Source organism: Erigeron canadensis, chromosome 3 (genome assembly GCF_010389155.1).
Source record: "Erigeron canadensis isolate Cc75 chromosome 3, C_canadensis_v1, whole genome shotgun sequence".
Taxonomy (NCBI): domain Eukaryota; kingdom Viridiplantae; phylum Streptophyta; class Magnoliopsida; order Asterales; family Asteraceae; genus Erigeron; species Erigeron canadensis.
In genome coordinates, this window is record NC_057763.1 from 29,419,378 (window position 1) to 29,481,005 (window position 61,628).

At 32.6% G+C, this 61,628-nt stretch overlaps 7 protein-coding genes across 9 annotated transcripts; 5 read left to right on the forward strand and 2 right to left on the reverse strand.

The window, feature by feature from the left end:
• Positions 1-8,950: 8,950 nt before the first annotated feature.
• Positions 8,951-18,868, forward strand: LOC122591008 (polyadenylate-binding protein RBP47-like). 3 transcript variants are annotated; one of them, XM_043763193.1, is made up of 7 exons: positions 8,951-9,515; positions 11,886-12,393; positions 12,477-12,559; positions 12,634-12,764; positions 12,873-12,969; positions 14,398-14,446; positions 18,546-18,868. In XM_043763193.1, the coding sequence occupies exons 1-7, from the start codon at positions 9,105-9,107 to the stop codon at positions 18,668-18,670; spliced, it is 1,404 nt and encodes a 467-aa protein (XP_043619128.1). In that variant the 5' UTR covers positions 8,951-9,104; the 3' UTR covers positions 18,671-18,868. The 3 variants fall into 3 exon arrangements, with proteins under 3 accessions (XP_043619128.1, XP_043619127.1, XP_043619126.1); XM_043763192.1 differs by lacking the exon at positions 18,546-18,868 and having other exon boundaries at positions 8,957-9,515; positions 12,489-12,559; positions 14,398-14,758; XM_043763191.1 differs by lacking the exon at positions 18,546-18,868 and having other exon boundaries at positions 8,958-9,515; positions 14,398-14,758.
• Positions 18,869-23,219: 4,351 nt separating this feature from the next.
• LOC122594230 (serine carboxypeptidase II-3-like) lies at positions 23,220-25,975 on the forward strand (the record flags this gene model as incomplete). The annotated part of the gene is made up of 9 exons (XM_043766699.1): positions 23,220-23,448; positions 23,563-23,670; positions 24,114-24,209; positions 24,327-24,419; positions 24,494-24,585; positions 24,683-25,044; positions 25,178-25,270; positions 25,363-25,474; positions 25,574-25,975. Coding segments are annotated over 9 exons (1,368 nt in total), but the record flags the coding sequence as incomplete, so codon positions are not given.
• A 2,876-nt stretch (positions 25,976-28,851) lies between these two features.
• Positions 28,852-29,775, forward strand: LOC122591865. Its single transcript, XM_043764094.1, has one exon. It carries the CDS (start codon positions 28,852-28,854, stop codon positions 29,773-29,775), a length of 924 nt encoding a protein of 307 aa, XP_043620029.1.
• A 5,253-nt stretch (positions 29,776-35,028) lies between these two features.
• Positions 35,029-40,642, reverse strand: LOC122592412 (CDPK-related kinase 5-like). Its single transcript, XM_043764628.1, has 11 exons — positions 40,145-40,642; positions 37,743-37,873; positions 37,606-37,647; positions 37,413-37,521; positions 37,242-37,320; positions 36,665-36,961; positions 36,461-36,573; positions 35,945-36,052; positions 35,790-35,852; positions 35,534-35,692; positions 35,029-35,446 (listed from the first exon to the last, which is right to left on the reverse strand). The coding sequence occupies exons 1-11, from the start codon at positions 40,592-40,594 to the stop codon at positions 35,303-35,305; spliced, it is 1,695 nt and encodes a 564-aa protein (XP_043620563.1). The 5' UTR covers positions 40,595-40,642; the 3' UTR covers positions 35,029-35,302.
• A 4,377-nt stretch (positions 40,643-45,019) lies between these two features.
• On the reverse strand, positions 45,020-45,881 carry LOC122590531. Its single transcript, XM_043762727.1, has 2 exons — positions 45,554-45,881; positions 45,020-45,346 (listed from the first exon to the last, which is right to left on the reverse strand). The coding sequence occupies exons 1-2, from the start codon at positions 45,819-45,821 to the stop codon at positions 45,090-45,092; spliced, it is 525 nt and encodes a 174-aa protein (XP_043618662.1). The 5' UTR covers positions 45,822-45,881; the 3' UTR covers positions 45,020-45,089.
• Positions 45,882-49,377: 3,496 nt separating this feature from the next.
• LOC122591866 (helicase-like transcription factor CHR28) lies at positions 49,378-53,824 on the forward strand. Its single transcript, XM_043764095.1, is given in 9 exon segments — positions 49,378-49,602; positions 49,692-49,766; positions 50,267-50,344; positions 50,676-51,495; positions 51,799-51,929; positions 52,031-52,252; positions 52,361-53,083; positions 53,085-53,108; positions 53,472-53,824. Coding segments are annotated over 9 exon segments (2,403 nt in total). The 3' UTR covers positions 53,577-53,824.
• Positions 53,825-55,842: 2,018 nt separating this feature from the next.
• On the forward strand, positions 55,843-59,403 carry LOC122592937 (armadillo repeat-containing protein 6). Its single transcript, XM_043765271.1, has 7 exons — positions 55,843-56,353; positions 57,431-57,714; positions 57,801-57,929; positions 58,389-58,511; positions 58,583-58,690; positions 58,773-58,951; positions 59,060-59,403. The coding sequence occupies exons 1-7, from the start codon at positions 55,912-55,914 to the stop codon at positions 59,181-59,183; spliced, it is 1,389 nt and encodes a 462-aa protein (XP_043621206.1). The 5' UTR covers positions 55,843-55,911; the 3' UTR covers positions 59,184-59,403.
• The last annotated feature ends 2,225 nt before the right edge of the window (positions 59,404-61,628 follow it).

Here is a 61,628-nt window from a genome sequence, read left to right on the forward strand (position 1 = left end):
AGGAGCAAGGGGTTCCAATAACCCCCATTTTGCTTATTTTTGTGACATGTGGAGCTCTTTTGGAGTAAGGGGGTTCCTCCCTTGGAGTGAGGGGTTCCCCTAACTCTCTTGTTCCTTTTTTTTATTTTAATTTTATTTAAATTTAATAAATAAATGGAAATATATAACATTCCTAATATTTTTAAATAAAAACTAACAAAATAAATACAAAATTTTATGCAACATAAAATATAAAAATCAAAACTTAATTTAAATAATTAATACTTGTATTTTATAATTAAAAGTAACAGTTTATACTCATTATCATGGCATTCTGCTGGACAATTTGGAAGATCAGAGAAACGATTGCATTTTCTCTAACAAAACCCCTCCATTGGCTCCGTCATTACAGAAATCAAGTGTACGAGCAATAAAATCAGATGTTAAGTGGCCCCAATGAAGTATTTTCAGTATCTAAGCATCGTTTTTATTTGTAGTTCCCTTGTCTTTATGTTCTAAGATATGTAACCCTGTTTTATACTCCCAGACTCTGTACCTTTCAACTAGCTACTCGCTAGTTTCTAGTTTCTTCAATATATACAATTTAATGTTCAAAAAAAAATAAAAAATTATACTCATGTTTAAAAAAAAAAACAGTTTATACTATATTAATAAAATAATATTAATAATACTATATATGACTAATTTTCTACCTCAAAAAGCAATTCCTCTTTGACCCAGAAAAACTCATAAATCTTCTTCTACCTAATATTCTTTAATCTTTCCTTCTTGTTTACTCCGACGGTGACTCTGTATTATATCTATATAGCTATCGATATCTATATTTCTATTTCCGATTTCACCCACACAACGCACACACATACACTCACCGAAAAACAAAGGAAAGAAAGTGAAAAAAAACTCACCGAAAAACGTATGTAAGTGTATATATATGTACAATATAGTATATATATATATAAAAAAAACTAAATTTGTAATGAAAATCAAAGGATTAAGAAAAAAATAAGGGGGGGGGGGGAGGGAGGTAGCCGTTGCAACGGCTATTTGCCTAGAAGCTCACACATGGAACAGGTGTTCGAAAAGAAACGAGAGGGACGGAAATTTGGCTTGGAACGCCCCTTGGGGTGATGTTCACGGCGTTCCTCTGGCGTTCCAGGGGGGTTCTTGACGCTTTTTGGGCGTACCTCAAAAGAAAAACGCCTTACTCCGTTCGGCTATACACATGACAAAAAGAGACGACCAGAAAAGGAAAAAAAAACACAAAGAACCAGTAACTGAATTGTAAAAGCAACCACCGACCCACGATGAAAATTGGATGTTGGCCTGACCAAATTAAAATCCACCCAAATAATTAAATCCACTGCCGCAATTCAAGTGAAAATGGAATTAGAAGCAAGATAAGATAATTAAAGTCCATGTTGTGAACCACAATGAATCAATGAAGTGAGAGATGAAGTAGAAACATAGATGAGATAGAAGAAATTAATAAAGTTTTTGAAAAAATTTTAAAATTAGAGTTTAATAAGTTACGATTGAGATCTTGTAAAGTTCAAATGAACTTTATAGGTAAAGTTATTAAAAACGTTATAGGTAAAGTTATGGGATTTTGAGCATTGGATTAAAATCAATGGTCAAGATTGAAAAATCAACTTAAAATTTTAACCTTTTATTTTAATCCAAAGGTCGAGATTCCCTTAATTTTAACATTTGGTCAACCATAAAGTTAGTAAATTATGTGAGTGATATGTATTAATAATTTAGTTTAATGAGATGAGAAAAAATACATTAGTTATCTTGTGACTAAACCCTATTATGTATATGTTTGTTAAAGTTCCCTTCTTGTTTGACCTTTGAACTCTTGTGATTCGTTTGTAAGTTTGTTTCTTTTAACTAAATGTTAATGGTTTTCTATCGTAGTTCATAGAGAATTATAGGCAACTTTCTACAAACTTTGCCTGAAAAGATTGGCTCACAATATTCTTTCAACTAGCCAATGAGCGGCTTTAGTGTTACACACGCGCCATGGGCTGTCTAGTACTCTAGTCTTATAACTAAGGAAATCACGATGTATAACTATATTTATTTTCTACTCTCTTTTTTCCGAAATTTTGTAAAAGTAAAACAATTTTTTATGTGAATCTTAACTTTGATTTTTATTCAATAGTTAAAATGATTTTAACTTTTGAGAGCATTTATAACAACAAAATACTTAAAGCATTTTAACACATATACTTTTTTGATTTTTATTCAATGGTTAAGATGATTTTAACTTGACTCCACAAATTAGAAATAATTTAAGATCATTTTAACAACAAAATACCTTAGAAGCATTTTAACACATATACTTCAAACGTAGATGCATGTGGTATTGTTTGAATATATATATATATACATATATATATATATATATGCAAAAGATGTCAAGTAGACATTTTTCTTTCTTTCCATTCCAATAATGAAACGGAATTTTCTGTTTTTATTAAGACATATTTGGAGAGCAAAATCACCAAAAGATATAAAAGAATTTGCTCTTGAATATGAAACATGTGTATTTTGTGAAGAACTTGCTACATGATGTAACAAGTTGGCTGCAAGCTATGGATTTTCCTTTTTCTTTAAAATCGGTAAAAAGATAATTAAAGATTTGAGAAAATGTCACAAATGGTCCCCGTGGTTTGCTCCCTGTGCTTTTTTTCATTGCAACCAGTCCCTTGGTTTTTCGATATCGTTGCCAAAAGTCCCTACCACTAACTTCTGTTAGTTTTCTCCGTTAAATTTGTCATGTGCATGACATATGAGGGTGTTTTGGTCTTTTACATCTAAGACATCATCCTTTCCTCCTTTTATCTTCCTTTGACTTCTTCCAGGATGTCTTCCTCCTCAATTTCTTTTAATTTTTCACTCATCAACATTATCTTAAAAAATATATAATCTATACATACACATATCACATATGTATCATCTATATTTATATCTATATAATAATCTATATCTATCTATCCATATGTATACCCCTTTTTCTGTCTCACCACATTCAACCAAAAATCCCAGATTCCCAGTCGGAAAAGGCAACTAGATTCTGGGATCCATGGCCAACGATACCACAGCGAACAACCAACTCCACCACATACGACCACTAGGCTACGAATTCATCAAGCCAGATGAGTGTGACCGCGAAGAGATTCTTCCAAATTGGTACGGATCTAACAAACCCGCCCGAATATGGTGGTGTTACGGTGGCTATTTGTTTGATGAATGTGATGATGTGTCATTGGAATCTTGATTTCGGTTTTCATCGAAATGTTATTGTAGTGCTACGGTGCTTTTCTCTTATTCAGGTGTAGTATCCATATGCAGTTACTAAAATGCTTATAATGGTGATATAATAATAAGAATAATATAATTGGAACATATATATAATATATAAATGAGGATGGAAAAAAGAAGAGCATATATTCATATATTAATGAATTCATGGACCAAAGATGGATTCAGGCTATTGATTTCCTTTAATATGCTTTTGTCTATTCAAGGAATATAAAGTTTGCTCAAATGAATCATCCATTTATGATGATAGTATACATATAAACGATATATATGGATGGATGGATCTCTGTTCTTTTTTTATATACATAGAGGGAAAGAAAAGAGATAAGATATAGAGATATAGATATGTATGTAGATTGATTTTAGGATATTATCACAAATCGTCCCGTGTTAGGTATAAAAAGAACAAAATATCCTCATGTGCGATGCACATGACAGATTTAACAGAGAAAATTAACAGAAGTTAGTGGTCGGGACTGGTGGCAACAAGAATAAAAAGTCAATGGACTGTTTGCAACGAAAAAAAAACATAGGAGGCAAAATGCGAATACCGACAACCACATGGACTATTTGTGACATTTTCTCTAAAGACTTGAACATTTGGGTCATTTAGTCCATTTCAATATTAAAAAAAAATACTGTTTTACTAGTATGCGTGTAAAGTATATAATTCATATTCTATAAGGTGCATAAAAATAAAAGTCCTACTATTTGAAATAGACATTTTTATTTTAAGTGAGCTCTCAAACGCGAACCCGGTTAAGACAGCATATGTTAGACTTTCTGCTGTAAAATTGTGACATAAAGAATTCACTTTTCAAAAAAGATGCATCTTGTGGCAATGTGTAACTGTTTATATTGTATTCGTTAATGTAAAAAAGACATGATGTTCACGTCACTGGGAAAACCGGAAGTGCTGTTAAATTAGAATCGAAATCCTATCAGATCAGACTATTGGAGTAATGTCATCAAAGTGAGTAGTTCTAGTGTAGGCCCAATAAGAAGTTGGGTCAAGGATTAAAACCATATCCATTTAAAGTATTTTCAACCAATTTCTTGATATTGAGACTTGAGATCAAATAGACAAAACCTATGTAAAGAATAAAATTGAGTAATCGTATATAATCCATAAAAACCTATATAGAGAAGGTTAGGCTATTTTACTCAATTAAAATGTATAGAGGTTCAATCATTTATTCATTTTATAATAAATATTAAAATTTAATATGTAAAGAGTTTTATACCTAATTGTAAACACATAGCAACCACATATTTACTTTTCTCGCTCTTTCCTATAGATAGTGCACGTCTTGCTTTTATTGCAATACCCAGAGTTACTCTATGTATTGCTTGACGTAAAACAGATAGTGAATTTGTTTGTCATTTATTGAATCTTTTTCATGATTCGATAAATAATTTGATAAGCCAATGATTTTTTCCCGTGTTAGATAATTTGTTATATATATAATCTTAAGCAAGGCCGGCTCAGAGGGTGTGCAAGAGGTGCTACTAAGTCGGGCCCACTCCTTTTTAAGGGCCCACCAGAAAAAGTTGCAGCGAAAGTATTTGTCGGATTTTTAATGGAGATTGAGAAGTTCCAGTGTCATATGAAAAAGAAGAAGACGATTAGATCTAGATGTACTCTTTAACGAGATATGTCACCCGGGCGTTGCCCTGGGAGACATTACATTTGTTAATGATTTAATAAAAAAAAATATTATTCAAGAGATAATGTGTCATAAACTTTTTGAAGAAAACACGTATTATTCAAATTATTAAAAACTGACATTTGTCAGTTAAAAAATGAACTGTAAAAGTTTTGTGTGAAAGTGAAAGTCGTTCACATAAAAGTTTAGTGTTAAAAGTGTAATAGACTTAAATGTTGTCGTGAAAATAAAAGAAAATCAAAAAGTATTAAAATTTGGTGCTAAAAGTATAAGGGGTTAAAATGTTTTGGTGAAAATAAAATGAATATAAAGTTTATTATTCTTTACAAGTTTTCTCGTACATTTTTTTTTAATATATGTGTTAAAAAGTTTGTTGTTAAAGTGTAAGAGGTTAAAATGTTGTAGTTAAAATAAAAGATTATCAAAAAGTAGAAAAGTTTAGTGTTAAAAGTGTAAGGGATTAAGATATTATGGTCAAAATAAAAAGATTAAAAAGTTACTAAGAATTATAAAAGTTTTGTTCTAAAAGTGTAAAGAGTGAAACTATTGTGGTAAAAATAAAAAATAAAATAAAAAGTATACTATTCTATATACACTTTTCTGTACCTTAAAATAAAAGAAAATTACAAACTAGGAAAGTATAATCTTAAAAGTGTAAAGAGTTAAAATATTGTAGTGAAAATAAAAAGAATACAAAGTTTACTAAAAAATATTATAGTTTAATGCTAAAAGTGTAAAGATTGAAAGTTTTGTGTTGAAAATAAAAAGAATAAAAAGTTTACTAAAAAGTATTATAGTTTAGTGCTAAAAGTGTAAAGATTGAAAGTTTTGTGGTGAAAATAAATTGAACAAAAAATTTACTAAAAATTATAGTTTAGTGTTAAAAATGTAAAGATTGAAACTTATGTGGTGAAAATAAAAGAAATAAAAAATATACTATTCTTTACACGCTAAAAAGTATTATAGTTTAGTGCTAAAAGTGTAAAGATTGAAACTTCTGTAGTGAAAGTAAAAAGAATAAAAAGTATACTATTACTAAAAAATATTATAGTTTAGTGCTAAAAGTGTAAAGATTGAAAATTTTGTGGTGAAAATAAATAGAACAAAAAGTTACTAAAAGGTATTATAGTTTAATGTTAAAAATGTAAAGATTGAAACTTATGTGATGATAATAAAAAAGAATACTATTTTTTACACGTTTTTCGATAGTTTGTTTTTAATATATATTATAATATAATTTCATGACCTTTTGTATCAACACTCCCCTATACTTATGCATCATTACACCCTCGAACTATATAATTTAACAATCTTATGTACGTACGTACATAATATTATTTATGCTTTCATTGTATATTATCTATTTATTTTTACTTTTGATTTGATGCTTGTAACAACAATAATATATTTACTCAGGTTATTTGTGAACTTTAAAACTTATATTTTAGTATGAAATACATATTTGGTATTATTTTTTAGTGGATTCTAATTGTATTTGACTATTTTCGTTCAATTGTAAAAAGTTTTGTAAGATTTTTATAAAAGATAAAATAAATTAAAATAGTCATACTGGCCGTCATTTCCGGTAATATCGAAAATTTTTTCTACACCCGTATAACTAAAATAACGGTTTTTAAAACATTGGGTAGAACTAACATCGTTTGGAAGAAGGAATATGCATTCGAGCTTTTGATGAAGTTTGATGAGAATTACAACATTTTGAGTTAGAAAATTTTTATTTTTATTGAGAAATATAATATGAAAATTTCAGAAGTTTCAATAAATCGGTGACCACTCCCTTAGTGGTTAGCGCCGAGACCACCGAATGCGTTAGAGTAGAGGGAATGGGTGTCGGGTAAGAGTTCGGTTACCCCTTACCCGATCGGTAACACCATTTCATGCAATCGGGTACGACTCAGCTAGTGAAAATCGGGTATGAAATTGAGCTTTGAAGTCGAGGCACGGGTAAGCGAGAGAGACGTTGGAAAAGCAAGTGGGTCCCCCACTTTCAAATGTTGCAACCTGATTTTAAAAAAAATTAAATTTTACCCCTTTATTTATATAAAACACTCACTATTATTCCACCATTTTATTTCACACACTACCATCTTCTTTTATATTTATCTTCTTCTGCTTCCAATTTTCATTTTACACACAACTTACTCCCTCCACCCATATAGATGTTCTAAGATTGACTTATGCTTAATTTGGTGATTTTTAGGTGTACGATGCAACAAGTAGAGTAGACATGGAGGCCCATTTCAACACATGTTACGTGTTTTAAGCCAAGCCCTAAACTTTGACCATTGACTTATTCCTCTTTGTTTCCATTTAAACTCCATCCTAGCGGTTCATTTAGACGGCTTTAATGATCAATGGTTCACTTCACACCCAGATTTGCCTATTGGATTTATAATCAAGATCTATGTTATGTTTGATCATTGGTCCCCACTGAAAGTAGCTTTCACCGAGTCTTTTCTTAACTACGGTTGATCAACGTCTCATCAACGGTTATTAATTAGTAAATCTTATTAGTCAGCAACACTCCCTACCGAGGGTGATTTCCTAGATCCTTACTACCTCTCTTTTTATGAGCTTTATCTACCTTTAGTCCTTTCACTTGTTTTTTCTTGTCAAATATTGCTCATTCCTTTTAACACCAAAAAGAAGACGAATCTTTTTAATTTAAATATATAAAATAAGGGGAGTTATGTATATTTATCAAATTCAAAAGTTTAATATATAATTTTTTTTAATGTGACAGTACTTAAGCTTAGATAAAGTCTGCAGTACGGATCATTTACCCATAAAATAATCTATAACTTTTGTTAATGTATATTTTTTTTTCTTTTGCGATAACCAACATTTTGAGTGCAGTCCATCAATAACTTTCCTGCTCATTTTAACTTAATAAACTTTTTCGTATTATGTTTTTTCATCTTTCTTCAAAAATAAATAAATAATAATAATAAAGAAAAAAAAGAAACTTATAACCTCAACTTATACGGACTTCTTGTGCAAGTCTAATCCAAAAAAAAAACTTATATATTTTCAGAAGCATCTAACTTAGGAGTAAATTAAAGTCAAAATTGAAAGAATCGGTCAAATTTAAAAATTTGAGGGTTGTAATTGGTCGATAATCTTTTAAAACAATTGTACTTTAGCATATTAAAAGAAAAGATCATCTGATGGTAGAGTAAAAAGAATTTATTATAAAGAATTTTTTAAGAGTCCTTAATCTCATCATTAAATTTCGTGTAATTTAAGAATAGAAATAGAATAGTATGCAATAAAAAACACAAAAAAAAAACACAAAAAGTTCCATTACTTACCGTTTACAAATGAACCATTTCAATTTTTCCCACGAAAAGGCTAGATATATTATTCTATCATTAAAATAAAACTCGAAAACAATCTCTCCACCTTAATAAAGGTTAAAATGTCTATATCTCAACATCCCTCATATACCGTCAAAGTATTTGAGACAAAAAATTCATAAAAAATAGCATTTGATGTCATCTACTTACACCAAAATATACATTTAAGATTTATCAAATAAACTAAAATGATAATCACTAAAGCAAAATATAATAAGTATACAAAATTAAGGCGTCACATAAAAACCAAGTAATATGATTAGTTTCATGATTTATAACCATATTGTATAACAACGATTTTTAGTTAAGTTTATAGGCTTAGCTTAGATGCAGTTAACTGCATCATTTTTGGATAAACTTATAATATGTGTGTGACTGCATGTATATATTCAATTTTCCTTAAGTTTGATAGTTTAAAGAATATGAATCCTTATCGAATCATGACATATTTTAGGAAACCATATGGCAAACCACAAAACCAAAAGGGAAACAAATCCAACTTTAAAAAAGGTTAAAGGGGTGTGAATGTAGAATAGAGTCACACACGTTGATTTAAATCTTTGGTAAACCTTCATTGACCTCTCTTTTCTTTTCTTTTCTTTTCCTCAAACCCAAACCCTGGTTTGTCTCCCGGGTTTCTCCTATCCTCTTCCCCCCCGCCGCAATCCCATATCCTTCCTTCACAAACCCACACATATACATACATAATAATATATCTATAGATTCAAACAATATGCAACCATCTAACACTAATGGAACAAACACCACCAACTCCAACAGCCAAGATTTGACACAACAACAACAGCAGCAGCAGCAGCAACAACAATGGATGTATCAACAGTACCAACAACAGCAGCAATGGCTGGCTATGCAGCAGTACCCTGCTGCTATGCATCACCCTGCTGCTGCTGCTGCTGCTGCTATGATGTATCAGCAGCCGCCACCATCTGCTGCTGCTGCTGCTGCATACATGCCTTATCATTATCAAGGTCAATATCCTGGTCAATATCAGTCTAGTATGAATAATAATAATAATAGTCAGATTCAGAGTTCAAGTGAAGATAATAAGACCATCTGGATCGGTGATCTGCAACAGTGGATGGATGAGACTTATCTTCAGTCTTGCTTTTCTCAAACTGGGGAGGTTAGTTTTTTACTAGATGACAAATCAATATATATATATATATATATATATTTTTTTATGTATGTATATGTATATGTGTGTGTATATGTATGTGGATCTGTTATATTTTGTTGATTTAAATAACTAGCTAGCCAAGATGTGAAATCTTGAAGGTTTGATAGATCCCACTTTTAGGTATATGAATAATGCCAAGTTGCCAACTTTATAAAACAATTGTGCATATGTGCCTAGATGCCACACTTGAGTGCTTAGATAAAGGAGGATTTTAGCGTTGTTCGAGTTGTAGTTTTGAGAGAATTGTACGAAGTGTGGCGTTCGGGGATGGTATATTTCTTGAATCGATAGTTAGTGTACTCCAAGTGAGATTTTGTGTTTGAGTTTGTATAAGGAGTTATGAGCATAGCATACATGGTGAAAGTCATCTTCTTGACGTAATTTAGTGGAAACGGAATTTGTTTTATTTTTACTAGGTTATGCTGGAAGTAAATCGATATTTTAAGTGTTTTGTTATATTCTTGCTATTAGTGGTGTACCATCCTCCTCTTCAACATGAGCTTTTTTACAATTGTGTTGGGTACTACAACTGGAATTGGGCTAAAATTTCTCTCTAATCTAAGCTATTAGTGTGAAATTAAAATTAATTCGAGTATTTGTCTATTGGAACATGTATCTGTGTTGTTTTAGAGCTGCCATTGTTCCTCATGCTTGAAATCGGAAGATAGCGACTTTTAGGTTTCATCTTTACATGCGTTATTTAATTCTATAAGCCAGAGGCTATGAGAAATGTCTTGGTGCTTTTATATAATGTCTACTTTTGATATGGCTATGTTAGTTCATACTTCAGACTTGTTGCTTAATATTTTGGTAAATTATATGAGTAGTAGATCAAAAAAATTACATGGTTTTAGCCTTTTGGCATTAAATATACTATTCATTGCACTAAGGGATTGAGGAATTACCCTTATTTTGCCAAATTCAGGTATATGTTGGACATCATGATGCATGAAGGTTTGCACTATTATCAAAAAGCAACTGTAGGAGATTTTGGATATTTTACCTAGTGTGAAAGCCGTTAACCTAACATTGCTTGTAAATATGTATAATGTAACAATTTTAAGAGTAATGTTAGGTTAATACTTAATATGGATGTGAGTCCGTATACAGCATGTACATACTACTACTTTTTCATATTTATGACCAAGTTATGTTTGTATTAGTTAAATCTGGTACAACAGTATCTTAGTACTTTTTCTTTACGTTGACTATAGTTTTTAAGATGCTGGTAACACTGCTTAATATCGATTTCTTGAAAGTCTTTTTAAGGGTTTATATGAAATTGCCATGAAAGTGGTCTAGTAGGAACGCTAGAAGCATTGTACCTTTATGTGCGGTAACCTGAAAAATCATGTATTGATGCTTGAACTATTTATATGACCAAACAGTGTCTAAATATTTGATCAAGTTAAAACCAAGCCTTCAACAAATGTGGATGCCTCACAAATCTCTTTTAATATATTATGATCGTGCTATACTGCTAATGTGTTAACTTGTCAGCTGCTTGAGAAAGCCACTGCTATCACAATTTAACATCCCTAAATATAAAGATGATGTTATCTCCTTTGAGGACGTCTCTAATGCAAATAAGCTTTTACGACTTTTTTGCTTCTTGAATTTGCATTTCACTGTCATCGATTCCAGAAACCTACCTTTGAAAATCCTCGCCAACGAAAAAAGTGAAAAAAGTATATGCTAAAGAAGGAGATAAACTAGAAATTCAATGTTAAAAATTATCTAAGCACCAACATCTTGGTGCAAATCAACTTACTCATATATATATTTTCCCTTACAAATACTAAAAAGCTATTTGAAAAGATTTCTCTAATGGTAATCATCATTTATACAAGTAGGTTGTTCTGCAGATGCTCTCTTGGAGTAAAGCCTGATTGGCTATAAGAAGTTACAACAGTCCGCAAATTATCATCTTTTCTCATATTTTTACAAGAGTTGTTAGGAATGGAACTGTTGAACAATCACACAAACTATGCACATTCACATGGCAATAAGAATGCAGAATCTAATTACATATCTTAAAATAGTGAATAATTTAGACGGGGATATTTGAATGTACCACTTAACATATTACATTAAATAGAAAGCTACTTCTAGATTTCTGGGTTTTGGCTGTGATGAAATCGTCTCAACTCTTGCTGTACAATGAATAACTTGTTTGATTGAGATACTTTATGATTATTGTAAATTTGTAATTCATATTGGAAAACAGTGTCTTTGCACCTATCATCCAATTCTTTCCAGTAAAATAGATTTCTTGTGTCTTGTTTGCTGACTATGTATTGATTATCTAATGTACAGGTACAAAATATTAAGCTTATACGCAATAAGCAGAGTGGGCATTCAGAGCGTTATGGATTTATCGAGTTCGTCTCTCATGCAGCGGCTGAGAAAGTTCTTCAGAGTTATAACGGTTCATTGATGCCAAATACTGATCAAGCTTTCCGGTTGAACTGGGCAAGCTTTAGTACAGGGGAAAAGCGCGGAGACACTGGTTCAGATTTATCTATTTTTGTCGGAGATTTGGCTCCAGATGTTACTGACACAATTTTGCATGAAACTTTTGCTAGCAGATATCCATCCGTCAAGGGTGCAAAAGTAGTTTTTGACACAAATACGGGTTGTTCAAAAGGTTATGGATTTGTTAGGTTTAGTGATGAAAATGAGAGATCACGGGCTATGAATGAAATGAATGGTCAATATTGTTCAAGTAGGCAAATGCGTATCGGTGTTGCTACTCCTAAAAAACCATCTAATCAACAACAATATGGTCAACAACAGCAATATGGACAACAGTTTCCATCACAAGGTGTGTTTTTCAAGTCCCTTATGTTTGCATTATGTGTTAGTTAGATGCATATATCGTGTATGTAATTCTTTGTGTATATTTAGCTGTGATATTAGCTGGTGGAAATGGTTCATTTGGTGCCATGCCTCAAAGCTCCCAATCTGATGAAGATTCTTCAAATACGACTGTATGTTATTTTCTATATTAAGTGATAAAATAGCATCTATTTTCATTATGCTAACATGTTGACTTTTTCTACAGATCTTTGTTGGTGGACTTGACTCAGAAGTCAATGATGAAGACTTAAGGCAAACCTTTATCCAGTGTGGTGAGATTTTATCTGTTAAAATTCCTATAGGAAAGGGATGTGGTTTTGTCAGATTTGCAAACAGGTAAATTTTCTATGGTACTTTATAGCTGAAATTATGCAAATCTATGTTATATCTTGTGTGGCTGGTGTTTTAAATACATATACTTTCTCTTTCTTTTTCATAATATAGAAGCAGTGCCGAGGATGCAATCCAGAACATGCATGGCACAGTAATAGGCAAGCAGACAGTTCGTATATCATGGGGTAAAACTCCAGCTGGCAGACAGGTATCCATTTCTTGAATTAATTTTTCTATACTATCTTAAGTTTGTGATTGATGTAAGTCATTAAGCTGGGTTATTATTTCTAGCGGAAACAAAACTATGGTTTTTTGGACCAAAATTCAGTAGAAAGAATCAGTATATTCACTATGGAAACATGTGTAATATCAGCTTTGTTATCTTTATTTTGCATTCTCAATGGATATTTAGAATATTTAAGTTATTGTGATTGTCATGGGATAAGGTATTACGAGTTCATGAATGTGGCTCAGTTGTAACTAGCTCTCTTATAATTGTCGAATAAAGAGAGTGACTACCGCATAGGACCCTTAACTTATTAATTAGTTCACCTCACATGTTAAAAATGGTTTAGCATTTGATCATTTGTCACATTTATCAGATTGTTATTGGAAGATTTGTTTATTAAAAAACAGATGAGAGGTTTTATTTGCCTGATGGAAAATTGTACTTTCTTTGTTCCATAGAAGGGGTCCGCACTCCACTTATTTTTTTAAGGTCAAGTTTTTTTGTTATTTTTTGAAAACTAGTAATATGTAAGCAAGCTATTGAGTGACTTCAACTTAGTTTAATGTCGTGTGGAGCCTCAAAGAAGTTAATATAATCCTCAAAGTTGAAATGTCCAAGCTGTATGTATCTTGAAGCTGCATGGTCATGGCTAACTAGCTAGAACATGCGTGAGATTAAAGGTTTAGCATCAATAAAAGAGATAATCCTTTCATTCAAAAATAATCGTTACATTTTTTGGGTGAGATTGAATCAGAATCAACTTTTTTTGGGGGGATAAGAGATCTTTGTTCCGAGTTGTTTGGATTTAGAAAGATTTATAGACATGGAACTTCACGTTTGTATACCTTTCATTCTTTCAATGGGCCTCTTCATAGAATAGTAAATAGGCCAAAATGGAACGATTGTGAACAGGAGGTTTGAAACCCCATCTGCACAATCTTGTTGGAATGACAATGGGTCTACTGTATTAAATGATTCTTACTAGTGTTTAGTGCAAATGTTGGGTCTGTCGGTAAGTCTTGAAGAAATTGATTATAAGCCAAGTGAGATTTATAAAGCAATGCCAACAAAGCTGCTGTTTAGGCTGTTAACCCATTGAAAACAGATGTATATATATGGGTATTTATATGTATTAGTTTGGCACTGTTTAGGACTCTAGAATTAGTAGCTTTTGTAGAATGCTGATCATTATAGGTAAATCTAAAATATGGTTAGGGATTAGCAGATGTCGATTTGTATATATTGTATTCTTATAATTATCGTCAAAGGAGACTGTATGTATAAAAATTATTGTAAACACTATACCAGAAGAAAAACAATATTTTCATTGTACCAACCCCCAAAAGTTGAATCACGTTTAAATTAATATTCTTTCTGACTGGTAATATTTGAAATTGTTTATCACAGAGAAGTGACTCAAACGGAAACTACCAGGGGAAGCAAGGTTACGGCGGTGGCGGTTATGGCTACGGTATGCAACAGAATCAGGATGCAGGCATGTATGGTGGTGCAGCTGCATCTCCATATGGATCTAACGGGTATGGAAATCATCAGCAGCCCGTAAGCTAATGTTTCTGGAGCGAAGAATGTTTCTGAAGCTATAATACTGTTATGTTTCGTTAGACGATCATGAGTTATCAAAGACTTATTATATTACCTTTCTTTTTGTATGTCTTATAAATGTAACTGGAATGATTTTTGTCAGATCTTAAAGGAGTTTTGGGGATATTTTGTGATCTTATTTTTTGAATAAATTTTTGTTACTCTATCTTTTTGGCATTACTAGTCATTCTTTTTATGTAGTATCAACTGTTATCAACAAATGAGAAGGCATTTGTAAATTGCATATTTATGGACAAATTTCAACTGGCAATTGTAAATATTGTCATCCCATTTATAGAATCCCCAGTTATGTAAACTTTAACAACGATTCGTGCATGTACATAGAGCATTTACTAATACGGGACCAGGGCCGCAACTACCCCAGCCATTATAATCATCGCGACACTTGGCTTTGCAATTGCCTAATAAATCATTATTATCACACAAATCATGCAAAGTTATGTTACAGAATTGGGAATTGGGAGTCAGGCTTGTTGGCGATATCGCCCCATCATCAACGACGTCACTAGCTGGTACCAAGTCCATTGCCATGATCATACACATTTGTTGAGCAACTGCATTCATAAATCAATAAACCTAATGTTAAATATAGAATATATGTCAAAAGTAAACTAAGCATATTAATAAGATAAATTACCAAGTAAACAAAGGATGCTGATTATTTGCTTCTTCATCATTATTGAACGAAATTTAACAAAAAAAAAAAAAACAATTTGGGCGTTTAATTTAGCTAAAGTGATATACACAATGCTTTTTATAGGCGTTAATTACGATCTTTAAATACTTGTATTTAACCAAGATGCATTAATTCGTGGCGTTTTTAACTTAATAATTCGTAACGTTTTCGGTTTTGATCTATTGCGAATTAGCTAATATGTTCAAAAATCAAAACTTAAGTTGTTGGTTTGGTTAAACTAGAGGGGCCAAAAGGTTTAGTTTTATTACAAGTCAAAGTTTGACTTGAGTTTCAATGGCATCTCCACACACCTCCAAATATGGAGACTACGTCTTAAAAAAAATTCCAAATTTTAAAGGGATTTTGTAAATTGTAATCAGCAAGTGACCCACAAAGTTTTTGTAAGTATATTCATAATTTGAAGATTTTGTTATCACTTATCATGTATATATTACCATTTTTATATTATGTGCAAGTTTTGTATTATATAAACCAAGGATTTTTAGTGTTATCAAGTTTTATGTAGGCAAGGTGTTTGATAAATTGCCTATTATCAAGTGAAAAGTAAATATTTTTGTGCTTATTTATGTGTGTGAGGTTATTAGTAAAAGTTCCAAGATATGGTTACAAAGATTATAACCATAAATATTAAAAATCAGGATTCTGAGTGACCCGTAGCACAAAATCTTTAACACTAGTCTCATATTCATGCAAAATAACGCTGATTACTAGATTGTTGCGATTTTTAAGCATTTTAAGAGTTTTAGTACTGGTGTTAGTTTTATTTCCCATTTAGTTACTAAAATGCATCTCTATAACCTTGTTGCCATGAAAATCTTTCAAAAATTTAAAGTCATCCACATTTACCGGTATCCCAAGTTTCGAAAAAAATTGAACTACATGAGTTGAATGGACCCGTAGCCCGGGCTACCCCTCCACTTAGTGTAGTTCTGCCCCTGTTGAAAATCAGATGATATGTTCATGAATGTATGTCATGTGGATAGGTGTTTAAGCTAAGCAAAGTGTTACTTAGTTTCCGATGGGTAACGGGTAGTTTAGATATCGGTAATACGCCGTACAGTTGGTATTTTATAACAGTTACATGATTGTTGTGTATGATTATGTGTTTAGTTGTATGGTTATAAACATGTATTATGTGAATAGCATGTTAGTTAACTGACTCAACTAATTATATAATCAGGCCCCAACTAAATGATAGATTTCTGTGCCTTCTTTGTTACAGCTAGATGATGAAGTGTAAGCCATATCAGTGAGCAATTACACACGGAGTTGGTTGAAGAATAAGCTTCAATTGAGTCCTAATTGATCATACGTGATTTGAGAGCAAAAGAGGTTATATTTTTAATTAAAAATGCATGATGATTTTGATTATGCATGGACTTAAACCCTAACCGACTTATAGGGTGTTTGGGATTAAGTTAAAGTGCAAATAATCAGAAAACATCGTTTGTAAAAATAAAAAAAGAGCAGGTGGAGAGATGTTTATTCCAGACGCAGTTTTGAGAACGCAAAATTTATTTTCAAAACGCAACATCCCTTAGATGACCAACCAATATTATCTAGACACAATTTATCTAAGCAAGGCGGAGTTCTTTCTCCCTACTCTTAAACGCACACTTGTCTTCAAGGGTGGTAGACGTTAGAGCACATTATAATTAGAGAGCTGGTACTGCAATTGTTCCACCTCCTTGCAAGCCACTGTTTCAATCCTTTTAAGTACCTAGAAATGTCCACATAAACTTTGCAGAAAGTTTATGGAACGTCCTTTTATGTACAATGCCGACCTTATGGTTTAAGATTCAAATAGACCATATCACCAACTTGGAATTCCTTTCCACTCGTGTGCTTATCATGCCGAGCGTTCATCCTTTTTTGATCCATTAAGTGAGACCTCAATAGTTGAACATGAGCCTTGTTATCTTTTTGTAAAGAATCAATGATTTGATTAATGGAGTCCTTAAGAGTAGAATGTAGAAAGGAGAAGTTGACCATAAAGTGCTTGGTAACGATACAGTTTTTAAAACTAGAATGGTATGAAATATTGTACATATGTACCAATATTGAGCCAAAGGGAACCACTTCTCCGAACTAGTAGGTGTATGAATACTAAATAGATTTTTTAAACATCTGTTTAGCACATCGATCAGTTTGCCCATCACTTTTAGCCATTGCGAGTTGCTGAAATGTACATGTGGTATCTCACAGAGTAGAAGGCCATTGGATACCCAAAACTATACGTCTATACCATAACCCGAAGAGGCGCGAAGCTGTGAATATACAATCTGAAGTATATTAAGTGTTGTGAACCTACAACTTGACATTTCTACACACAAACTGCACTGGTAGATTAAACTTATCTGCTACAAGCACTTGCAACAATCTAATTGGACTTGACTTTACCCCCAATTTCTTGGCTTAACTCAAATCCAAGAAATTACTAGTGCTACCACTTCCAATCAGCATAGACACAGGTTGTTTTTGGACTAAACCATAGAGACGTTCCATAAACTTATTAATTAGTTCACCTCACATGTTAAAAATGGTTTAGCATTTGATCGTTTGTCACATTTATCAGATTGTTGGAAGATTTGTTTATATAGAAATAGGTAAGAAGTTTTATTTGCCTGATGGAAAATTGTACTTTTTAATGGGCCTCTTTATAGAACAGTAAATAGGCCAAAATGGAACGATTGTGGACAGGAGGCCTGAAACCCCTTCTGCGCACAATCTTGGAATGACAATGGGTCTACTGTATTATATGATTCGTAGCTAGTGTTTAGTGCAATTGTTCAGTATGTCTTGAGGAAAATGATTATATGCCAAGTGCGAGATTTATAAAGACATGCCGACAAACCCTAAGTGATGTTCAAGCTGATAACCCCATGCAAAACAGATGTATATGTATGGATATTATATGTATTAGTTTGGTACTGTTTAGGACTCTAGAATTAGTAGCTTTTGTAGAATGCTGATCATATTACCTAATAGGTTAAATCTAAAATATGGTTAGGGAATAGCAGATGTCGATTTATTATACTTATATATTTTGTGTCCTAATAATCATTGTCAAAAGAGACTATGTATAAAAATTATTGTTAACACTATACCAGAAGAAAAGCAATATTTTCATAGTACACCACCCAAAAGTTCGATTTAGTACTTTCTCTGACTGGTAATATTTAAAATTGTTTATCACAGAGGAGTGACTCAAACGGAAACTACCAGGGAAAGCAAGGTTACGGTGGTGGCGGTTATGGGTACGGTATGCAACAGAATCAGGATGCAGGCATGTATGGTGGTGCAGCTGCATCTCCATATGGATCTAACGGGTATGGAAATCATCAGCAGCCCGTAAGCTAACGTTTCTGGAGTGAATAATGTTTCTCAAACTAATACTGTTATGTTTTGTTAGACGATCATGAGTTATCAAAGACTTATTATATTATGTTTCTTTTTGTATGTCTTATAAATGTAACTGGAATGATTTTTGCCAGATCTTAAAGGAGTTTTGGGGATATTTTGTGATTTTATTTTTTGAATAAATTTTTGTTACTCTTATCTTTTTGGCATCACTAGTCATTGCTTTTATATACTATTAATAACTGTTATCAACAAATGAAAAGGCATTTGTAAATTTTTGGACAAATTTCAACTGACAGTTGTATATATTGTTATCCCATTTATGGAATTTCCAATTATGTAAACTTAGCACCGGCAAATACATCTGGCATTTACTAATGCGGGACCACCGTTGCAATAACCACCCAGTTGATGCCCGTATTTCTTACACAGTTTTGTGCAACAAGGCGAAAAACACTTCGGGTCACACAAACCCATATCTTTCTCACAGACACCAGAATTCGTAGTCAAGCTTGTTGGCGATATCACCCAATTATCGACATCACTAGTTGGTGCCAAGTCCATTGCCATGATCATGCACATTTGTTGAGCAACTGCATTCATAATCAATAAAACTAATGTTAAAATTCAAAATATATGTCAAAACTAAGCATATCAATGAGATAATTTACCAAGTAAACAAAGGATGCTGATCATTTGCTTCTTCATCATTACTGAAAATTAATAAAAACAACTTGTAATATGAGTAGTTCTCAAAAGTGTTGCTAATTTAGACTTGGGCGTTTGATTTAGCTAAAGTGATACAAAAGAAAAAGAAAAAAAAGAATGCCTTTTATATACGTCAATTAGATGCATTAATTCGTGGCGTTTTATTAACTTCTATAGTTATATCACTAAATAATTCCTTACGTTTTAACTTATATCACATTTATCACTTAAATAGTTAAATTTGTGGGATTTTGATCTATTTCAAATAAGAAGTGATATTCGTATCTAGCAAGTGATAATTTCTACCAATACATGAGTTGAGTCGATATCGTGGTACCCCTAACTTACCTTTTTATATTAATTTAATAAAAAATAGTGGTATCATTATCATATCGCATTGTGAATTAGCTGATATGTTCGAGACTAAGTGTTAGTTTGATTAAACTAGAGGGGCCAAAAGGTTTAGTTTGAATATTACAAGTCAAAGTTTGACTTGAGTCTCAATAGCATCTCTACCCACCTCCAAATATGGAGAGTACGTCAATATGTGTAAAATAAAAAAATAAAAAAAATCCAAACATTTAACGGATTTTGTTAATTGTATTGTAAGACTGCTGAGTTATAAAAGACCCGAACCCATTGTGTTGCGATTGATTCAGTCCTATAGTAAATTCATAATTTGAAGATTTTGTGATTATGCATATATTACAATTATGTGGAGATTTAGATTCTTGATCATATGTGCACGAATATTGCTATGATCACATGTGATCGACTTGCATAAATGTGATCATGTGATCATAGCAATATTCGTGCACATGTTATCAAGAATCCAAATCTCCACATAATTCTATAACGGATGATAATCCATGCTCCACACAATTATAAACTTCAAATTACACATAAGTTATTCAGAAAACAATAAAAAACAATTTTCATGTAAAGAACAATCATCGGTTGGGCTTGATTTGAAAAGTTCTCAAATTCTCAAAGGTTCTCGCAAAAAAAATTTCTCAAAATAACTTTATATATATATAACATTTGAGAGGGATTTCACCCAACTTAGATGCATAACAGCACCACCTTCGCTTCCCCATATATATATATATACCTTTTAGTGTTATCAAGTTTTATGTAGGCAATGTGTTTGACAAATTGCCTATGTCAAGTAAAAAGTAAATATTTTTGTTCTTATATATCTGTGTGAGGTTATTAGTACAAGTTCAAGATATGGTTACAAGATCATAACCATAAATTTTGAGAATTAGACAATTTGTTCATGAATGTATGCATGTACTCATGTAAATAAGTGTTTAAGCTATGCTAACGTTTATATAAGGGTTTAGTTTCCGGTGAGTAACGGGTTGTTTAGATATCGGTAATACGCTGTACAGTTAGTATATAGATTAGTTTATTCAGTAACATAATTGTTCTATACTTATATATGATTATGGTTAAAATATGTATTATGTGAATAGCATATTGTTAACTGAATCGACTAATTATATAATCAGGCCCCAACTAAATTTTAGATTTCTGTGCTTTCTTTGTTGCAGCTAAATGATAAAGTGTAAGCCGTATCAATGGCAATTACACACAGACTTGGTTGAAGAATAAGCTTCAATCGAGCCCTAATCGGTCAGACGTGATTCGAGAGCAAAAGAGGTTATCTTTTTAATAATAAATGCATGATAGATGATGTTGATTATGTACGGACTCAAACCCTAACCGCCATATACGGTGTTTGGGATTAAGTTTAGGGAGATTATCTGATTATTGCGTTTGTAAAGTGCAAATAATCATGAAACATCGTTTGGAAAAAGAGAAAGTAGGTTGGGACATGTTTATTCAAAGCGCAGTTTTAGTAACGCAAAATTTATTTTCGAAACACAACACCCCTTTAGATAACAACCAATATTATCTAGACACGGATAATCTAGGTAAGGAGCTCTGCCTCACGCATTTGAAATCTTTGAGTCGTGTTGACTTTACTTTGAATTGGTAACAATTACCCTACGTCCCTACTCTTAAACGCACACTTCAAGGGTGGTAGCTAGAGCACATTAAAATTAGAGAGCTAGGACTGCAAGTGTTCCACCTCCTTGCAAGCCACTGTTTCAAGTTTTCAACCCTGTTAAGTACCTAGAAATGTCCACATAAACGTTGCTGAAAGCTTATAGAATGCCCTTTTATGAACAATGTCGTCCTTATGGTTGAAGCTTCAAATAGATCATATCACCGAGTTGGAACTCCTTTTCACTCGTGTGCTTACCATACCGAGCGTTCATCTTTTTTTGATCCATTGGCAAGTGAGACCTCAACAGTTGAATATGAGCCTTTTTATCTCTTTGTAAAGAATAAATGGTTTGATTAGTAGAGTCCTTACGAGTAGAATGTAGAAAGGAGAAGCCTGACCATAAAGTGCTTGGTAACGAGACAGTTTCATAAAACTAGAATGGTATGAAATGTTGTACATATGTACCAATATTGAGCCAAAGGGAACCACTTCTCCGTACTCGTAGGTGTATGAATATCAAGTAGATTTTTCAAACATCTGTCTAGCACATCAGCCTGCCCATCACTTTTAGCCATTGCGAGTTGCTGAAATGTACATTTGGTATCTCACAGAGTAGAAGGCCATTGGTTACCCAAAACTATGTGGCTATACCATTTACATAACCTGAATAGGCGTGAAGCTGTGAATATACAATCTGAAGTATATTGAGTGTTGTGAACCTACAACTTGACATTTCTACACACAAACTGCACTGGTAGATTAAACTTATCTGCCACAAGCACTTGCAGTTATGTAGACACGCTGCAGGTGCCAGGTGGAACCGTGGAAGGAAAAAGAATCTATTATTATTAAGGGAATTGTGTGGTTTGTCAAAATCTCTCTCTAACTTTTATTATTTGTTAATTGTGTAGTTTAAATATTTTGTGCTGTTTATCATCAAGTATTGAGTTTCTGACTTTTCAAACTGGGATTTAGTATGTACTTAAATTTTTCGTGCTACTCTTAAATCCTTACTAATAGTGCTTTTTGTGCCAGTTAAACCTAATAACTACAAACATAACATGGTCCTAACACCCGTCGCCGCCAAAACCTGGCTCTCCTTTCCATGGTTATAACCAATCTTTGTTTCAATTGCAAAGGCTTCTGGTCAAGAAGTTGAGTTCATTGAGAAATGAGAACATATTAATTTGTTGAAAGAGGATACATATTTGGATGACAAGTAGAACTTTTTGAGCAAAAATTTAAACCAAATTCGGATAGGAGTATTTGAAGTCACAGGGTAATGTATATAAATTTTATAGCATGTACTCCAAAGCATTGTCCTTTACATCTCAAAAAGAAAATGACTCGAGATAAGTCTATTGTTTTGACAAAAAAAGAAAGGTGAGTGATAGCCATGAAAAAAAAGGAAAAGAGAAGATTCTGAAATCTTGTTTCAACTAAATTGTAAAAAGTTGTAAGTCTTCAGTTTAATTTTCATCCCATGTGCATCTCATGTTCTGTGAATTCTCCCACTATAAGTAAACACTCAGTTTGCTTCGTTCAATTCAATCTTAAACTCAACTTTCTTTCTTCTTGTGTTCTCTTAATCAGTCCTTGCCTTGTTTTTGTTCATTTGCATTCCAAGAATGGATACTTGTATTGTCTTTATGATCTTTTTTCTGGGTAATATCTCTTCCCTTGAAGCTTACAGTCTTGCCGTTTGATATTTTGATTTCATTATAGTATTCAAGCCAAAGATTTTTCGTATAATAATGGTCTTTTTTTTTTTTTTAAATACAGTTGCTGAAGGCAGCAACCTACCATTAGACCAGGCATCTCTAATTCTATGAACGTAACCTGGATTCACGTTTAAATGGAGCCAAGGAAAAGCAGGATGGTGACCACCTGTTGAGAAACGGGCTCCCTGGTCAGCCGGCCTCAGGGGTGAACTTCAGGCAGTTTGCCGGGGAAATCAACGTTGACCATGTTGCTGGAAGAGCCTTATTCTACTACTTTGTGGAATCGGCATCCAATTCTTCTACCAAGCCTTTAATTTTGTGGCTCAATGGAGGTAATGTTTAAAGCCCTCATCAGCCCTTTCGTGTTTTTGTGATCATCTAATTTAATCTAATCAGTTTATCAATCATAGAAAATGAAGTATATATGTGTTTGATTATTTGTATAGGACCTGGTTGTTCATCACTTGGAATGGGGGCTCTGAGTGAAATTGGACCATTTGGTGTTAATCCTGATGGGGAAACACTATATGCTAGACAGTTCGCCTGGAACAGAGGTTATATTTTACCCCTTTTTTAGTAAATCACACGAAACGTCTCCGTACTTTGTTTGTTATGCAGGTTTTGTGTCTTTAATAGCTCAATTACGTTCATTGTCTCCTCGTTTGCAATCTTTTTCCAATATCGTACAATTCCGTTGAATTTAACTTTCTGGCTGTTAAAATCTTTCAGATTGACCCTCCCATCCTTTATCACACTCTCCTGTTCCATATCATTTTGTTTTCTCCATATGTAAAATATTAATATAAAAAAAGTACAATTTAATGGATTTGGAGGAAAAAAAGCAAATCACAGGGGCGATGGGTGTAATTAATTACAGAAAAGGCAAAATGTGCAAAACACACAAACCACATCAACAATTCGTGTAATTGACTCAGTTTTTTTGTGCCTGTAATCCTGTTGTAATCGATATTGGTGATGCACATATGTGATGATGTAGCGGCGAATGTATTATTTTTGGAGTCTCCTGTCGGTGTCGGGTTCTCCTATTCCAACACCACCTCCGACTACAACACAGAAGATGATAGAAGGACTGGTAGCTACCTAGGCCTCCCTCCTACGCATGCATATAGTTCTACACACATAAACAAACATCAATTCTATCATCCTAATTACTAGTATTTGTTGTCTTATACTTATCATTTTGGTATAGCGGAGGATGCATATATCTTTTTAGTTAAATGGTTTGATATGTACGAAAGGTTCAAGGGCAGGGAGTTCTATTTAATAGGAGAATCCTATGCAGGTAAGTTTAGTAAGTTAATTAAGAGTTCTTAATTGTATGATTAGCTACTCGTTAATTAGTGTATGTCAAAACAGGATATTATATTCCAGAACTTGCTGATGTTATTCTGAAGAAAGTCAATGATACTAAAGACTCAACCCCCGTGATCAATCTTACAGGAATCATGGTAATTGATTTAGGTCTTGAACAAAGACTTATGTTTTATTTGCTGTTTATTTATCTTGATGATGATCTTGACTAGCATCTATGCTTAACATGAATAGATTGGGAATGGGTTGATCAACGATATAAGTGATACAAGGGGATTGGTAGACTATGCTTTTAGCCATGCTTTGATAGCTGATGATACTCATGAGGAGGTCCATAGAGAATGCTCGGCGGGTGTTATTAATAAAAGCGACTCTTGTCGTGGAGCTTTCATGAACTTCTTACTAGAAATAGGGTCTATAAATTACTTAAACCTTTATAGCCCACAATGTCAACCATCACTTATGAATCATCCACCCACAGGTCACAGTGATCCTTGTGATCTGTTGTATGTTCAAAAGTACCTGAATCTTCCTCAAGTCCAAGTAGCTTTGAATGCGAACAAGACCCAACTTCACTATCCTTGGGCTCCATGCAGGTCAGGTGCTTGGCAAATCTGTTCTTTAGATTTTTTTAATCATACTTATGGCCTTCAGTTGGTTTGAGAACATACGGTCTATGTTTATGCATGCCTATTGACAGATATTTCTTCACAATTTAACACCTAACAGTGATGTAATCCCTGGAAGGGTTAATATGCCCAAATCCATGTTCCCCGTGTATAAAAGGTTGATGGGTCATGGCTTACATATACTTCTTTATAGGTAAATTTATATGTGTTACTTAAAGTATTAATCTTGATACATTCTTTATAAGCTTAATGGATATTGCCACTAATTTATGCTTTATATAACAGCGGTGACGTGGATGTGTGTGTTCCAGTCACCAGCACCCGTTATTCACTTGCTGCAATGGGTCTCAAAGTAATTGAGCCATGGCATACGTGGACTATATCCGGTACATCAGAGGTAATTAAGCATATCTATAAACTTGCACTTAAATAAGGGTTGTAATTTAGATCCACTTGATCCTTGCTATCAGTATTCTCACAATTGCATTTTTAATAGGTGGCCGGGTACAAGACGGTCTATGATGGTTTAACATATTATACGGTCATAGGTGCTGGACACCAAGTGCCATTATCACGTCCTGATAAATCATATGCACTTTTAAATAGCTTGTTGGGTGGTTTGGTCGAAGCGAATCATGGAATCAGAACTGAGAATGAAAATGTACATAAAGGAAATTAATATCATGTGTGGTACTCCCTTCATATCTTTCTGAAATGGCTTAATGGAACCGAACTCTCATACAATTGTTTTGGTTGACGGCGAATTAATCGTAAACCATCGTACTAGAGATCCAGGAAAAAGAATTATTAAGGAATTGTAACAAACATATGTATAATTAGTCCAACTGGACTGGTCTTCTAATTTCAATGTTAGGCTCTATATTATATATTTAATACACTAAACTTCTTTTTTACTTTTTGGGAGGTGTGTTTCATATCATTGCCAACACACTATACAAGACTCAGTATAGGCTATATTGTTTGAACAAGGTCTCCGATAAAACATTCGGAAACTTCCTAGCCACAAGACTCAACTTCATTTATGTAAAGGGAAATAATATATCTATAACAATGTTTAGCCATTCATAACAATACATGTTTTATACAATCGTACATTGTACAATTTGTTGTGAATGACAAAATACTGTTGTAGATATATCACTTCTCTTATGTAAATGAAACATAAATTTGATACACATTAGATCGTATTTAGAAGACAGACAAATGCACATGACAACAAATAATTCATTTATGGCACAAGGTTCGAAAACCCGTAACTAATGAGACGGAGTAAAAAAAAGTGTCTTAAACCATGATTGATCGTATTTCTGAAAACGAACGTGGATCTATTGAAAGTTTGGTCAAGTTTGGCATGCTGTAAAAGTTCGGCTATCTTGACTTTAACTCGTTTGCATTTATTACAGAATTCGCAGTGAATTTTTGTTCAACGCAACGAAAATTGCGTATGACTAGTGTAAATCATTTGAATCACTGATAACTTTAAATATCATTTTTACCCAAATGTAAAACATATGTAAAAAAGTTGTAACTAAATACATAACATTGCTAAATCAAAGTGTTGAATAATATGATACACACGTTTATATTATGGTTTGGAAAGGGTATGTAGCTATGCATTATGCTTCGTAGTTCTGATACTAAAAGAATTCGGACATAATTCAATAATTGGTGTCATTTTGTCAAACAAAGAGCAGCATATGTCAATTCCGTGTATGTCCATAGCATTTATGAGTAAAGTCATCATCATTACTTTAAAGAAGACCTATATCATTTCTTTTATATTTTATTTATTACCATAATATAATATATTTCTACATGTTAATTAATTGAAAAGAATACAACAATCATAACATTCTTCAGAAAATTAGCTATTATAAACTTTTAGGTAAGACAATCATGATCACCAAATTAAGAAGAGAAAGCAAAAGTTCCTTCAACCAAAAAGCATACCCACACCAAGCTCTTGGTTACCATTCAAACAAAAAATCACATTATACGTTTCTAACGTATAATAGTATGAATATATAAGTGATGAGTCACAAAATTTATGTACAGGATTATTCCGGGCTTTTAAATATTTGGGTTATAATATATAAACGAGATACGTTATCCGGGCGTTGCCCCGGGAGATATTATATTTTTTGTGTTCCGTACTATGTAAAAATTATTACATGCTTTTAGAAACATTATATAGCTCAAAACCTGAATTTATATTGATTTTTTAATGAGTAAGCAATTATAAATTAGAAAATATCGACAGTATAATTTTATAACAGATTAATATATTATATAAATTCTAAAAGATAATAAGTATGAAAGTATAATATTTAAATAAAAAAAACAAATTAATAATAAACATAATTAAAGCTAATTTCCTAAATCATTGAAAATAGAAAGTGAAAAAAAAAATAATCCACAATAATAAAACATCAACCGAAATAACATTGAAACTAATAAGTATTGCAACAAAATTTTCGGAGATGGTTAGGTGTATATATTCCAAATATATACCCTACTATTATGTGTATCTATACTATGTACTATTATGTGTATATATACTATGTAATAGTTCATTTGTAATAAGATGATATAATCTTAAAAATGTTACAAACTTAAAATATAATAATATGCAATTAAAATAAGTGATCTTTTGTAAACAAATTAAAAGCAACTTAAAAGATCAAAACATAATTTGTCAAGTCCAAAATTATGAATATCAGATAGGTCCAAAAAAAAATGAAGTAGCCCATTAAAAAATTGAAAACGGGCCCAGAAAAATAAAATGGCCCGTTACTATTCTTTGCACGCATTTTTGTATTTTTGTTTTTAATATATATATTAATAAGCTAACTCGTTTAAATTCCTGGGTTGGGTTAAAGTTAAAGTGTCCGATCAATTGATCACAATAAGTTGCAAAGTTGGGCTGTGGTCAAAAAGACTTACTGAGCATTTTCAATTTTTTTTTTTTTAAACTCGTTGGAAATTTCGTGTCCCGATTCGACAGCGGGAGGCCTAACATACGTTGTCTTAACCGGGTCCGTGCTAGAGAGTTCCGTCGAAGTAGAAATGTCTATTTCAAATACCCGATGGGGGAAACCCCCTAATAATCTGCCCGAAGGCACGACGATTAATAGGGGTAAACCATGCTCCTTTAGACTTCAAGCCATAAATCACCAAAAGAATTTCATTTAGCCATAAATCACAAAAAAATTTCATAATATAATACATGCAATGCTTGCTGTAAAACGTATTTGACAATGTATGACATATTTAATCCCGAGAGTATCTTACCGCTACTCTCTATTTCTCTTTACCTTTTATTGTCATTCTTACCTTTTTCACACTTCATGAAATACCTCACTATCCGTCCCCACCCACAAGAAAAAAAAGGGCACCACCCTCCCCAATTCCTTTCCCACCCATTAGGTACTTATATATAGGGTAGAATGGTGTGCAACCCAGTGACCGGCCGGTATCGGCTTGGTCCCCGGGTACACCGTCCACCCTAACTATTAATGACATTAATTGTGCGAACTAATTTAAAACTTCGTTATTGTTATTATATACTCGTAATGAAAAAGAAAACAGATTATATGTATATCAAAGCATGATTAAAATCACATTAGTGGGGTCAAACACAAGCTAAGAAAGTATACTTTTGAGTTTTCAGTAGTCCCCCCTCCCATTTCCATCTCTTTAACTACATCTTTTACCTTCCAAATTTCAAATTCCTTCATTCCATCTTCATTCTCTATGGCGGAGATACAACTGATGATCCCCTCACCGGCACTCAGCCCAAACACCACCCCCTACACGACCGCACCGTCGTCGCCTCATCGCTTTCCTACCTTCTTCTATAGTGCACCCACTAGCCCCATCCACTCCTTAGCCTTCCCTAACAACGATGTCGATAATGATTTTGCATTCGACTTCAATGGCCCACTAGAACCGCCTTCTATTTCAGCCGCAGACGAGCTCTTTCATTGTGGCCAAATCAAACCCTTGAAACCTGTCTCCCCACAAACCATTTCTAACCAAAAAAGTTTAGTTCCAACATCAAGATCATCATCACCTATTAATCATCAAACACCAAATAATACACAAAACCGAGGAAGAGAAAAATATACTAATAATACTAGGAACATACATAAATCATCAAGATCCTCATCACCTTTTAGAATATCCGACATTTTATCAGACGATGAAGAAGAAAACATTATTAATCAAAAAACATGGTACAACAAATGGAACCTTAAAAACTTGTTACTATTTAGAAGTGCATCGGAAGGGAGTGCAAGGAGATCATCAAATAACATCAAAGAGCAAGTGATCATCAACAAATATTCAAGAATAATAAGGAAATGTGATCATATTAATAATGATGTTAAGAATTCAAGTTTTAGAAGCACGGATAGTAGTAGTTGTGGGTCGGTTACTACTCATGATGCCGGGTCGAATAGAAGCAGCAGGGTGATGATGAGGAAAGTATCGGCCCATGAAATACATTATACTGCGAACCGGGCTATTTCGGAAGAGATGAGGAAGAAGACATACTTGCCTTACAAGTCAGGGTTGTTTGGTTGCTTGGGGTTTCATCATAACAACAATGGTGCTGGCGGTGGTAGTGTTCATCATGAGATTTCAAGAGGGATTCATTCCGTTATGAAACAACGATGATAATTACTGTAAAATCTTATGCAAATTAATTCTATATCGCTTTTTAATTTTATTAAAAAAAAAAAATTTATATTTTTCTACTTAATTGGGTCATGTAATCTTTATGGCACAAATATTTTTTTGTAACTTTCTATTTGTATATTTGATATATACGTACAATTGCATTATATAAAATATTTAATTAAAGCTAATTAGATTATTTGATCCAATGTCTATGTGAGTCATCAACTGATGATTGTTCAGTGCTAAGAAGGTCCAAACCTTTACATGGTAAAAAATGCGTGTCATTATGAGTGATGTGTACATGTAAAAAAAAAAACAATATATATACTCCTTCTATGTGATTATAAAGATAAGAATACATTTTGTGGAGCTATAAATGTTACTTTGTCTAATATGAATAAGAATTTTTCAACTGTTTGGGTAGCTGTTTTGGAATCTTTGATTTATGATTTCAATCCAACGGTCAAGATTTGGCAATTTGAGGGATCTTTCCGCGCTAATTTTTGAGCCAAGTAATATTACTCCGTATAAGACTATACGAACACCATATATTTAATTAATAGAACTTAAATCCATCTCGGCACATTTGCAATCCATATGCATGGTAAGTGCTCGATGGTTTATTATTAAAATTCAATCTTACTTCCTGCTTTAAAGACAAAACTACTAAACCGGAAGTGTTATTTATTGAAATAATCCTTCTGTAAGAGTAGTAAATTTTTATGGTACGTTAGAAAATAAAAACCATGCCAGTTGGACTTTTTTTGGGGGGGTTATAATCAACCGGTCTTAATCATCATAAATAGCACTTATACTAATTAACTAGCCTAATAGTCTTCAAAGAGTCGCAGATGTCACAATAGGCCATTTATATATATATATATATATATATATAGTTGCTTGTCGTGTAAATAAATTTTACTGGTTGGACTGGATTACTAATTCGAACTCTTGTAACTCTCTCATCATGTAATTCTACTAGTCCTAGATACCGTACGATAATAGATCGATTATATCATAAAGAAATTTGAATATGCCTTATACATGATTTGTGAGTAAGAAATAAATTGTGGTTAAAGTAAATCGATGAACGAGGCTAAATTATAATAAACAGTGATGATAAATATAATATATGTTTAGTTAGAGTGTTTTGGATTTACCTTAACAATTTAGATAGAACCACATCAAAATCGGAACTTGTAAGCGTAGTGGAGTATGACAAATATCCTTGTGATTTCGAATCGTTAAACTCAAACTTTTGAAGTCTCCATGTTAATAAATTATTATATTTAATATAACTAATAAGAGTTGAAGAAATGAGAAACAAAAAAGACAATTTATTAATGAAAAAATGATCAATCAAATAATGTTATAATAGTATTTGTATTAACAAGCCAAGAGTTATAGTTTAGTTCTAAGTCTAATAAGGAAATTAAATTTATATACAACTAAAAAAAGCTAATTTAACAAATTAAATAAATTAAAAAGACACGTGTTGATCAAGGATTGCCACGTGTCATTTCAAGAACATGTCAATCATGTTTTAGTTTATTGGTAGATAGTTTTAATAACTAACACAACTCCTAGGTCCTACTTATGTATATATAGTAGCTAGGGTCCTTAATCAAACATGATCTTTGGAAATTAATCAGTTATCGTGACTTTGGTCATCTTGAGACTAGTCGAGTATGTATGCGTCCATAATCAACACAATGCATCTTTGTATCTTTATCAAACATGCACATATGTTTACAATTACATATTTACATCATAACTAGGTATCAAACCTGCTCCACAAGCCGACTAATTTAGAACAATCAGTTGCTTTACGAGTAGCATGGAGTTGTTTCAGTGTGATCGCAAAAGTCATTTCAAATGTCCTAGTTTAACTGTCAAAGTCTTATTTTTTTGACGTTGACCATAAATATTTTTGTTTGTATTTATATAATAGTTAATGCGAATTTTATCAATGAAAAGTATATTTAAAACTCAATCTATTTCATATAATTTATATCAAATATTACATAATACAAACAAAAATATTTACGATAAAAAAAAGCTTAAAAAATAAAACTAAAACATTTAAAATGGAATAAATATTTTTTCCCTTTATTAATTTGAACTTGTAACTTGAAGTCACAATTATATATATGGAAATTTACATGCGTAAAACCTATCAAAGTACAGTTATCTTGTGGGGTAGAGCCGTAGAGCTGGCCGGATGACGACGCAAATTATATTTGATTTTAGATTAGATTTGTGATGCTGCTTCTGGCACCATTCATGGCTTTTTGGTTTTTAACTTTAGAGTAAAATATCGAGTGCTAACGTTTGGTACAGCCATTAAATAGTACGTTTTACTTTCTGTTTTAAATATAAACTATTGGTGTGAAAGGAAAACCAGTTTTTGGTTTACCTACAATTTGTCTGACTCTGTTCTCTTCGATCGTCACTACGTGCCAGATGCCCCAAAACCGTAGTCGATCATAATACATTTTACCTTTCTTTCTAACTAGCACATTTTATGTAAGTAAAGATTTTTTTTAATTTGGTTGGTTATTGCCGGTTTGTGAACAAGTGATTTATCAGCCCGGGGCAACCTCTATGGCCGGGTCGGCGTCAATAGTACCATAGCAGTCGATAGGAAAACAAATACTCAAACATGTACATATGTTTTCCTATCGATATTTATGTTAGTTATATCTAAGTTGTGTATTAGTGTTTTGTATACTTTGCATTTTAACACGCTTCACATGGTAATATAATCTTCCCATATGAATAAATTTGATTTAATTGTTCCCAATTATTGCAAAACAATAGCAAGTGCCAAATAATATCTGCTGATATAATTAAATAACATATCCCTTTCCAGCTTTGGTGGTACCAGGCTCATTAACAATGATAGTACTATACATGCTAATAAAGCAATCATTAGTGGAAAGATTAACCAGAATATTATTTTGATTAGTACTAGTAGATGCCTCTACTGGTGGTGGTGATGATTATCATATATGTTAAACCCAATTACAAGCTGTCGTTCTTAAGGATTCATGCCACATGCCACTTTGTGATAGAATATGCTTTAAAATTTCAAACATATAAAAGATTATTGATCACATTACATCGGCGCATCTTCTAATTGATGCTAAACTGAGTTATTTGAGGAATTATGAAAAAGAAATATAGTTGGTAACGATATTTTTTGTGGAATATGAGATAGGTAATGTTGCAGCCGGTGAGAAAAATGTGAGAAAGAGAGGAATAGGTTGGATATAAACTTGCATTTCAATTAATATCTAATATTTTTTGTATTAAGAAATTCTACGTTGTGACATGGATAATGTTATTTAAAATATGCATAAAAACAAAACAAAATATAATATGACTTTAACAAATATATCATAATAATTGATGCATGAAAGTTTAGTGACTACACGTATATACAACTAAAGATTTATAAAGTATAAACAACTATATAAAACTAATACATTATAAATAAAACCAAATAACATGTTTGATTTCATGATTTATTGATATCGAAACATGATACACAACGATTTTAAGTTCAATAGGAACGAGCATTTATTTATTTTATTTTAGTAGTTTTTTTTTTAATGATATACATGATAATTTTTATAGTATACGAGTTATTTCCTTTGAGTGTGGAGCATATATAATCGCATGATCTTTAAATTATGAACAAAATGTAGAACTTTTCCCTACATATAGTAACACGTTTTACATACATTTTATACATATCTCAAAATTAAAATGCCTCTTGTCAAAGTCAACAAACATCTCAATTAATCATTTACAAATCTGATTTGGTATATTTGTCTCAAAAATTTTGCAAGAATATATATATATATTTACATAAATGCACCTTTCATATATGTATTTCTTCCTTAGCACTTTTACAGAACAGCATGGTCTCTAGTTTATTTCAATTCTAAGTCCAATCGATCTAACTGTAAGTTTTTAGAGGAAGAGAATAAATTTCAAAGTTGTAGTTTAATGGCACTCTACTTATAATGGTCCCGAGGGGCATGAGGTTGATGACCAAAGGCTATGGCCACATTAAAAGTTTCCCAAGCTTTAAACTTTGTTTATAGTACAGTATTAACAAAAGAAGACTAATTTTATTAAATACACACCCACTACAAAAATTTTGGTTTTTTGGGACAAAATATTTTGCGACGAAACACTTTCTTTGGAAAAAAAAAAAAACGCTACATAACAAAAGTTTCGTCGCAAAAAAACCAAAAATCTTGTAGTGACCAAAGCTCAATTACATACATCAGAAGGAATCGTGATATTATGAAAACGGGCCCATCTTTTGTATACTTGGCGAATATCATTACTAGACAATCAACTATAAAAAAAATTTGTTTATCTAGGATACATCTGGTTCGTTGAAAACTTGTTAAGGTGTATACGGAGAAAAAGATTAAATTTTAAAATAATTGAAGTATAAATTAATTGTATCGAATCTAATGAATAGAAAATCGATCAGGAATTAAAATTATAGAAAGAACTTAAAAATGTAAAAATAAGATAAAAATTATGGTTATTGATGTCTATTTTTGTTAATATGAGATTTATGATAAATCATGTATGAAGAGTAAAGGTTTAGATATACATATATTTACATAGAAAAATGATTAATCAACCTAACTCATATGTCTAAAAATCAACCTAAAACTTTTAGAAATTGACATGTTGATTCCACTAATTCTGTTTCCTAATATTGCTCCCTGATTTTTCCACGTTTCATCATCTTACTATTAGGCATATCTTTAGGCACACCAATTAGGTTGATTTATCATTATCCATTTACATATCACACTCTATGACAAAAATGACCTATCACACTCTATGACATATCACACTCTATGACCTAGCTATATATCACCCCCACCATCTCACCGCCGCAACGCGCGAGTACTTACTCATATATTTAAAATCTGAAAGGTCTGATGACAAAGTACTTGATGGATTAAACTGAGATTCATTGTTGTCAAAACTTTTCAAGACTTCATGGGCCCATTGGATGCATTAAATAGTTACATGTTTCTAATTCTTAAGTCTGTTTTGATAATGAGATTCCAAGGCCCAAATCTATTGATCTATCATATACTCTGTTTTAAATATGTCGATTCTTCTTTTCCTTCCTCTTTTTTTGTTTGGATGCTTAATTTGTTTTAAGAAGCTCAAACAATTTTAATAAATTTGAAATTACTAACACTTCCATATACAACTCATCATTGCTACCATTCTTCATCTTTTTACTGTTTTCATATACAAAACTCACGTTCTTATAAGCATTAATTGATGTACACTATAAGCTAGCTTAATTGGATGATAATCTTCTGTACATGTTTGTATTTCGATGAAAATAGTTTGTTTAGAGGCTGAAAAAATTAAAAATAAACCCGAAACTGAAATACCGGATCTCTCATTGATAGAAAACCTCAAGCCAACAGTCAACATAAGTATTATGTACTATGCATGTGTACGTATCATATCATCGTGGCGTCCTCCGTTGGTTTCTAGTTGATATTCCATGTAACAACTTCTTAAATCCAAGAAAGTTTAGCTTTCCATCGGGATGTCGTATCCAATCGCTCAAAACCACATCCAATGGTACCGAAGGGCCAAGTCCCAATTCCTGTAACAATATCAAACAACATTATTTATGATTTGGCTGATTAATTAATAATTTTTTTTCCAATTACTACAGTAGATTTTAATTTACCTTTTCAAGTTCTTCTATAACGATGGCCCTATTAGCATCTTTATCGAAAATATCATAGGCAGAACGAGCAAGCTGTTCCCAGCTTTCAAATGATTCAAGCTGATGCACATTAACTGCAGCCGCACAGAATTCCTCAAAGTCCAATTGTAGTGCAGTCAGCTATAATATCATACAACATAACAGATATTCGAATTAGATCACAAGAAAAACGATCTAAAGAAGACACAGAACAAGAAAGTTCAAGTAAAATAATTACAGAGTTAATGTAGCCTGTAACACGAGACTCCTTCATTGCATTTGTTTCATGTTTCTTCAATGCCTGCTCATATAATATAATTAATGAATTTTTTGGTAACTTCATCTTTAATTTGTAAAACAAGTTTTGGGTGAAATGGCTGAATCGGGCAGTACCGTTATAATGCTTGTGAAGGTTACATTTTCGGATTGTTCTTGAGCTAAGTGTGTGAACTGCTTCTTCAGATAGAACAGATCGTCGGTAGTTAACGCTTTAGACAATGCCTGTCATATTTAAAAAAATAGTAAGTTAGTAAAGGTTCCTTGAATTCACTAATTAATATAAAGGTTATAGCGTCACAATCTAAAAATGCCACTAAAAATCGTAAACTCTTTAATGGCACAACATAATAGTGCCATAAAAAGCAGTTCAGGTGTAGTGACACAACTAAAAAGTGTCACTAAAACTCATATAGTCGATAGTGATGTAAAAAAGAAGTGCCACTAAAACCAAAAATAACTTTATGACAGACCGAAAAGTGTCACTAAAAGGTTAGTGACACTTTTTTATTCCTGCCACCCATTACCCAACAGTATTTTAGTGGCACTTTTGTGAGATTTAGTGACACTTTTTGTGTGCCACTAAATGGGATTTTTTTTTGTAGTGAACATATATAGTACATATGTATATACCTGTAAAGCAGCCTGACGCAAAGGGGATGAAAGCGTGTAGGCTTTCAATGATCTTAAAACTCGAATGTCAATTGGAACATCTACACCACTGTGATCCCGAATCCATGGATGAGCTGCACAAAACCATATACATATATGATTAACATTTCATTCTTCTACAGTTGTATTTATGGACTTTTTGAAAAATATATAAGAAACACTTACTTAGAGCCTGTGCAGCGGTCATACGTTTACGAGGGTCTTTATTCAAGAGACACAACACAAAATGTTTAGCCAAAGGGGATAGGTCAGACCATGAGGGTTCGACAAAACTTGGAACAGTTTTAAGAACCGCTCGGAAAATTCCAGACTCGGTTCGTGCCCAAAATGGTCTACTTCCACAAAGAAGAATGTAGGCAATTACGCCTACACTCCATACATCCGCCTCTGTATCATACGATTTGAGTAGAACCTCTGGCGCTACATAATATGCACTTCCAACAATGTCGTTCATTTTTTCATCTGTATATCGATAGTCACAAATAATTATTAACTTTACATACATTCTATATAGGGGATGGTAATATAAAGTTGTTCGGTGTCTAAACTTAGGTGTGGAACACTCACATACTAATTTCTTAATCCATAAAATTCATGAGGCCCAAACATTTATTCATTAAACAAATTTTTTTTTAAAATTAGTATATATCTCATACCTAAACTTAGGTGTGTGACAGTTTTATATTCACTTTTCCCTTCTATATATGTATAACTATTTGTTTAACTTGATTTTGAGACTGACCTGGCTTTACGAAATCAGATAACCCAAAGTCAATGGCTTTCAACAGGGAATAATCGTTCTTCTTTTTTAGCAAGAAATTCTAAATAACCAGATGAATAAAATAATTAAAAACAATAGGATATCGTAATTAAACTTTTGATCGAGCTACTAATAATTAATAATACTTTGTACCTCGGGTTTAAGATCTCGATGTGCCACACCTTGAAGATGAAAGAAAGCGACCACGTTTAGTATCTGTACCATTATATTTCTTGACTCGTCTTCAGTGAATTCCCCACGCCTTCAAGAATGAACGAAATTTGAGCAAGAATTCATGAAAGTAAAGAATATATAAAGATAGACAGCCTTAGCTAATTATAAGTACCTTGTAAGTATTCGATCAAGAAGTTCACCACCTTCACACATTCTGAAAAATGGGCCAATTAGATATATATGTAGTAGTTTTTTATGAATTATGACATATGTACATATAAATGAATTAATATTGTGATATAAACTTACTCCATAACAAAGTAGACATGATCGTTGTCTTCATATGCGTCATAGAAGTCTACAACGTTACTATGTACTGTCAATGCTCGCAATATTTTCACTTCCCTTCGTACATCTTCAATTGCGATAGCCGTTGTCATCTGTCAAAGAAAATCATCACAAACTTTCAGATTTATAAAATTAAATGGAATTCAAAATTAAGCTTAATTTGTTGTGACTTAAGTGTAAACATTTTCGATAACAGATATATAGCAAGCAGAATCGTAAGATAAACATCCAGTTGGCATATTTTCTAGTAATTAATTAAGTCAAATATTTTGCAATCAGATTAAGTATTGATTCCACCGTCAATATGAATTACGTGCTTCATGCGAATTTCATGAGCCAAAATTATCAAGCTTAAACATTATTCAGTTAGAATTATATAACAACGGGTCATCATCATTAGTTAATGTGACTAGCTAGCTCGGGGTAATTACAATTAGTGATAAATACTACTCGTACTTTAATTTCTTTTAACGTGATCATTACGTCTTTACATTGGTGGAAAAAACATGTGAATGAGAATGAAAGAGCCAGACAGTGGTTCTAGAACCAATGGAAATTTTGGTTTTGTCTATTATCCGTTTTTTCAGCTAATTTTGACTTTATTGTGCTTTTATATGGATTTGCATACTCAATTTTAATTTTAAAAGCAGAAAAATATGTTAACTATGTAGACTCCTAGCTAGTCATTAGCGTCTTAGAGAGTCTAATTAAAAGAGTACAAAACGGATGAAGAAATAGAGGATATTAAAATGGATAGGAAAAAAAAATGGATAAAAAATATCGAGTAAAAATCTAGGAAAAAATCCACGAGTCTAAAAGCCACGCAATGATTTGCATACTTAATAATCTTATTTCTTTTTTCATACTTAAAGCTTGAACTATGACAAAATTTAGAGGAGAAATAATAATTTAAGTCTAAACTTTTGAGTTATAATTAATAAGTTAATCAACTATGATGAAATAAATTGGAAAAAAGTGAAGTATTTCTTTTAATAGATAGAATTAATTATAAAACATATGGCATGCAATGGGTAATAAACTAGTCAAATATTAAGTAGTCATATTTTGAAAGAATATCTTGAACGTATTGTAAAAAGTCGGTTCTATCCAAGCCCAATTAGTGATGTTAGGACTTAGAATTAGAACTAGTTTTTTTACCCGGGCTTTGCCCCGGAGACATAACATTGTTTATTTAAATGTTCGCCATAAAATGTATTGTGGTGTATCAACGTAACATACAGTAATCATTTACATGATCAATTTTATGAATAGTTGATGAAATAAAAAAATACGAATGTTAATTATGTAGCAACTAAAAAAAGTGAAAACACATTAAAATTATACTATTATATGTAAAATACAAAAATAAATGAAAAGTATCATATAGATTAATGTAGAAAATAGTAAAAACAAATTTATGCGGATACCATATTAATTTTGTACAATAAATTATATAAACCAAAACAACTTAAATTACGACAACTTTAGGTAAAAATATTAGGCAAAAATGTTTTTTTGTTAAACTGAGAGACCGATAAACAATACTAATTTCACACAAAAACTACAGTCGAACGCCTGTTAAAAAAATGAATCTGATTTGCAGCAGCTTTTGTAATTCTCGTAAGACACTAAAATAGCGTCTAACGACCATTAGCACCCGTTGGAGAAAAAAATACCTAATTCTCTGTTAAATAAAGGACTTGATTTGCAGTCGTTATTGTTACTTCCGTTAAACACCCAAATAAAACGTAATGGTCGTTAGCTGTTGTTGGAGTTTCCTAATGACTTTTTAACAGTAAGGACTATTGTCACAACATATTTAATGACATGGACTAATATTGTTTAGAAAATATGTGCTAGGGGGTTAAATGTTAAAAAAGTTGAAAGTTACATGTATGCATAGTTGTAAGTTATGCTTAAGAAGTTGTAAAAATATTCTTGGTTTTTAGTATATAGGTATAATATCTACTTTTGACCCGAATCCATATATATGTTAGTCTAGTTAGCTAACCCGGCATGATATGTTGTCCATTTGGCACACCAATAATGATAACTTATTAATTGAAAGAATTATTCGAGATTAAACCAAACAAATGTTTTGGATCACCATAATGTTACGTTGTGGATGTTTTATCATGATGACCATATACCCTTCTGTTAAACTGGAACCAAATTTACACATTTATTGAGTAAGTTTTCTATAGGAAAATTGGAAAGTTAAAGAGTTTTCTAAGCGTAGAATTGAACTTAAAAGCTACGGGTAACTCGCAGAATAATGTTTTACGTGTTACTAATTAATTAATAATTATTTTTCAAATACGATTATTTTTATGTATAATGTTTTACTAAACTTTAAACGTTACCTTGGCCTTGGGTATGACTTTAACAGCCACCTTTTGACCTCCGTGATCACCTGACTTAGACGTGGCAGATACGGTAAACCCGAAATGTCCTCGCCCGACTTCCTCTCCAACCTCGTATCGATCCTTAAACCCTTTAGACAACCCAAACCGTTTATCCAAACCGGTCACTGCATCGTCTCCTTCTATCTTACCCCGCCGCCTTGTCAGCACAGCCATTATATGCTTTGCTGGTGAAAGCGGCGGAAAGGGTCCCCTTCTCGGGGGCGAGTCAGCGCTCGACTCCCGCGCAGGGGACTTTTTTTCGAGGAATAATTTGAGAGGAGTAAGATTGTATAAAGGTGATGATGTCTTGGATGCATGATTGTTTTTTGGTGTCTTGGGCGGCGGATCCGGAAAATCTGGTGGCAAGTATGGGTTACGTTTTGGAGGTTTGGAAGAGCATGATCCCATAGTGTGAGTTGTTTGGAATTATGAGTGGTTTCCATCTTGTGGTCTTATGTTGTTTATGAGCCTCAAGTCATTGGAAAGAAAGGCTGTAGTCTTTTTATTCTTTTGAATTTTATTTTCTTTTCATTTTGTACTTTTTGGGTTTTAGAATTTTGTGTAGTTTGTTTTCCTTCACCCTTTTATGACTTTGGAGTATATTATTTTTAACGTTATATTTCAAATTGGAAGTGACATCCGTACTATTATTTTTGATAGATGTAAGTATAACATATAAGTTTTATTGCTAACTGTGAATTTAATATCTATCTTTATCTAATATCTAATAATAAAATATAAATACGTTAATAAAAACTTATATTTATTATATTATCAAATAAAACACATACCTCTATACTATATTATTAAAATAAATAATAATGTTAAAAGTTACATAAGAGAATTTTTATATGTCATTAAAGATTAAATTACACTATCAATTCTTTATTTTTTAAAATATATTCATTATCCTTTACATCAATTACTTTTACGTTAATAATCTACACTACTCGACGACGCCCCTATCATCAACCGTTGCCTCCACCACCACACCGTCGTATCATGAGCACCGCCACATTATGCGAATACCGTGCTTGTATAACAAATACATCACTAGTTAAATACAATAATAATATTTTCTTTAAATATCAAATAATATTTTCTTTAAAAGTCTTAGGTTATATTAATGTGAATTATATTGTAGTCTTGATTCTCCGTTATTATATTCGATCTATATGTTTATATAATATATATATATATATATATATAAAGGATGATTTACAACAATCGTCTTACGATCAAATACTTCATGTTATGTTTTTATATCGTTTTTAGTCATTAGACTCTTCCACACAATGATCGATGTAGGCGGGTGAACTACTAATTTGGCTGATTTCTCATATTGTGCTACTTTCATTTACTCATTAATTCTCATTATTGCTACTTTTAAGATTTTCTTATTCGTTACTTTTATTAAAATAATATATATATATATATATATATATATGCGCTAATTATGTCTAGCCTAGCTGGTCAGAGATATTCTCGACATTACCCAAGATTTTGAGTTCGATCCTTAGGTATGACCAAAGACGGAGCCAGGAATTTTTTAGTAAGGGAGCAATTTTAAAAATTGTTGTCATATAGTCGTATCTGAGAATGTAAAAAAAAATGGGTCCTATCTCAAGAATAGACAATGGATCCTAAAAAGAATTTGTTACCACACTTGGTGTAACAATTATACTTAAAAATACCAATTTTTTTTAATAAATATAGACCACACGTGTCGGACAAAGTCATATTGATTGAAAATGTATTTTTTTTTAATGCAACCAACCCAAAAAATATATTTTTTATGAAATATTTAACTTGTATATATATCTTTCCTTTATAATTATTATGATTATTATAACTAGTTGATTGTGATAAATATATATTATATTTTGAAAGAAAATAAAATTTTCAAATACAGCTTCACTATTATGTGCTACACATTTACATACCTTGTTTAGGGAAACACATTTACATACCTTGTTTAGGGAAGACTTTTTCTTAAACCTCTCTTAATCCCTTTTAAAAATGAAAACAACTCACGTTTTTTATTGTCCCAATGAAGAGATATATTTCAAAATTAATGTTTCAATGACCAGTGACTTCCAAAGAATAAACCTATGAGAATGAAGATAATATTTGTATTTATTTCTACTTATTCCTTTTTACATTTAAAATTTTTTTACAAATATACCATTTAAATTTTTAAAAAATTACATTGTACTAAAATTGGAGTGGGGGCAGCTGACCCCACTGCCCCCATGTTGTCTCCGTCCTTGGGTATGACAAACATTGGGGTTTTTCTCTCCGAATACTTGTAACGGCCCATAATCAATATCTCGTTGTTTAGGGTACGTGTAAAACTTCACCATTGTACAGTTAGATTTCTCTGATGTCGTATACCGACTGAATGTTCGAAATATATATATATATATATATATATATATATATGGTAACTCTCGAGTAAGAACACGGTGAGAACACTTAAAAAATTCATTTTGATGCATTAAAAGTCAATAAAACTAATATAATGTATAACTAATTTTGAAAATAAATGACATTTTCAACTTTCAATATTAACAATTCAGTAAAATCAAATTAAATCAATAACCTACATTAATCATCGTTGCTATCACCACCAATCACCGTCGCTACCACCGTCAATCGCCACTGCCACCGGCCACCGCTGTGCGCCACCACCACTAGTTATCACCACTGCTGCTGCCATTACATCGTCACCATTGCCGCCACCTCCACCTTCGCCACATGCCGCCACCACTCATCACCCAACTGTCGCCGCCATTACACTGTCATATCACGCGGATATTCTCTAGTTTATATAATACGTCTTTAATGTATTTGTAGTAAGTTAGGATTATATGTTGCAACTGCGTAAATGTGTCATTATTAAATACTCCGTATATCATAGAGTGATAAAAATTGGATATTTTTCAAATAGCTCGAAACCTTTTCCGAACTATCAATGTATTTTACAACGCATTTTAAAACGCATGTGGAGTGCCTTCTTATCAACGTGTAATGATATATTAATGACAATGATGAATCATTAAATAGATGCTTGTGGATATATAATGCTTTCTAGCTACTTTCGGTTCGATCAGCAGTTTTTCTTTGACGATTGAAGTAGATAATTCGTGATGATGACCTTATCAACTGACAGATCATGTTACATCAGTTTCTTATAAAGCTACTGTTGTTTATTAACTTATTACTTATAATTATTGTAAACTTTTTAAAGTTTATAACTAGCTAGACCCTGACATGAAGTTACAAAATAATTGAGACGACCCACTTTATTTTCTCTTTCATTAGGTCCGAGGATATAGATTTCTTTAATTTGTTTTTTATAAACCTCACAAAATAATGCATTGTCCGTGTTATGTACTTCACATAAACTTCACATGTAGAGTTTATAGATTCCCATTATTTATGCTGTTAGGGTATATATAAAACCAATATAGACAAGATTCCATATAGTTGTTACTAACCAATTAAATAGTCATCCTTTGTTTGACTTTGGCTTCAAAATATAATATGTGCATGTATGGGTCATATCATATTCATATATTTTCTTTCTTGGTTGTATCCTCGTTATGTCATGATTTATTTTGATAGCTATATAGATAGATGATGCCTTGGTGACGTGGATGATGACGTGAAATTCTAGTAAAAATCATAAGATGGCTTTGTTACACTTAATTTAGGGGTATCTGTAAAATCTTATAAATAAGTATGGAGTGGGGTGAATATACTACTCATATTTTTCAAAAAAAAAAAAATAATAAAAAAAAATAAATCTTATAGCAATATTTCTGATGATATATTTCACAAACCCAATCGCCAAAGGCCTATATATATTTGTGTGAGTTAAGCAGAGAAACCGAGCATAATGTGATTTAAAAATCATATAAAATTATTACAAATATGGATCATTGGATTGTACCCATTTCAGGCGAAAGGCAAATAATAAACTATAAAGAGGGTGATGAGTTGGGAGATGAAAAAGGGCGAGAATATTCCACAAACCCGATATTCTTTATCCGTAATTTGTTTAAAAAATTTATATGTATTTAACTTTTAAGCAAGCAAGCCGACCCCTGATTATTTTCCTTAAAAATTTTGGGCCTGTCCTATATTTTTAATCCAAAAACTTTAGCCCATTAACATATTAATAGCCCATAAGTCTATAACCCATTTGATAGTTTAACCGCCATCCTGAGTCTTGACGGTCCTTGCACCACCAACTGCATATTCGTACTAAAAGTCTAAAACTTGTAATGCCATCGCACCACTATCGTAATGCACGTACTTCTTCATCATATCTCCTTTGATAGATTCGGTTTTTATCTTTGATTTTTTTTTTCTTTTTTTTTTTCTTGCGTTATTGGTCAATCAGCTTGAAATTTATATTTTGACCTTAGCCAATTCAAAGATATATGAATCAACATGTTTCAAAGGCTAATTAGGTTCGACACCATTAACTAATGTTTGAAACTTTCACGTTTGGGCTCAAGTTGATGAACAATTAGCTAGGCTACATTTTTAACATATATTGCATATAGTACCATTTTAATTTCCATATATTGTATTTGTGTTATTTTGAGTGGAAATTCGCGTAAGAACTAACGACTTGATTTGTCAAAAGGAAGAATGAGTTTTATAGGCAAGAGTTTTAATTTCTTTGTATAAGAATGATTAATTTATTGATAATTGATAACTTAAACAATGTTGAAGATCGAACAACTACAAATTAACTTGATGACCACTTATCAAAATAGTAGTGATCCCATTGAAAAGAAATCTAACGAAAACACGAACCGACATTTAATCTGAAGATCTAAGCAGAAATGTTCACTTGATTTATTCTTATTTCCATAATCGATGGGGTTTACTATGACCAACGAAACGTTGGCATCACAAAGAACTTCATTCCAGATTGGCAATGAAAACCATTGCTTTCACCACAAGCAAAGTAGTATGGTTTCCATTTGTTGAGCACAAATTCAAACCCTTCTCCTCCACCTTGCGACGTGTTTGCCACAAGTTTCGCCCATCTTAAGTCGCACCTCAAAAAGCTCCATAGATTTGGTAGCAGATAAATGCTATGGGGATGTATATTGCTCTCGCTAGGTGGATCAAATTTGAACACTGCATGACCATCAAATTCAATATTAAGTCATGAAACACTATTTTTTCCATTATATGTATGGATCATGACCTTTTAACAATTAGTGCTTTTGTAAACAAAAAATCATTTGTGCATGCTACTCTTTAATATTATAAATAAAGCATGATTCAAAAATGCATACGATGTGTGCACCATATTTTCAGATTAAAAAAAGAAAGATATAAAACCTAGAGTGTCGTTGAAGAAGAATGGGGCATTTGTCCTAGCCCATTCGGTGTAATTGAAGCCAAAACGCCAATTATCAGATCCACCAACAATAATTCGTCTAGACTCCTGAACATGGTTGGGTTTTCTAAACGGCTCGTTAGTATAGTTCCCCATGAAGTTCCAATTTTGGGGACCCCTTTGCAAGTTTGCATTACTCGATCCAACAACCAATATAGCAGCAGTTATGGTCACTAAAAGAAGCACTTGTGTGCCCATGGTCAAAGCCATTGGCTTCACTTTGAGCTTTATCAAATATAATTGAAAGGGCTTGATTGAAGGTAAGAAAATAATAAGGTTGGCCTTGTGATTTGTGATGTTTAAGACGTACATTTGTGTTTATATAGAGGATAATCAAGCAATAACATATAAAGCTAGTAATTGGAAATCAACCTAATTGTGGCTTTGTTGGGTTGGTGTAATTAATGTTGAAAACTTGTGCATCTTTTTAAGTTCTTGTGTTCTCATTCCTATGCAGCTTACTAAAAATATTTGGAAGTGGAGCATACTATTTGTAAGGTGCTTGTATTGCATAATCATCTTTTACATTGTTTCTACTAGATTGATAGATAAATTTCACAATATTTTTTTTTCTTTTCATATACAACAATTACTACTTAAAACTGGCTATAACAAAATATGCAGGTCAATCCCAATAGATACTAGGCACAACAATGATATACAATTTAGAATAGCAATAACATCGTCAAATATCAAACCGGCTATGACAAAATATGCAGGTCAATGTCAACGGACATTATGATTTATGCATACACTTTAGAATAACATGGTCAAACAAAAGTAGTGTGGAGATAATTCCACCAAAATACCATGTTTGTAAACTTAAAGTAAAAGCTGATGTAACTATGGAATTGGTCAATGACTGCTGGGACATTTGAACTGAATAAGTTTTTTGCTTTTTTTTTTAATATTAAAAGTGATATTCAGATTTATACATAAATTTCTTAAAATTCAAGCAAGGCCTAAAACAAAATCAAACTCACTCAAAGATAAATGGGTTAATTATTGTAAAACAAGTATTGAAGTAAACAAATAGGATAAGATCTTAACTCTTACATCATGGTAAAATTGATGCATGAAAATTCACAAAGCACAAGTATAAATACTGATGCACGATGATTTTTATGATGTACAGTAATTCTTAATGAAGAAAAAACGATATTTTATTTGTTTTACTTTAATATCTGTTTTATTTTACTTTAAACATATATATATACACACACACTTTTTTTTAACTCAGTCCATAAAATAAAAATGTGTTCAATAGTCTCACTTGAAGAACACAACCTGTACATATCTGGTCCCTGTAAAGATAGAGTTTAATACTTGAGAGTTTAAGTAACTTTTACACTTTTCTTATTATGTGAATGTAACTTTCATTTAGTTCATTGTATGTAATTAACTCGTTAAGTTGAACGATTAATGTAAAAGTGTATACATGGCAAATCATATGAATTGCACGTAGAATTTTTTGATTGGTCAACATAAATATTTTTTACAATTGTTCAATTTAATGGGTTGGTTACATATAATAAACAAAATAAAAATTATATCTTAATCTTAATCTTAATATATACTAAAAGGCAACTGACATAACCTCAATTGACCAATCACAAGTCTCGATTCCTCTAAATTAATCTAATAAACATGTAACTAAATTCAATTTCAATAATAAATTATATTATAATAAAAGTAATCAAATAAAACTTTATAAATAGGATAATGGTGCATTAAAACTAATCTTCTTTCATATATGCAGTAATGATTGTCTACATAAACACAAGAAGGTACAAACTCTCAATATCTTATCTAATTGTAATCAAACTAATTGTAATGTTTTTGTTGTTAGTAATTGTAATTAGACTATAATTAGGATAATTATAACTGTTATTAGTAATTGAAATCAAACTATATACATATTCTTCTTATATAAACGAAGCCCTACAAATAAAATCATAAGACATGATTGAAAACTCATGAATCAACTGTTACTTTTATTATTCTTAATAACCATAACTAAGGAAAACAAAATTACTTTTTTTTTATTAGATATGAATGAGAACTCGGTCAATTAGGTAATCAATGTTAAGATACTAGTTCCTAGGGGTGTTCATCAAACTGTCAAACCGTGAAAACCAGACCAAACCGGGTTATTTGGATTGGTTTGGTCGGATTGAGTTGTTAAAGTTTGGTACGACGGTTTAAGTTTTGAAAAACCGGGTTCCTTGGTCCAGTTACGGTTTGAGCAAAGAGTTAACCGTCAAAAACCAGACCGGACCAAAAATATATATGTATATATATACACTAATTTAGTTATATAAACTTACTTTTACTTTCATACTTTCTTATTTTCACTTTATCCTTTTATCTTTTCAACTTCATTTTCATTATATTTTCACTCAAAGATTAAAATATTAAGCCTTGAGTCCCCCCATCACCTTTAATATTTTATATTTTGTAAGTATAAAACACAAGGTATTTGTAATTTTATCAATATTTCTATTATTATTAAGATTATAGAGTTACTGACTTCTATATGTGTAATAAAAAAATTGAAAAAAATTATTAATAAGAAAAATGCATAATTTATATGGAGATAAAAAAAAATATCTTGAAACCGTGGAACCGGGTAAACGGGACCGGTTTACATGGTTTGGTTTGGTCTGGTTAAACAACATACTTGGTCTGGTTTGGTTTAATATATGTTGAAAGCGGGAATGCCGGTTTGGTTTGAGATTTAGTCAAAACCGGACCACGAACACCCCTATTATTTCCGTAAAATAGTTTGTATAAAAAAAACTCTGCTACACCATCCAGACTTAATATGATCTGGCATTTAAATTTACATTTGAATAGCTCAATTATTTTAAGCATATTTTTACATGTTAACGTATAAGTTTTTTTTTCTCCATATACTAAATCATATATTGATAATAACGTAAACCCGTGTATTTGACATGGTCTAAAATCTAGTTTATTATTAAAAAGAAAAACCCATAATATATAAATACCCACAATTATATCCGCATAAAAACCCAAACTTATACGATTATGTTTCAAAATTCTATCTTTTTTCTTCCATTGTTAAAATCCATGGACTGGTCCATTGGATATTTTAAAATGTTGTGACCAACCTGATTAACCGGTCTCCCTCATACTTGATAAGCAAGATTAAACCGGTAACAAATACTGCCGTATGAACTTTAAACGATTTCTTATGTTCTCTGCATGTCTAAGAAGTTACCTTTGTATTATTGTTTATATTATGATTTTTCCCGGGTCATAACCATATATATATCCAGATGAATTTAACACCATTCTCAACAAAAACAAAAGCTATGTATTCAAAGTTGAGATCAAGTACAAAATCTTCATGTAGATATTTCTAATGATACAAAAATCCTTTAAATACATATATCTAAATCTTATTTTATAAATGTTGTAAATAACCCGTGTATATGACATGGATCAAAAATCTAATTCACACAATAACAAAAGTATTAAAGTTACTTACACCCCATATATTTCCATATATTTAACCCGTAAAGATATATATATACTTTTGACGAACACATTCGCTACTTATTTTCCCCTCGTTGAGCCCAATAGAGTCCAAACCCAAAACAACTTCACTAAAATTAAGTTATAACTAGATAAAACGATTGTTGAATTAGATTAAATTGAAACAATACCTCGATATACTCGTATCACACAATTTTAAACGAAAACCAATTAGCATCCTAGTAAATTCGATCATCACCGAATAATGGGTTCTATAGGGCGTGAGAAAAAAGTGACATACATTGATGTCGATGATGATGATGAACCTGATATATGTATTCTTGAAGACGGCCCAAGACCTCGCCGGTCTGCACCCGCTACTCCTCCTCCAGTTCATCACATGGGACACAATAATAATACTAACAGTCCTCAAAGTGTCGATAATGAAGAAGACGCTGATGAAAGCAATGTTTATCGAGCTGCATTGGAGGCGAGTATCCTAATTAAATTTTTTTTTTTTTTGAGAATTACTGATCTAGTATATATATATATATATATTGATGCCTTCACGTACTGCAGGATCTTTCGGAGCCAAAATTAGAGGAGGCATGTGCCCCTGAGGGTTCATTGAAAGTCCCACTTATGAAACACCAGGTCTGCAAGCCCAATGGTTTGAGTTGCAAAATTTACATATATACTCGATGTAATTCTGACATTTATTATATACGAGAGCAAGTACCCGCGCGCTGCGGCGGTGAGATGGTGGGGTGATAGGTCATAGAGTGTGATAGCCAAATGCCTCAACCATACGGGCTCCGCCCTCGGATTTAAAAATTCGTCTAAAGTATATCGAATGACATCTCTAATGAAAGAGCATTAAATTTTAAGAACACTCATATAATTTTTATAATTTATTGATGTATGCTTTTTGAGATAAAAGATTTTGAATGAATTGGAGGAAGAAATGATTTATGGAGGAGAAAGAAAAAAAATGATTGATTGAGATTTGAAGATAGAGAAAGGGTGTTAGGTAAATATAGAATTGATATAAGGGCATTTTGAGAAAGTAAATGTTAGAAACTTAAAATGTAAAGAGATCTGCTTTATAATATACTATAGATATACATATGCTGAAATCTGTATGTACGTGGCAGCGGAGTGCTTTGTATTGGATGATGCAGAAAGAGACCAAAAGCATGCACTGCTCTGGAGGATTTCTTGCCGATGACCAGGTAAAATTTTAGGGTTTAGTATCCGTGAATCTAACTAACTATAGATGAATGTCGTGAAAAAGCTAAAGTTAATTTTGCTTATTGTATCTAATGAACTTTCGAATTATATGCATTGTACATATTCGGGTATATGTGGCTGCTACTTGTAAGTTTTTTAATTGCTAGGATACATATTAAGATTTGATAGTTCATTACATACAATGAACACAACTTTAGTTTTTTCATACTATAGACATTGTCTATAGTTAGTTACATTCACAATATATGGTTCTATGTTGTATTAATTGATGGTATAACAGATATAATACATGGATGACGATGATTCTTGTAGGGTTTGGGTAAAACAATATCAACAATTGCTCTTATGCTCTCAGAAAGGTCGCCATCATCCTCTAGTGTTCCTACTGCTCAAGTAGAAAAAGAGATTTTCAATTTAGATGATGACGACGATAATGAGCAAAAAGCCAAGACGGAAACTAATGGAAGTTGTACGAATACAAAAAGTACACCAGCTGCAGGGACTCTTATTGTATGCCCTACTAGTGTTCTTCATCAATGGTACGATGAGTTGCAGAACAAAGTAAGCAACAAAGCTAGGCTTTCAGTGTTAATGTATCATGGTGCAAACCGAACCAAGGACCCATCTGAGCTAGCCAAGTATGACGTCGTCCTGACGACATACCCGCTTGTGACGATGGAGGTTCCAAAACAGCCCCTTGTTGACGAATCAAATGAAAATGCATCAGAAAGTAGCCATAACGGATATGCAAAAAAAAGGAAATATCCTCCAAAACCCAATAAGGTTTCAAAGAAAAGGGGAATGATATTTGAAAGTCTTGCTCGTCCTCTTGCCAAGGTGAGATGGTTTAGGGTTGTACTGGATGAGGCGCAGACTATTAAGAATCATAGAACACAAGTAGCTAGGGCTTGTTGGGGTCTCAAAGCTAAACGTAGGTGGTGCTTGTCCGGGACCCCGATCCAGAATGCCATCGATGATCTTTATAGCTATTTCAGATTCTTGAGATATCAACCATATGCTGTTTATAGATCATTCTGCTCTACCATAAAAGCCCCCATTCAAAAGTGTCCTGAGGCCGGGTATAAGAAGTTACAGATTATCTTGAAGACTATAATGCTTCGGCGCACCAAAGGTGAGAGATACTTTGTTTTTAGAGGTGGCAAATCGGGCAGTTTGGATGGGTGGTGGAACTGGAAATATAGGTCCAAATGGCCCAAAATATTTCTAAGTGTTTATAGAAAATTATTTTGCCAAACACAACTATATTTTTTTCATATTTATCTAGGTATTTTCAGGTGAGTTTTGACCCATTGGAACCGAGAGAGATAAAATCAAACCCAAATTGAGATATCAGTAGTGTACAACTGTTTAGATCCTATAGCTTGTTGGATATTACAGTATTATTAATATGTTTGTCGGTATATATTTTCTCCAGCTACACTTCTTGATGGGAAACCAATAATATCTTTGCCACCCAAGACCATTAGTCTTAAGCAAATTGATTTCACCGCCGAGGAGCGTAGGTTCTACGCTGAGCTGGAGGCTGAATCTAAAGCTCAGTTTAAAGTAAGTTTTCTTGTGTTACACAGTACTATGTTTTGTCATCCAATATTTTTATGAAATTTTACAATTTTTGATCGAGATGAATGTATTTTTCACCGGTTCAGGAATATGAAGCAGCTGGTACCATTGAACAAAACTATGTTAGCATACTGTTGATGCTGTTACGCCTAAGACAAGCTTGTGATCATCCTCTACTTGTTAGACGCAACTCAAAATCCGATGACTCGATATCATCTCTAGAAAAGGCAAAAACGCTTCCTCATGAAAAACGAACCCATCTCTTAGATTGTTTAGAAGCATCTTCAGCTATATGTAGCATATGCAGTGTATGTACATCATTTTTCATTGATTGATTCAATAAGTAATACTCATTTGGTATTATTGTCTTCAAGATATTATTCATTATACTGTATATGTTTATGTTTATTCCACAGGATTCATGTGAAGATCCGGTCGTGACAACTTGTGGGCATGTGTTCTGCAATCAATGCATCCTTGAACATCTCTTTAGTGATGAAAGTTGTCCATCTTCAAATTGCAAAGCTACGCTGAGCACTTCATCAGTATTTTCCGCATCCACACTCAGGAGTTCGCTTCAAGATCACCAACCTAGTCAGAGTATTGATATTTCAGCCATAATGAAAGAGGTGAAAGCAGAAGTGAAATCTGAGGTACTGGATGAACCTTGTTCATCATCCAGTGGATCTGTTAATTTTAAAAGGCAAGAGGCAGCTGAGGCGCTTGAGTCATCTAAAATCAAGGAAGCCGTTGAGGTCCTAAAGTCTGTTGTTAAACCCCAGGAAATAGGTAAGGTGAGAGAGAAAGCGATTGTGTTCTCACAGTGGACAAAAATGCTGGATATGGTTGGAGCTTGCCTGGATGATTCTTCCATCAAATACCGAAGACTTGATGGAACAATGTCTATTCTTGATCGAGATAAAGCAGTGAAAGATTTCAACAATCGCCCAGAGGTTACTGTTATGATCATGTCTTTGAAAGCTGCTAGTCTTGGGTTGAATATGGTTGCTGCTTCTCACGTTCTTCTTCTCGATCTGTGGTGGAACCCCACAGTTGAAGATCAAGCCATTGATAGAGCTCATAGAATTGGGCAGACTCGTCCTGTTTCTGTTTTGCGGTTTACTGTTAAAGAAACTGTCAGAAGATCGTATTTTGGCACTTCAGGTATTATTTTGTGCTAGCTATGGGCCTTCTTTCTTTTTGCACTGACACAAGGCTTTAAGCTTGTACCTTATAAGTTGGGTAGTGATCTCTACACCACCACTTTTTGGCAATAAACCACCAAACGTGCTTTACAGTGTTATACAATACAACACTGAAACACAATCGGTGGTGTACATCCAAGGTGTACATCCAAAAACTGGTGTACAGATCATTTCTCAATCTTATAAATATTCACCCTCTTCCAAAATGGTAGTGGCCCAGGTAAGCTTTATTTTTAATTCTCGATCATATTATTCCTACTCTAGAAATATTATCATATTGAAATTGAAATTACTGAAATTAGAATCGATTATGTTTATCCAGGAAAAGAAGAGATCTATGGTCGCATCTGCATTTGGGGAGGATGGGACCAGGATAAGTCGGACTCGCCTTACGGTTGACGATTTGAGATACCTCTTCCATTTCTAATCCACAGGTTCTTAGATGGTTCGGGCTGATATATTGAGTTAATATATCTTCATATAACGACTTTATCATGCCATCAGAACAATCTGGCATAGCATAAAAACTACTCGTATTTGGAAGTGTGACATGATACTTTATTATTATTTACACTAGGGAACGTTTTACAGCTGAAAAGATTTAAATATGTGTGTGTATTTTTGTTGTCTCGGTATGGTTTATAGATTAGACTGAATCTATTTTAGCCAACTCGAAATTGTAATGCGATATTTTGCAGACCATATTGACCTCAAGCTTACCTCTATAGTTGTATGATAGGTTATAATCAGCTTAGATAGATCAATGAAACCTTCATCGCGGGTTCAAGTTGAGCTCTGTTAAAAATGAGCCTGCTACGAGAAACCCCTCATTCAATATAGCCCCATGAGGCAAGTTTAATTAACTTGAGAGTTCGACTCAAATGAGTTTAAGCTCAAATAACTCGGTAAATGAGGTTTGGTGTTTACACTTATGGGCCACAAGGATCGACTACTCGATAGAGTCAGATAATACACAACAGATCAATTTCACTGAACATTTTTATCAAACAGTTGATAAACAAACAATTTCAATACACATTTACTAACATACATCATCTTCAAAACAACAAACCACATTTCTTAAAACGCTTTAACAACGATCATTCGACCACCCCAAAAAATCACCACGAACAATCTCAACATTCTCATTAAACAATCACCAATGCATCATTCGATGATAAATCTTCAAACTCTGATATTTACTTTTCGCTTTCTCATACAACTCTTGATGTAACACAATAAACGATATCTCCACATCACTCAATCTACTACTCAATAACTAAAATAATCAATCATTCTTAAAACTCCCTAATAAAAACATGACATTTCATTAAAATTAAAATAAAAACTACCTAATAACTAAAAACTCCATCCGTCCCACTAAATGTGTCCATTTTTAAATTTTCAAAGTTAACTTTTTACAATTTTGACCTTGAATATCTTTGTTTGTGTTGTGTAATACTTGATGAAATTTATATGAATTAATTGAGTTTTACATATATTTACATCAATATAAATTTCATCGAATATTATATAACACAGACAAAAATATTCAAGGTCAAAGTTGTAAATGATTGACTTTGAAAATTTAAAAGTTGACACATTTGATGGGACAGAAGGAGTAAATAACATTTCATACTATTTTGAAAATAATAATAAAAACTACATAACACTAGAAACCACTAATGGTTGTGTTAAAAAATTTTCGAAATAAAAACTTCATTGCTATTATAATGAAAAAGGGCTCCATTGTTAAAATAGACAAAACACGGGAACCAATCTTGCACTAATTTACTTATTAAATGTATTTATCTTTACTAGACGGGTATCCGAACAATACATGGGATAATGACAATGGTGGTGTGTAGCAGCGGTGGAGGTGACAGTGGCAACAATTGTGGCAGTGGCGGTTTGACTGTTAATGTAAAAATAATTGATGTAAATGTGGTTAATGTAGTTATTTTAAGGGTTGATGAATGATGAATGTATATTATAAATAATATCATCATATATCTACAACAAATTTTGGTAATCTACAACAATGCATGTTTTACACAGTTGTACACTGTGCAGTAAAATATGTATTTTTGTTGTAGATGGCTAAAATATGTTGTAAATAGATCACTCCCCAAAGTATTATAGACTTATAGCTTTATAGGTATACGAGGGCAGGTACCTGTGCGTTGCGACGGTGAGATGATGGGGTGATGGGTCATAAAGTGTGATAGCTCATAGAGTGTGATAACCAAATGCCTTAACCGTACGGACTCCTCCCTTAGATTTAAAAATTCATCGAAAGTATATCGAATCACATCTCTAATGAAAGAGCATGAATTTTTAAGAAGATCCATATAATTTTTATAATTTATGTTTTTGAAATAAAAGTTTTTGAATGAATTAGAGAAATAAATGATTGGTTGAGATTTGAGGAGAAAAAAAAGGTAATATAGTTATTTTAGGTAAATATTGAATAGATAAGGACGACATTTTAAAAAAGTAAATGTTGAAACTTAAAATTTAGACATGAAGAAATTGTTTTATAAGTATAGATATGTTTTATAAGTATAGATATAGATTAGGTAGATGTAATCAAATTAGTGAATACTGTAATAATACTAATAAAAAAGGTATTATAGTTTGTTTTAGATAAATTTATAGTAAAATAATTTAGTTCATCTAGGCTGCTAAAAACTTTTTCATAACAATCTAACTAACACAGTCTTAAAAAAACACACACACCATTTCCACCACCATCCACCGCCATGGCACCAACAAAGCCCACCACCGTCCGTACAATCTCACAACAAGCATTCAACGAAATGGTCCAAGAAAACATAGACTGTTTAGACATGGACCCAACAGAAGCTTTATCAGACGCAATCGAAACCTTAAAACTACAAGGTGTAGATCTTTCCGGCATAGTCACCACCACACTCCCAGGAGAAACCAACCCAGTGATCCAATCACTTGACAAAATCAAACATTTGACAGGGTCTGATTGGACTAATGAAACTGTTTTACATGATGGGGTTTGTTTGTTGGACAGTTTGAGTGGTTTGTGTTGTGGTAATGAAGGGTCCGAGAATGCGGCTATCGGGTCAAAAAACGGTGGGGTGGAGCTCATGTGTGGTGTTTGTTTGAAAATGAAAGGGTGTGATGAAGGAGTTGTTTCGGTTTTGAATGTTTTGGCTGCGTTTCTTTATGGTATGATTCTGTTAACTATATTTGGTTTTACTTGATGTTTTTTTAATAATGTGTGTCGTTTTTCGGTTACGGATGTTTAGATTGAGAATTAGTGGAAGAATTTTGTATAAGTAGTTGTTACGATATTGAAACGCGATGGAAAGGGAGGAAAGTCTCCTAATTGTAGATAATTTAGGAAAACATAAGTGCATTATTTGCTTAGTTTGTGCTTAAAATAAGAAATCCTAAACACCTATGTAGTTCTAGCTAGTTGATCGGATTTGCTTACGTTATTATTGACTAGGTATATATTTATGACCTTAGAAGTTAGAATGTAAATTTTGCCATGTAGTACTTTATGAATAAAACTACATCTCAAGATTTTGCCATCAAACTCATTTCTAACAATGAAAGCCGATGTACACCATTTCAACAAACAAATTTAGAGCTCACAATTTTGAAGTCCTCATAAAACATCTACCCAAAACAGCAAACCGTTACAAAAAAATTCAAATAACTTCTCCAGCTTCACTAAGTACCCACATCAACATCATCATCTAATGAAATGAGCTGTTTTGAGTGATCATTTTCATATGTGCATATCACTTGCCAGTTGCGAATGTCCTCGCAATGTAGTTTTAATCGTGTGTTGAATTAAAGCTGCTTATGTCATTTTGATACAGTATATCATTAGTTTTGAGTGTTCAGAAAGAAGCAAACTGCTTATCGTTCTCTGCTTATTTGAGGGTGAAATAAGTGGTTTGATACTTTGATCTAATTGGCTAGTTTGGAAGCTGCTTATTCAAAGTGATTATCTGGTTCTGCTTATTTAAACTCATAAATTATTGAATAACCAGAACTGTCAAAACATTTAAGCAACTGGTTGTCTAAGTAAGCTTGCACAATTCCTTTACATGGTAATCTGATGATTTTATCTCTCGTATTGCGTTTTCTCATAGCCTTGTGTACACTTTTGCTTAAATTAAAGAAAGCATATATCATTTAGATATGCAATCCTTAGCACCCCTTTGTAAGACTATCTGGTTTATACAGTAACATTACTTTGAGTTGAATCTTGAATATAATACTTCTGTGCAGATCTTCAAAGTACTGAAACTTTTCGGCAGAATGGTGGGCCAAAAATGTTGGTCGATATCTTAAATGATGGAATTGAAAATGTGAAAATCTTGAACAGTGGATTTTCTGTGGTTGCTGCTGCTGCAACTGGTAATGAGGTTATTAAGGAATCTTTTGTGGAGTTACATATAGATGAGTTGATGGTTTCGATCATGAGGAAGCATACTAAAGGGAGCATCTCATGTTTGTATGATGCAATTCGGGTGCTTTTGGCTGCTGATGATAACCGCGTAGTAGCTTCACAAGTAAGTGGACTTACAGAAATACATCTAATGGCTGCTAATGTTTACTATTGAAAATATTAAGAAGTATTTACGTTATGTGTTTTTAGGTTTATGGCTATGCACGACAATTTGCAAAAAATGGAATAGCTGAAGTTCTTGTGAAGTCACTTAAGGATGGGATTAGCTCGACAAGTCTGGTATCAGCAACTATTGCACTAAAGGCCGTTGCAGTGAATGTGAGCTCTATTTTTCCCAGTGCTTGTCTAATATATCTTAAAATTTAGTATATAGTGTATATATTTAAGAAAAAGTTACTACTCCGTCCATCCCAAAATAAGTGTCTTGTTGAAAGAAACACAATATTAGGAGCCTTTAAGAAAAAAGGAGATGCTTATTGTAAATTTGTAACGTGTAGTAGCTAGGTGACATGAAAATATGACTCTTGTTTTTGCACAGATTCCTAGGAGTAAATTTAGTGAAAAAGTGCATCAAGGTAAAATGGTAAAGTTAATATGATTTTTTTAGAAGTGGATACTTATATTGGGACAAACTAAAATGTAAATGTGGATACTTAGACGGAGGGAGTATTAGCAAGTATCCATGTGCTAAGAAACTCTATAAGTCTGTTTTCATTATGATCAGAGATGCTACTAATTATATACCAGGTTGATAATTTTATGTGTTTTTTGTTACAGGATGAAATATGCAGATCTGTGGCTGAAAATGGGGGTATAGATTCATTGCTCATTTGTATTGATGACTGTGGTGTACAAGGGAACAATATTGTTGCTAAAGCTTGCTGCTCCTTGTTATCAAAGGTAGCCTTTATTTTCGAACAAAATGTGATTCATTCGAAATAGTATCTCCCTGATAATTATTACATGAATAGTTGGCAGGAAGCGACTTTAACAAGAGTGCTATTGTTGAAAAGGGTGGGATGAATAGACTCATCACACTTTGTAGTAGACTATCTAATGATCCTTCTGTCCTTCAGGAGGTAAGTTATTGCGATGGACTTGATTTGCGTGCAATGTAAAAAATTTGTGCATTAAGATGAACTACATGTAATTGAAATACAGGTGATGACTATCATATGTACCCTGTGCCTGCGATCACCTGGAAATGCAACATTGGCCATGGAAGCTGGAGCAGGAGACCTTGCTATACAAGCTATGAAAAAGTTTCCTGAAGCATATCAGCTACAGAAAAATTCGTGTCTCATGGTCCGTAATCTTGTTGCCAGGAATGCTGAAAACAGGTTGACTTTTTTTTTTTTTGTTGTTGTTGCAAACTAAATTGGTGATGTTTGTATGATGGTCATTACCTTTTTTTTTTTTTGCTGTAACATGTTTGTTTTTATGCACAGGTCTCTTTTGTTGAGTAATGGTATTGAAAGAATCATACGGAATGCCAAGGAAAACCACAAAAGCTGCAGAGATGCAGCCACTGCTGCCCTTCGAGACTTGGGGCTTGACAACTACAACTCGTAGCCATGCTAATGGATCAAACATTTTTGCTTGAAAGAAATTTCGTGTTTCTACTTGGAACAGTGAGGTGATATTTAGATTTTGTGACAAGATAGCATAGTACTTGTTCTGCAACAAACATGTAACTTTACATGAAGTTGAGTGTTTTGAGGCTCCTTGTTCTCAACTTAAATCTTAAGTCTTAAATTTTGAAACTTTTTTATGAATTGTAATGTTACTGTTACTGCATTCTCTTAACAAATTGTGATTATTTTCGTTAAATATTTTCATCTTTAAAAAAATTGTGATTATTTTCGTTAAATATTTTCATCTTTAAAATTTAATCTACAAGTAAAAAGAAAAAAAAACAACTTAAAATACTTGTAGTTAGATAAGCCAAAATTAATGGTTGGTAAAGTTATCCTTGGGCATCTTTAACTGAAGCCAGTTTGGTCTGCTGTTATGTTATCTATCATTTAGGGTAGATTTAAATGATGCATTCAATAAGTAGCATGGTTGGATCGGTGGTAAATACCCTGACCTTTGGAAAAAGAGATTATGGGTTCAATCATCATCCCATGCAAAAGTTGGAGAGCCTTTTCTACCATTTAGGTAGAAACTGAGAGCAGCCTCTCTATTTAGGTGGGGGTAAGGTCTGCTTACATTTTAACCTCCCGAGGAAAGCAGCACTGAGCAGTTTCTTTCTTTCTTTCTTATAAATGATGCAGTCAATAACGGTCAAATAACATATTTAAGAAGACCAGGGCCATGGATAATGGTTAGATATATATGTTTAACATAATGGTTTTGTGTTTAGGAGACCAGCTTTTAGTGGGTACATTTTTGTTGTACATTTTAGATAAATAAAAATAAGTATTAGGTATCTTATGTTATAATTTTTTTAGTTTTTTTTATGGTTTATTGGCTTATTTTATTGGGATATTATTAATACTTTTTATAAATAAAAAAAAAGAGAGAAATTCCTTTATTATGGTCTCCGTTATAAATTAAAATTTTTTTGTCCCCAAAGCACTCGTAATAACGCCACTAAAACTTAATACCCGGTCATATCTCGGAACGTCTTTGAAGCACGTTTTGTTTTATTCCCTGTAGTCTCGGTCAAAGTTGCTACGTGGACAGCCAGCAAACGCTTCAATCATGCATCCCATTTATAATTGATGTCAAAAATATCTATTTCACTGACTTTTGCATTAGGTGAGTATTGGAGCAAGTAATGTATAACTTGAGGGCTATACAAATGCAACTTCAAAATCTTCAAACCCTGGAATGGTGAACATCCTATCAACATCAATTCTATTGAAAACCTGGACAAAAGCTCAATAATAGACAAGGAAAGTGTAAGGGATTTGGCATTATGAAAAGTCGGCAATGTTGAAATCACTTGATGAAAAGTTGGCTCATCAAATTCTAATCCCTACTGACAGAAGACAAACTCATCAAGAACCGGAAGACCTTGAGGCAGAAAATATTAAAATCTCCTGACATCAATAGGCTATTTCCGGTGGAGCAGTTTCCGATGGAGATCCGGAAACTGATTCAGCCATTTCATCAAGGATCTCCACCGGAATCAGCTGAACCGGATGTTTAGGAGCAAATCTCCTGAAAATATTAAAAAACACCGTTCGTCTTCAATTCCACCTAACATCAATCTTATCTCTTGTTACCTATTTTTTTTAATGTACTTTATTGTTACAAGCTTGATTTCATAACCTAATCTATATATCAGATTTTGATATATACCCTCTAAGTTGTATACTTAGTATTATGAGTACTTAGGATAATCAAATGTTAAATTTGAAACAAAACTTTGCTTTAGTTTGTCACGAGCTACTAGACAGCTATAATTAACAATAAGTTAACAAGCTGAGAATCTTTTTGTATGAAATCTTGGTGTTTCTTCTTGTGTGGGTTAAGATTAGGTAAACAGAAAGAAGAGAGACAATCAGACTTCCTTAGAAGAATGTACAAAAAATTTGTTTGATTTTCAACAAAAATAACAATTTTCATGTGCACTGATGCTGCTTCTGATACGAATCAAGCTGGTCAGCATGGTCAAGAGCTGAATGGGCTTATTGGGGCGAAGTCAGCAGACGTTTGGGTTTAGGGGTTTAAGTTATTATTATTATTATTATTATTATTATTATTATTATTATTATGATTTACTTGTGGGTCATGTTAGGTTAAAGAGGCTATCTATTTAAATAAGGCTATAGGCCATGGTTCGGGGGGTGGAGAATTATTATTGTTTAGTTTATTATTGTCTAGTTATATTCTTGGAGCAGTTGAAGCTCGATTTCAGCCTTATCAATGAAATAGTCGACTCCATTGGGTTGAGTTTGTGTTCATTGTGTGTTTCTTGGATATTTTCTAATTTGGATCATATCAGCTTCTTATAACACTGACATTTTCAATGTTTCACATGTTATACCGGTACATGAAACTTGTTTT

What these genes read in the sequence shown, in the direction of transcription:
- LOC122591008 (XM_043763193.1), top strand. Translation starts at nt 9,105, where the DNA reads ATGCAACCATCTAACACTAATGGAACAAACACCACCAACTCCAACAGC. An exon ending in GCTTTTCTCAAACTGGGGAG is followed by an intron (nt 9,516 to 11,885) that starts GTTAGTTTTTTA and finishes TCTAATGTACAG; the next exon opens with GTACAAAATATTAAGCTTAT. An exon ending in AAGATTCTTCAAATACGACT is followed by an intron (nt 12,560 to 12,633) that starts GTATGTTATTTT and finishes CTTTTTCTACAG; the next exon opens with ATCTTTGTTGGTGGACTTGA.
- LOC122591865 (XM_043764094.1), top strand. Translation starts at nt 28,852, where the DNA reads ATGGCGGAGATACAACTGATGATCCCCTCACCGGCACTCAGCCCAAAC.
- LOC122592412 (XM_043764628.1), bottom strand. Translation starts at nt 40,594, where the DNA reads ATGGGATCATGCTCTTCCAAACCTCCAAAACGTAACCCATACTTGCCA. An exon ending in CCTTCACAAGCATTATAACG is followed by an intron (nt 35,853 to 35,944) that starts GTACTGCCCGAT and finishes TTATATGAGCAG; the next exon opens with GCATTGAAGAAACATGAAAC. An exon ending in TTACAGGCTACATTAACTCT is followed by an intron (nt 35,693 to 35,789) that starts GTAATTATTTTA and finishes ATGATATTATAG; the next exon opens with CTGACTGCACTACAATTGGA.
- LOC122590531 (XM_043762727.1), bottom strand. Translation starts at nt 45,821, where the DNA reads ATGGCTTTGACCATGGGCACACAAGTGCTTCTTTTAGTGACCATAACT. An exon ending in CTTCTTCAACGACACTCTAG is followed by an intron (nt 45,347 to 45,553) that starts GTTTTATATCTT and finishes ATGGTCATGCAG; the next exon opens with TGTTCAAATTTGATCCACCT.
- LOC122592937 (XM_043765271.1), top strand. Translation starts at nt 55,912, where the DNA reads ATGGCACCAACAAAGCCCACCACCGTCCGTACAATCTCACAACAAGCA. An exon ending in TTTGGCTGCGTTTCTTTATG is followed by an intron (nt 56,354 to 57,430) that starts GTATGATTCTGT and finishes ACTTCTGTGCAG; the next exon opens with ATCTTCAAAGTACTGAAACT. An exon ending in ATCCTTCTGTCCTTCAGGAG is followed by an intron (nt 58,691 to 58,772) that starts GTAAGTTATTGC and finishes ATTGAAATACAG; the next exon opens with GTGATGACTATCATATGTAC.